This window comes from Polyodon spathula, chromosome 10, assembly GCF_017654505.1.
Source record: "Polyodon spathula isolate WHYD16114869_AA chromosome 10, ASM1765450v1, whole genome shotgun sequence".
Lineage (NCBI taxonomy): Eukaryota > Metazoa > Chordata > Actinopteri > Acipenseriformes > Polyodontidae > Polyodon > Polyodon spathula.
In genome coordinates, this window is record NC_054543.1 from 29537785 (window position 1) to 29609873 (window position 72089).

The 72089-nt window shown below is 40.6% G+C and overlaps 1 protein-coding gene across 3 annotated transcripts; it reads right to left on the minus strand.

The window, feature by feature from the left end:
• Positions 1–2079: 2079 nt before the first annotated feature.
• Positions 2080–53175, minus strand: LOC121322070 (obscurin-like protein 1). 3 transcript variants are annotated; one of them, XM_041261566.1, is made up of 29 exons: positions 53104–53175; positions 47067–48141; positions 39748–40017; positions 38978–39238; positions 38195–38500; positions 37020–37286; positions 33658–33933; positions 33168–33443; positions 32518–32793; positions 31547–31822; positions 30443–30718; positions 30063–30335; positions 29290–29565; positions 27883–28158; positions 27368–27643; positions 22833–23111; positions 21911–22183; positions 21093–21368; positions 19777–20043; positions 18072–18341; positions 17096–17362; positions 13337–13603; positions 13042–13154; positions 12212–12365; positions 11177–11338; positions 10244–10348; positions 8704–8970; positions 7759–8028; positions 2080–3834 (listed from the first exon to the last, which is right to left on the minus strand). In XM_041261566.1, exons 2-29 carry the CDS (start codon positions 48079–48081, stop codon positions 3830–3832), a joined length of 7575 nt encoding a protein of 2524 aa, XP_041117500.1. In that variant the 5' UTR covers positions 48082–48141; positions 53104–53175; the 3' UTR covers positions 2080–3829. The 3 variants fall into 3 exon arrangements, with proteins under 3 accessions (XP_041117500.1, XP_041117499.1, XP_041117501.1); XM_041261565.1 differs by having other exon boundaries at positions 52645–53148; XM_041261567.1 differs by lacking the exons at positions 31547–31822; positions 32518–32793; positions 33168–33443 and having other exon boundaries at positions 52645–53148.
• Positions 53176–72089: the final 18914 nt, after the last annotated feature.

The window sequence follows — 72089 nt, forward strand, 5'->3', positions numbered from 1 at the left end:
TATAACCAGGTCTTAATAGATATATTTAATTGGTTGAGAAGACTTACAAAGTTTAAAGGTGACACAAGCAGAACCAAACATTTTATTTGATACTATACATTTATTGTAGCTGTGGGAACTATGCTCAAAATTATTACAAGGCATAGAGAGAAATAAATAAATAAAAACAACTAAATATTTTTTATTCATAGAATATATTCAATATGTTGGTATTTTTATCACAGGTGTATTAATGTTTCTAGTAAACTAAACAAAGGTGTGTGTGTGTGTGTGTGTGTGTGTGTGTATATATATATATATATATATATATATATATATATATATATATATATAATTTGTATATATTTCTCACATAATTACTGTATACTGTTATAGGTACACATTTCATTAGTGTGCCGTTGTGGTGCTGTCATTGTCACACTAGTCTTTCTTTACGTCATGACTGTTGAAAGTTCAGTGCCTTCCCACTTGACACACGCACAGACATACACTCACAACAATGACTGCATTCTTTATAATTATTTATACCATTGTTTGAACACTTCCTACATGTTTCTCATACATACAGCACTTGCTAATTTATTTAAACAAAAAATAGGGTAGCACCCTTTATAAAATAGATTAAATAATACTGGCACTTGATTAATTGCAACAATACCGTGTACCTTGATATATCCTTCTAATCTGTTAAAAATAAATGCAAATTTTCTCCAAAACTTAAAATTGCTCAACAAAATACTTTAGACTGCCAATAAACGAGTTTGATCTGTTTGCTAGTCTTCGTTCAGTCTTCTATGTTCCTGAAACCTCTTTGGTTTGATATGATGATGATGATGATGATTATTATTATTATTATTATTATTATTAATATTATTATTTATAATAGTAGTAGTCCTGTAGCCTACTTGGAAACAACCATTCACAATTACAAACATACAGTAACCTATATACAGTTTTATTTTTAACACACTAATAAAAATTATTTACCATGTTCAATGTTTTTCATACGCTCACAGATAAATAGGAACACAGTCTATTTTTAGACACCTCCGTTTTACAGTAATTACTGATGCTTTGAGTCGGACTTGGTGTGAAAACCTTTACTCTTGTCTTGACAATTGTTTCCATGGAAACAGTTGTCATCAGTAGAAATGTTACCAAGCAGAACAAAAATACTGCAAGAAAGCAAATACCACAGAAATACAAATATCACAGTTAAGTAATGACTAAAATGACATTTTCATTCCATGTATTCTTTTAAAATCTGCAAATGTAAAAGAGCTCAATACTGGGATCTTGGCACAATGGAACGCTCCCTAACCCGACTATTGTATGTGATACACTTGACAAAAAACAAGACAAATTATAAGTATTAACAAACGTGTAGCTCATTTTCTTGATTACCATTCATTTAAAATCAGTATTTTTTCTCATGGCACAAATGTAGGCCTACTATAGATTTTGGCATGTCTACATTATTTGGGTGTAGCAGTCAGTGAAAGTGCCAATAAAAACAACAAAGCACACACCAAAATCATCTCCTAAAGTGGGCACACATTTCACATTATATGAGAATTGGTATGATACACTGTAATTTGAGGAAAACGATTATATTGAAAGTAATCATCAGTCTTGTGCCAAATCTTTTTTTGCTCAATATAAATGTTATATGCTCAAGTAAAACAACCTTCCAACTTGAAAATGTCGACCATCTTTACCCATATAGTACCTGTGGTACATATTTGTGTACATTTTTCAATCAATGAACCCTGTCATGACACACAAAACAGGTATCAGTTGTGTTATAAGTACCGGCCTAGACAAGAATCTAATCTGCTCCCCCCAGTGGACTTGGCACAAGGTGCAATTGCCTGGATGTGTACGAGTTTCTGTCCTACCTATGAAATAATCTAACTTGTATTTTTCAGTCAGCGAGTAAGTGTTTTCAAATTTAAAACAGATAATATTTAAAAATAATGGGCCCTTAAAATATAAACACAAGACAAAAGTGGCATTAATATTTTAGGATACACTATATTCTTGGAACACTGAGTTTAAATTAAAACACACAATATAACCTTATTGGGAACTTTGTTTTATTATTAAATGTATTTTACTGTAATCAACATGATCTCACATAAATATCATACAGCCTTGAATTCTGTCTGAATGCCTGTCCTTTTGTTTAGAAGCAATGTGCAAAAAAGAAATAGCCTAAAGATTGCAACAAAACTGAGTAAAACACACTGAATAGCAACTTCAAGGATATTGCCCTGCTCTGCAATGTATTTCAAAGCAATGTCAGTAGTTTTGTTAATCGACCTGTTATTTTAAAAGAAGGCTGTCCTAGTCTTCCACTCAAAGTCATTTAATTTAGTACATGTTTGGTATTGTTTTTGTATTCTGAAAGGCTAGAAGCTGTTTACAAGAACAGTTGTACAAATCTGTATTTAAAAGCTGTTAAGTGGTTCTCTTAACGTATATTTTTTTAAGCAGCCACACATACACTGTGCCTTTGGGCTACTTAATTCAGGTTTCACTGTATTTTGATTGTACAAGAGCTGGAATAACAGCAGGGAGTTTTTTTTGTATTCGGCTGCTTTATTTAGAGAACACAGCTCCTGCCAACAAAAAAGAGCTGTCTAACGCCTAGGCTGGAGGGTGGAGGAAGTGAGGAACAGTAGACAGAGGTCAAAGGGCAAGGGGTTGAAAAGGCTATTACAAGAAGTCAATGTAACAAACCAGAACCCACACCAGTATGAACTAAGAAACCCTGTTCTGTTATTCCTAGATAATAAATTACAAAAATATCAATGCGGAACCAATATTGTTAATAATAACTACAGTATGGTCAGTAAAGCAAGAACATAATATTAAGTGTTAATAATAAAAAGTAATAATGCATTTGATAACATAAATTGAATTTAAACAAAGCAGAATGTTCCACACACATTCACAATAAACCTTAACATGTAATTAATCACAAACTACTGTGATGCCCCTTCAAGTAGCAGTTCTTTATAACTCAAAACCATGTGCTGTATAAGGCAACATGACTATGTCTCCCATTTGTCCCATAATGTCACTACACTAGCAGAACTACCCATGCTCCTGGTATTTGTACCGTACAGTACAGTATTGAAAGCGTAAGCCAATTATTTTTGTACTGCATTAAGAGTTTTGGATAAGTTCCCTGTGAAAGCAACGTGGAGCAATTGCATGTTAGTCAAAGAGTAAAAACCTCATTAGAGCTCAAGGAGTGTCAATACGATATTTGTTAATCAAAAATAGTCACGTTGCAATGTTACCAATTTCAAAGCGTTCTTGGTATTTCACACTGTAAATTACCTCTAAAGTTATGATAATCGCTATTTTTCACAAGCCACGAGGGCCCGTTATCTTCAAAAATATTGATGTAGTTTTGTCTTGAAGAAAAGCCCTCCTTGGAAAACCTTTTCTCCCAACAGGTGATGTACAAATTGATTTTTGCTAGTCTTTGTTCAGTCTTCTATGTTCTTTTTTCTATGTTCTATGTTTTTTGTACTACTTGCATTCAGAATGTGTGCCACAACCTTTATTGTACTGGCATCACATACCCGACTCTCCCCCACCTTTACAATGTGCCTGAAACACAAGGCGCTAATCATCAAAAATACATGGACTCATAAATTAGAGCAAACCTTGATATCCCCTCCCCAGAACAAATAATATTTAAATAAATAAAAAAAAAAAAAAAGAAAACTACATTCTAGTGGTATCATGACAAACTCCAGGTTTTCTGTATTTTCTTGTCATTTCTTTCTCTAGTCCATTTATGCACTACAGTCCATCAACCTGTTTGAAAGAAACTTTCTTCTTATATAATATATATATATATATATATATATATATATATATATATATATATATATATATATATATATATATATATATATATATATATATACATACAGTGCTGTGAAAAAGTATTTGCCCCCTCTGATTTTCTGCATTTTTGCACATTTTTCATATTGAATTTGGTCAGATCTTTTTGTGGGTTGTAGTGGTATATAGAGGGAGTCTGACAGAAAAAATGACACCAAAGTTTGGTGTTTCTTTCATTTGTTTGTTGTGCAAAGTAATCAAACATGCAATCTTCAGGTGTGAAAAAGTTATTGCCCCCCTAGATAACTCAACCCAATTTAAGGGATAATTATGGTCAGCTGTTTGAATATTTTGGTTAACGATCAGGCCAGATTTGGGCCAGCCCTGCCAAAGGAGTGAAGAGTGAAGTTATCAGCTCACAGGTTCTAGAGGCACATCATACCACGATCAAAAGAAATTCCTGAAGACCTGTGGAAAAAAAGTTTTTGATGCCTATCGGTCTGTAAAGGGTTACAAAGCCATTTGTAAGGCTCTTGGGCTCCCACCAAAACACCAGTCAGAGCCATATTATTCAAATGGAGAAAGTTTGGGACAGTAGTGAACCTGCCCAGGAGTGTCTGTCCTGCCAAAATCTCTCCAAGAGCAAGGCGTAAAATCGTCCAGGAAGTCACAAAGAACCCTAGAACAACATCCAGGGATTTGCAGGTCTCTCTTGCCTCGGCTAAGGTCAGTGTTCACGACTCCACCATTAGAAAGACACTGGGCAAAAATGGGATTCATGGCAGAGTAGCAAGGCGGAAACCACTGCTCACTAAGAAGAACAGGAATGCTTGTCTCAAGTTTGCCAAAAAGGACCTGGATGATCCTCAAGAGTTCTGGAACAATGTTCTATGGACAAATGAGTCAAAAGTGGAACTTTTTGGCTAACATAGGCCCTGTTATATCTGGCGAAAACCAAACACTGCATTCCACAGTAAGAACCTTATACCAATGGTCAAGCATGGTGGTGGTAGTGTCATGATTTGCCGATGCTTTGCTGCATCAGGACCTGGACGACTTGCCATCATTGAAGGAACTATGCATTCTGCTCTGTAACAGAGAATTCTACAGGAGAATGTCAGGCCATCCATCCGTGATCTGAAGCTGAAGCGTAGCTGGGTCATGCAGCAAGACAAGGATCCGAAACACACAAGCAAGTCTACATCAGAATGGTTGAAGAACAAGAAATTTAAAGTTTTGGAATGGACTAGTGAAAGTCCAGACCTAAACCTCATTGAGATGTTGTGGCAAGACTTGAAACGAGCAGTTTATGCTCGAAAAGCCACAAATGTCACTGAGTTGAAGCAGTTCTGCATGAAAGAGTGGGCCAAAATGCTTCCAAGATGCTGTTAGAGACAGATCAATGACTACAGGAAGTGTTTGGTTGCAGTTATTGCTACTAAAGGTGGTGTAACCAGTTATTGAGTCTAAGGGGGTGATTACTTTTTCACACAGGGGCATTGGGTGTTGCATAGCTTTCTTTAATAAATAAATGAAATAAGTATCAAAATGTTGTTTTTTGTTCTCTCAGGGTCCCTTTTATCTAATATTAGATTTTGGTTGAAAATCTGATAACATTCAACGTCAGAAATATACAAAAAAACAAAATCAGACAAATGGCAAATACTTTTTAATGTGTGTGTGTGTATATATATATATATAGACACACACACACACACACACACACACACACACACACACACACACACAGTGGCTTGCAAAAGTATTCAGACCCCTGACCAATTCTCTCATATTACCGAATTCCAAATGGTACAATGGAACACTGAAACTCAGAATCAATTATTGTAAGGTGACATTAGTTTTATGTTGGGAAATTTTTTTAAGAAAAATAAAAAACTGAAATATCTTGCTTGCATAAGTATTCAACCCCTGTGCTGTGGAAGATCCCAGTTTGCACCGATGAAAGAAATTGCCCTAACGAGGACACAATTACCTTACCATTGGCCTCCACCTGTGAACCATTAAAGTTGCTGTCACATTTTCTGGATAAAAACCCCACTGTTGAAGGATCATTGGTAAGGCTGTGAATCTGAAGGAAAATGAAGACCAAAGAGCATTCTACAGAAGTTAGAGATAAAGTAATACAAATGCATAGATTAGGGAAAGGGTACAAAATAATATCCAAGTGTTTGGATATCCCAATGAGCACAGTTGGATCAATAATCAGGAAGTAGAAGCTGCATCACACCACCCAGGCACTGCCAAGAAAAGGCCGCCCCTCAAAACTCAGCGCTCAAACAAGAAGGAGACTTGTGAGAGAAGCCACAGAGAGGCCAACAATCACTTTGAAGAAGCTACAGAGTTCAATGGTTGGGAGTGGAGTAATGGTGCACCAGTCAACCATATCAAGAGCTCTGCATAACACTGGCCTGTATGGGAGGGTGGCAAGAAAGAAGCCGTTACTCAAAAAGTACCATCTGAAAGCACGTCTGGAGTTTGCAAGAAAGCATGAGAGTGACCCAGCTACGATGTGGGAAAAGGTTTTGTGGTCAGATGAGACCAAGATAGAGCTTTTTGGCCAAAACTCAAAGCGTTATGTGTGGCGCAAACCTAACAATGCCCATGCTTCAAGACACACCATCCCTACAGTGAAGTATGGTGGTGGCAGCATCATGCTGTGGGGATGCTTCTCATCAGCAAGGACTGGGCATTTTGTTACAATTGAAGGAATGAATGGAGCAAAATACAGGAAAATACTGCAAGAGAATCTTCTTTAGTCCACTAAAAAAATTGAAGCTCGGGAGGAAATTTACCTTTCAGCAGGACAATGATCCCAAGCACAAGGCCAAAGCAACATTGGAGTTGCTCAAGAACAAAAAGGTGAATGTCCTACAGTGGCCCTGTCAAAGTCATGATCTCAATCCCATTGAGAATCTGTGGCACTATTTGAAAATTGCGGTCCACAAGCGTCATCCAACCAACCTGAACAACCTGGAGCAAATCTGCCAAGAAGAATGGGCCAAAATCACTCCGACACTGTGTGCAAAGCTGGTACATACTTACACCAAAAGACTTAACGCTGTTGTTGCAGCGAAAGGTGGCTCTACCAAATATTAATGTGTGGGGGTTGAATACTTATGCAAGCAAGATATTTCAGTTTTTTATTTTTCTTAAAAATATTTTCCAACATAAAATCAATGTCACCTTACAATAATTGATTTTGAGTTTAATATGAGAGAATTGGTTAGGGGTCTGAATACTTTTGCAAGGCACTGTGTGTGTGTATATATATGTGTGTGTATATATATATATATATATATATATATATATATATATATATATATATATATATATATATATATATAATATATACATATAAGATTGTTCTCTTTTCAGTGAATAAAAAGGTCAGTGATGTATTTAAATTGTCATGCAGGCTCCACAGATAGAGGCTGCCAACAAAGGTTCTTATAAAAACAGTATATCTAATGATACCTACATTACAAAGAAAGTAGACACCACAGCAATCTAGCAAAATCTACTTTCTGCAAAGAACTTGCACTATTCTGCAGTCATTGTTTTGTAATATAGTTTTTGTATTTCAGTATGTATAGCAAGAAAATGTAGCATGCTTGTAAGAAGTCGTTCAGTTCATCCCTCTGTCTCTTTTGCAGTGATGTTGAATGTCGATTTATTGTCGAGGTCACAAACCTCTCTATTGCTCAGACAAAATCCTGACACCCCGCTCACATTCACCCATACTCTGGTATTTTCAATTGTTGTTTTCTGCAGTAATGACCATTTCTGTAAATGAAAAGCGATTTCTATTTTCTGCATTTTCTGTTTCTGGAGAGTTTGAATTCATGTGATTTTACAGTGCTGAGGTCTACTTACACTTGATACTGAGCCTCGCGCTTGTCCGGGCTTTCCCGGCTGTGAATTTGACGATTCCGACCATTTCAGACGAAGTCTCCTTCAGGATGAGCCTGTGCACAGTGCCAGCATTCTCTATTCGAACCCCATTCCCATTCTGCAGGGGCGCCCCGTTCAGGCTCCACTGGGGTGGTTTGACGACGGGCACGGAGATCTCGCACTCAAAGCAGGCCTCTTCCGGGGCCTTCACTTCCACATCCTCCAGCTGTCGCACCACTAGGATAGCCTGCTCTGTGAGGGAGAGAGACAGAGTGGAAAATCATCCATATTAGTCAGTTAATGCAACTGATAGTTCTCCGCTCCAGGGCCCATTATGACCAGGGGTGGTTGCATTCCGTGCCTCTGTCAAGTAAAATTATGGCTGGATGAGTCGTTGAGGAATTTCCTCCATGTCGTGTAGCCGACTCTTGTGGATGATCTGTTCAGGCTAGTTGTTTTATAATCTTTTAATAGCAAATTAAATTCAAAGACTAAGTGCAGACCTTAATTAAACCAAATGTGTCTTTTTAAATTTTCTTTTACACATTTTTAAGCATCCCTGTGAGGGAAGTGTGTATAAGTCTGTCACTGCACCTTATGCTGTTAATATCTCATAAACCTGTCCAGCTGGTTCATATTTTCAGTGTGACATACCCCTTAGTCATGTTACCAGGGATACCCCCATAGTTTTGTATATAGTTAACAGTAAATTAGTACTGTAATTTAATATATAGATTTGCCACTACACCTGTCAGGCAAGTTTCATTGCTGTGCAATTATTTTCCCCACTGTAACACTGGTGCATTCTAGACCAGTAGACTTCTGTACACACTGTCATGAGTTGTATCTTGAAAAATATATTGAGGAATATATTTTGAGAAATTGCCTAGATGACATGGTCAAAATAATACATCTGCACACATTTACCTTCCACTAACAGGCGTGCAGAGGACTCATGTTCCCCAACCTGGACACTGTAAGTCCCCTCATCCATGGCAGTGACGTGGTGGATGACCAATTTGCGGTAGCAGCCCTCGCTGCAGATCTCATAGTGGTCTGAGGGCAGGATAAGAGTCTCTCCTTGGTACCAGCGCACACTGCAGCGCGGGTTCGACACGGTGCACTCCAGGATCACGCGGTGCTTCTCCAGGGCGGTCTTATCACGTAGGGGCTTCACGATCTGCACTGGGAGCTCTGAAAAGACAGAGGGAAGTGTGCTGTCTGTTGTCAGATACGGTAAGTACATCCAAAGTGAACCAGGTTGGTGGGAACATACACCTGGACTGTGTTGTATGCTTAGTTAGCTTAAGTGTACATATATAGTCACAATTGCATAGTATGAAGGGTGAGTCATATATTTAAGGGATCATCACTGGAGATTCCACAGGGAGCTTTCCATTGGCAAAAATCAGCTTGTACTCTTTCTTCTCACAACACAGTCCTGTCTCCCTTCTCCCATTCCCCTCTAAAACATTTGAGTGAGCGGTACATCGCCAGCTCTCTGCTTTCCTGTCAACACTTTGCCCAACTCCTTCCAATCTGGTTTGCACCAGGCACACTCCGCTGAAACTGCTCTTCTCTCTGTCACTAACTCTCTACTCTCTGCCCGTGCCGCCTCCCTCTCCTGTGGCCTTTGGCACAGTCAACCACTGTATTCTGCCCTACCTCGCTGACCTGGGACTCTCCTGGATAGCTCTTGCCTGGTTTTCCTACCTCGCTGATGGCACATACCGAGTGTCCTGGCGTGGCTTACCCTCTGCCTCTTGCTCTCTTTAGACAGGTGTCTCCCAAGGCTCAGTCCTGGGACCCCACCTGATTTCTCGGTACACCAGCCCCCTGGGTCCCCTCATCTCCTCCCATGGTTTCTTGTATCATTTCTATGCTGATGATGTCCATATCTTCCTCTCCTTTCTCTCTCTGATTCTGAAATTTCGTCCCGTATCTCTACCTGCTTCTCTGCCTCTCAACCTCTCAGACAGCTTAAGGACAGCAAGAGTGTATTGGAAGCTAGCGTGAAGGTCTTGTCACATAATTGAACCATGTTGAGACCATATATCACATGTCAAAATCCTCAAGTATTTCTTACATTTGCCACACCTAATATTGCAAGTCTAATGAGCTTTGGTTGGCTGCAAACCAGCAAAAGAGCAAGGTTCATAATCTGCTATTGTGGCTATAGTGCTGTTAACTTCAGTTCAGGAATGGCAGTGCATCACACTAATTATTACACTCTTCAGCCTGTAACCTCTGATAGGCAGCAGCTAATGTATGAGATTGGAATCACAGAACCAATGTAAGTGGGCGGAGGCTGGGCATGGACAGGCAACCATCCACATTGCAACCACTGCTGTTTAAACACCATGCAAAAGAGATGTGCCTTCTGAAGTGTCAGAATCCATAACAGCAGTGCATCACACAACACTGCCCTTACATGAGCTTTACAATGACTTCTAAAAGATACATTTACCTTCCACTTCCAGGTCGGCTGTGGATTCTGCTTGTTTAGCAACAAATGTAATCTTCCCAGAATCCTCTGCCTTCACATTGCAAATCAGGAGGAAGTGCTTATTCCCTGGATGAGAGAAGAGGAAGGATAATTAAGTGAGTGCTCATGTACTGTAAGAACCATTGATTTGATTCCCATTGAAAGTATCTATAATTGGCCTTTTTGTTGAGTTGCAGTTAATACAAAATGCAGAAGTCAGAACACTTACACATATTAAATCTCCACTTCATATTTCCCAAGTCACATTGGTTTCAGCTCATATTGTACATTTTATACCGATAAAGCACATTATAAAAAATCATGTGTGTCCTTAATTGAATACCCAGCTTCACAGATTGCTGGTAAGGTGTGTTGCATTGATGTTGCATTGTATCAATCTGTGCTCTTTAATTGCTGAATTAGTGAATGCCATACTAAATTCTAGTATACAGCACCCTATATGTTATCATTCATAAAGATTTACAGTAAACACCCATATATCAATTTCCCTAGCCAAAGGAACAGGTTGTATAAGTAATACCCTCCTTAGCTGCACTTAAGGCAACTCAAGGGCAGTGGGTTGGGGGTACATAGACATACTAAAATTATGTGAGGGTCCCTATGGGTGTTAAAGGGTTATTTTGGGAAGAAGGGCGAGGTTATAGTCTGTGGTAAGGGGGGCGGGATAAAGGGGGTGCCCATTGTTAGCAGGGGTGGAGTGAGACAGGACTTTGTCGGTTGTTGGTTGTGTTTGCTATGGTCAGCTGTAGGAGACACAGGTTTAATATGCAGGATTTTAAACTAAGCAAAAGTTATTTTCAGATTATACTGAAAACAGTAATGTGGTCCTGACCTTTATTCCTGGAGACCTGCTTCGCTTCAGTATTTTGACACAGTAAGAATCTAGAAACTCACCTTCCTGGCGAATTCTGACATTGCTGGTGGGCCTGATTTTCTCCCCGTTTCTCAGCCACTCTCCCTTCACATTCTCCACTGACACCTCGCACATAAATACAGCGTTCTCGTCTTCCTGGATACCAACATCCTGCAGTCCTTGCACTATCTCCACCTCCCGCTCTGAAAACAAGGGCCTCGCTGTTAGTGTGGATACCGACCACAAGGAATGTTTTAATGGGGACGATGGGGTACAAAGACCCCACGATAAAGTTTTGAACTCCACAGTAAATCTGGTTAAATGTGACCCTCTCCCCCACATTGTGTATGTTTTTGTAAAAGATGTGTCCAGTTTAATGCATGTTCTACAATGCCTTGTTAATATACATTTTACACAATCTTTTTTTAGTGCCTAATTTCACCTCCAAAGTTAAAACTACAAGAAACTAAATCAAGTAGACATGCTTTCAAGTGCTCAGGGATTTCCTACAAACCTGACTGAGATATGTCAATCACAGAAAGTAGTTTAGATATTGTCATTAAGACAGTTATGCACATTTTCTTTCTCATTAGTAACTGATTCATTTTTGCATTAGAAGTATTTGATAATCTTCAATTAGTAAATATATAAATACAGCCTTTTAGGATGTTGTTATAAAGGCTTGTTGTTCAGTTGCTTTCTTGCTTAGGAAATCAGGTAGCCTTGAATGCGTTACAAATTAGGCAGATGTACTTAGGGATTACTTATGTAAGTCTGCCATAATGGCTATAACTACTGCACTCGACTAATGAAAAAAAATGCTGTTGAAATGTCCCTTTTCAGAACAGCAGGTGGCACTCTTATATCAACGGTAGTATGTGCAAATCATTCTTGTACCTGTCCTATCGAATGACTTGAACTGGAAATTCACTAAAAAAAAAACCTGAGTGAAAAAACGCATGTCATAGACTACAGTTGTTGCCCCAGGGCATGATGGTGACATATACTAAATGTTTATTATATATTGTCCATTATATTGATGAATTCTTCAATACAATTATTTGGTGTTCTCATACCGTAGACGTCCAAGACAGCGGTCACTTTGCTGTCCACAGCGTCGCAGGTGTAAGTCCCTGAATCTGCGATCCCGCACTTCGTTATCTGAAGAAACCTCTTCCTCCCCATTGAGTAAATGCGATAGTTCTTCCCTGGTTTCAGTTCCTCTCCATTCTATAGGCAGATGTAAGACATTTTTAAACTTACAAAACTCCCACTATTGCTGTTTCTCCTTATATATATATATATATATATATATAGATAGATAGATAGATAGATAGATAGATAGATAGATAGATAGATAGATAGAGTTTTTTTTTTTACATACTAACTAATGTTATCAACCATGGCATTGCTTCTGGAAAGACTCCTTAACGCTTAATACCTAAAGTGAGTTTTAGAGATGACCACTAAGAGCATGCAATTGTTATTACAGCCTAATTTTTATTTCTTTTTTTATATTACATCATTTCAGATCAGCTTTAAATCATTTCAGAAGCACTCGGTTGAAAACCTTTTATTTTTCGCTGGAATTGTATGTAAGGTGTAATGGTGCAAGCGGAAACGACCATAGAGAAAGTTAGAGCATGCACATAATAGGATATTAAACAAAATTAAATATAAGGGTCATTTTGGTGATAAGGTATACTTTTAAATACCAATGCTTTTTTAAATTATTATTATTATTATTATTATTATTATTATTATTTATTATTATTAATAATAATAATAATAATAATAATAATAATAATAATAATAATAATTAATATGTTATAACTTTTGGGTTAAAGCTTTGTGATATTAACAAATAAAAAAATGATTCCTCAATAAAAGAAAAAAAAACAACTACCTTTAGCCACTTAACATCTACATTCTGCCTGGACAGCTCACACTCAAACGATGCTCCAGAGCTTTCTGGTATCCGTAGATCCTCCAGAGCTCTCAGGAACATCACTGGGGGTTCTGAAACAGAAGCACTGTAGGTTTCAGAACATTCTCTCAGGTCTATTTTTGAAAACTGCAACATGATTAAAAAGTACTTAACAAAACATGCCTTCAAACAGTCCTTCTACATAGTCTCTAAAGAGTAACAGGTAACACAATGTATGTGGGTGAACACTGTTGAAGGAGAATCCCTGCCGTACCTTTCACAGTGAGTCTCGCTGATGTTCTCACGCTCTCCGCACTGAAGGTGATGGTGCCGCTGTCCTCCAGTGTGAGGTTGGACAGGGTGAGTGCGTGTACTCTCCCGTGGGTGCTGACTCGCCAGCTATTGTTGGGTTTGATGCGGATCCCGTCCTTCTGCCACACCCCCTGCACATCAACATGCGAAACCTCCACCTCAAACGAGGCCGTCTCCCGCTCTAACGTTTCCGTATCTGTCAGGGCTTTCTTGATTGAGATTTTCCTGGCTGAGGAGTAATAATAGGGATTGAGATTATAATATTAGCATGTCAAATGTATCTCCTCATATGAACGTGTGTGCGTATGAGAGAGAGAGGGACATGCAAATATAACAGCCCATAGCAAGGGGAATTTTACAGCTATCGATGACATTGGGCTGATATATGACGATTGGCTGGCAGGAACTACGATAACAATGCATAAATGCTAGTTATGGCTAATGTCCCGGATAGTATTTGATAAGGATTTTTTACCCTAAGGCTGTTACGTCAGCTGATAACTTACTGTATGCACATAACTGTGCACATAGTATTGTTCTTGTCTGTAGCAGTATTGCCTGCATGTGAACAATAAAATATGATAACTTGTTTCTCCATCCTTAGTATTTTCAGATTACAGGTGACAGATATGCTTTTTTGTCCCCTCAAGCAATTTTAAAGGCATATTGCCTGGTCGGGTCGGCATACAGTAGTCAGGACCGACTCCAGGTTTATTTAATAGAATAATTAGCAGATTAATTAAGAATGTTTAAAAGGGAGTTTGGTTGGGAAGTTGGAAAGCAAACAGGTTATTGTGAGTAAATGGGACAACAAACTATTGGAAAGGTATTTGGGATTACGATTTGGATTGAGATTTGGTTTTGGAGACGAGGTAACAGGTTTAGCCTGCCTCGTTATTAGTAAGGAACAACAACTGTTTAGTTAGGGCTCGAGAACGGGTTTTGTTTTGTTTTGTTTATTTTTCTTTTTGCTGTAAATAATAAACACACGCTACTACGTTTCCTGTCATCCTCTGTTTAAAGAGTTTATTTGGAGAAGAAAAACGTGTGACCAGAGGGCAATCCATCACATTGTGATACCAGAAGTGGGGCTTTCTGTCTGAACGCCAATTCAGACTCTTACCCTGTGGAAGACTGGGAATAAAGCACCGAGATGGAGGCAGCAATACAGGCACTGTTATGGGCTAGTGCTGCACAGCTGGAGTACCTCCCCTTACAGCAAGAGAAGTTGGAGTTGCCTGTGCCGCAATTGGAGCGGCCTGCATTTGAAATGTCAGAAGAGTTAGAAGAGGAGTCTCTTCCGGTTCCAGCGCCTGAGGGAGAAGCCCCGCTGTCTCCAGAGCCTGGGCCTAACTCCCAGATCGAAGCATTGACAGGCAAAGTTGCTTGCCTGCTGCCCTACTCCGCTCCACCTGGACATGCAGACGCTCCCCCTGTTCCTCACTTTGTTCCTCCTGAAGCTCTAGACGTCGCTGTGCGGTTTTGCAGTCGCACACCTCTGCCTGTCACTGCTTGCTCCTGGTCGCCAGCCTGCGCTCCAGTCACCCTGGTCAAGCCGTCTGGGTTCCCCCTTGTTGGTTCGCAATCTCTTCCAGAGGACGTCGGAGGGACCGACCCATCCCCAAGCCCGCCCGCAGGAAGGGGCGAAGATTGGAATTTGTGGACTTGAGGGTTGGGTGGTTGTATTTTAGAGAATAGACAAGTTGGCCTTGTAATGGAGGTCTATGTAGCACACAAGCAGCAGGAGATATGAAGAGGTCAGGAAATGAGAAATGTGTTTTGTTCTATGTTTTACATACCTTCTTGCTTTTGGTATTCCTGAGCTGCAATGAAAAATGATGCGGATTCCCCTGAGGTGCCAATAAAAGGCAAAGGCCAGACTTTCCTTTGACTGTCATTCCACTGACACTTTGGAGAGGTTTGGCTCAGTTGCTAAGGAAACCCCACCTGTTACTTATAAATTCATAAACAATGTAGTGTAAACCTAAATAATGGCTTCTTTCTAAGAACAGTTTATAAAATAAGCAATACTATAGAGGGTAAACTGACAAGAGCTCCATGCCAAAAAATTGTGAAAAGTAGAACAGGGTCTGGAATGCTTTAGAAGGCCTTGGGGTGAAATCTTAGGATAAATGGATAGTTTTATATCATCTATATTTTCATAACAGTTCATTTCTCACAAGGTTAATATTCTATTACAGCTACAGTTTTAGTTTACAACTGTATTGAGGTATGAGATTGTGTATAATTATTATAAAAGCCAAACAGAGCTCTATTGTGAATATACCAAAGGGTATTTATAAAGAAGATCCTATTGTTAGCTGTATTTAAAAATATTGTTAGCTGTATTTTCATGAAAGAGATACTGTGGGGTAATTGTGCAAAAAAAAATAAATCACAGTACATTTTCCCTTGTGTTTGGATTAGAGTTTCTTGGCATTGCAGTGATTTTTGTTTTAGTTGTCCTTTTCTCTAAAGAAAATACCTGTTTGTCTTCTGATATTGTACTAAAGTACCTTTAGGAACACATTTTGTATCAGACGGTGTTCCGGGGTACACCCCGCCCCATTATTTTTGTGTTATTATAGTTATTGTTTAATGTATTTGTATTGGTATTTTTATAATTAAATGTAGTTTGGCAGGGACGACGTTTGACTCTCGTCTCTGCCAAATACATCCCGTGAGAATGCGTGGTCAGCAGCTACTAATTTATTGACGGATTGGGTGTCGACCACGCTCTTTAGAAAAAACTGTGTGGAATGTGGTCGAGGGATATAGGAGGTAATTAATCTTTCGACCACAACAGATATATATACCAGCATTTTTGGCTGACGGGAGAGAGGGTTGTTCGGAGAAGGAGTTGCACTAGCACGGTACTTGTTTTATTTGTGTATATTTATTTTGGCCATCATGCTGTTTGTTTTGTACAAGTCCTTTGCTTGTTTGTTTGATGTAGTTTGTTTAATAAAGAAAGAGCACATTTGTGTCTCACCCCACAGTACCTGTGCAGTCTGTATTTCCTGGTCTGATGTCACCAACCAAGTCATCCTTGACGGATGGTTATATACTTTTTTAAAATAAATATGATACTAAAGAGTTTATTTTCCATTTTTGATTCCCATCTCTTGCAGCAACCATCTCTTACCACGTAACTTTACTGTGATCTTTATATGCAGGTATTTCCTTCCATTATTAATCATGGTCTTTATGCAAGGTGAACAGAACGAAGTCAGAAAAAACAATCCTCCAGACTGAAATGCCAGCTGGTAATAAACAGTTGTATGTCATCATCCCTGAAACTCTAGCTTCTAGTGAGACAGCCTCCTCCAGTTTGAAAAACAGACAATGACTGATTAAACAAATGCCACAACGCACCCAATTGTGACACATACTGTGACATGTCATTTACCAGCACAGGGGTAGCTGTATATGACTCCTACTGCATGTCTGTTCTGCATGACGCCCTGTTGTTGTATCTGCTTAAATCCTAATTTCACCGAACTTTCAGTACTTACTATTAAAGAAAACTGATTCTAAAAAGACTCCTTGAGGCTGATTGTGGGCAAGTCAGGAAAGCACACAAGTGTTGTTCTGTATACTGAATCCCATAGGAGAGCACTAAAGCCTGAATTTCGTTAAAACAAACTTTTATTTGTGCAAATGAGGGAGCAAATGGAGGCCTTGATAACCCGGGAAGTAGAAGTAGAGCTGGCATACTCACGCTCCACGTTGAGCTTGCCCTGTGTCCGGTCATGTAGAGTCTCACAGCGGAAGGTGCCCCGGTCTGAGAAGGTGAGGTTGTGAACAGTGAGGCTGCGCTTCCTCCCTTTCGCACTCAGTGTGAATTTGGGGCTGGGCTGGATGACCACACCCTGTCTCATCCACTGGACCTCCCCTGACTCCAGACTGATCTCCACTTCCAGCGTGGCCTCACCATGCTCCTCTGCAATCACGGCTTCCATCTTCTTTGTGAACAGGACCTGCGCTTCTGTACCCGAGAGGGGGAGAACAATCATAGCGTTAGTGTCAAAATCCTCCAAAAGAGCATCCTGCTTTATTGAAGGCTGACAGAACTGTAATGCCACAAAGTTGGACCTTATAAGTATATTTAGAGGTTGAACCTGAAAAAATAATTCAAGGTGGTAATCACTGTATATTAGTGCTGTCAAACTCAGTTTGACCAAATTAACTTTAAATTCTTTTAGTAACCTCCGAACTTTCATGTACCAATCAGAACGCTCCATTGAAGGGCACTACCACACGGTAAGTTTACCATGGAGCTTAGATAGAACATCTAGAAAAAGCAAAACAGAAAGAAACCCCTATATCATACGAATAAAAATAAGCAAATATCTAACTTGTTTGATCGCTTATTATACCGTCATTTTCTGAGTATAAGACGCAGCCTATGTATCACATACATGATTAAGCAGCCTTAATAACCTCTTGTATACCACCCAAGAAATATTTTATACTATGTACAGTAAAAAATACTACAACCTGAGTACACCACGCAAACCTGGTTGTAACACACATACATTCTCTAGAAATTGTAAATAAGTATCACAATATACTGTCAGAATTAAGGTTTTACAGTATTTACTATGTCTCTCAATCTCAAATGGAAACAAGAAACAGGGCCACGGTGGCTTATCTGATTAAATGCAAAGCATCGATCTGCTCTGGTGTTCACTCACCCTGAACCTGAAGGTTGGCCTTTGACACCACCCCCTCGGCCTCAGCAGTCACTTTGGAGCTGTCTGTAAGCTGGCAGTCCCGGATGGTCAGTGTGTGACACAGCCCTTTTCTGGACACCACAAACTTGTCATCTGGAACAACCACATTGCCGTTCATGCGCCACACCAGCTCGGCATCTTCTGGTGAGATGACACACTTCAATGTGGCGTCTTCCCCTTCCAGCACAGTGATGTTGTGCAGTTCTGAGATGACCTCCACCACCCGAGGCACTGAGAGGGAAGGGGGAGGAAGAATAATAAACTGCCTGCAGAGCTGGAAGGCTGAGTAGAAACATTTTTGGTAGTATTTTAGATATAGAGTAGGAATAGCTACCATTTTTTATTACAATACTGTAACATAGTAATTACCAATGGTTGTTGCAGTTACTTAGTAGCAATGGAATTTGTCTTGTGAGCCACACCGTGTTACCTGATGTAATTACATTGTAACACCCTGGCAAAGGCCATTTCCATGTAATTATATCTTTATTGCACTTGTAGTAAGCGCAGGAAACATTGGATAAACCTAGCCGCTGGGATTTAGCTTTTATAAATGCCCCTTTTACATACACTAGTAAGTATATTTATATAGTATAAAGCAGAACATCCAACTCATTCCAGCAAACAAATCTCTGACACAAACAGATGTAACATTGTGTTATTTTAATGTATTTTTATTTGCATGTTCACAATAGAGTTGTGCTGTGCTTGTCTGCCTAGGGCCATCGCAGCTACAATTGCTTGTATGTCCCCTCAGGATATCAGGACCCTGGCCATTGGGGTGGGTAGTGACTGGTACTTTTTAAATGTACTAATTTACAGGAGACTGCTACTATTTATTGCTAGTGATTGTTGCTACCTATTTGAAATACTATGTGGCATTGTTAATGATTATTTATCTCTATTGAAATGTTATTTGATTTGATTTAATGATTATAGATTTCAATTGAAATACTATCTGTTAATTGGTGATACCTGCAGAAGTATTATTCAGTGCTGCTAATAATGACCTGTTCATAGATCAGCCTTTCTGTGTATAATTGCTGAGAAACACTGGTCATTAGAACTGGTTTACTTTTTAAATATGATGGTACTGTAACAACAAGAAATACTGTTTCCTTTTAAACAAACCTTTGGGTGTAGTAAACCCTTTTCTGTGTGTGGGGTGAGTGTCCATCTGCTCTTCTAAATAAAATAACCTTTGTGTGTGGAACTACTTTATTCTGGTTTGCGTTTACAGTTGAGGGTAATTAATGAGACATTCTTGGCGATTTAGAGTCAATCATTCTAGGGGATTTAAGTCAATTAATACAATAGAGTGTATTTTCTTTTGAGAACAAGGCAGGCTCCCTGTTGCACAGACATGTGAACACTTGAGACCACCTGGCAGGTGGGAATTCGAGAATGAACAAGAAAGAAAGCTTATACAGTGAGTTCAGTCCAAGAAAAACCAAACAAGCAGATGGGTCTGACAAAGTATAACCAAAACAACACATGCACCTCTGAGACTTGGACTCGCTCCTCTGTGGTTATGTCTTTCATTACTTATTGATTATAATAAATCTCATATATGGTATATTACTTTAATGTCTAATGATCCATAGTCCAAGCAAGGTGTAAAAACAGAATATTTTCTTAGGAAAGTAAATGAATATTGTCTCCTTACTCTCCACAGTAACTCTAGCACATGTTTTGTCATCTTTGGATTCACAGACGTACTCCCCGGTGTCATTTCCTGTAGCACGGTGAATGGTCAGTGAGCGCTCGCGACCCTCGGCCTTCATAACAAGATGTCTACTGGGAAGGATCTGTTGGCCGTCTTTCAGCCACTGGACATCTCCCTTTGGTTTGCAGAGTTCACAACGTAGAATGATTGTGTCGTCTTTGTAAGCGTAGACCTCTTCCAAACTTTGGACAAAGTTCAACTTCAGCTCTAAACCACAAAGGCAAAAGGTAAATGTATTCATTCTTATGTAATAATCTAGTGCTACATGAATCCATGTAAGGGAAAACTAAGAAAAACTCTTCTGCGTTCACAAAGCTTTAAAACAAGAGTTATTTAAAGAATTGGACTGTTTTTATTAAATAAATCCACTTTGATAGTCCTGAAACTGTTCTGGACACCTGCTAGTTTCATTAACAATAGTAAAGAACAGTTTCAAGGAAACTTTCATTTACAGTAAAATCCGTCAAATCCAGCAGCATTTGAGACTTTTTGAACACTTGAATAAACTTTAATACAGTACATACCCTGTAATAAACAAAATAATGCCTCAGCATAATGTGTACCTGTTTAAACCATTTCCATAAAAAGGCGTTCACTTGTTCATACCAGCATGCTGTTTTCTGCTGGCATTCAGGTCTTCTCCATGTTGTTTTAAGTAAAGTCTTTTCTAGGTATCTTTTATTTTCAGAATCACACCATTCAATAGGGATTTGATCATGACCCAAAAATCATGCCGAATTATACAGAATCCCAGTATGTAGAAGGGCTGGATTAGACAAGCTTTACTGTGTATATAAAACCATATATGAAAAAAAAAAAACTCATATGTTAAAGCTTTGTAAACAGAGTCCATTGTGTCTTGACTAGCTGGGCGATTTATTTTTCTCCATAGAAACATGCACTGCACTGGAGACTAACCAGGCTGGGCTTTGTCTCTAGGAGGTCTGTTAATATTTAGTCCTCCTGATCAGTAATTAGGTTCTAATTTGACTTCCAGATGTATTCTACCAGTAAGGTCTATACTAAATGTATGTATATCTATATAAGGTCTATAGCCCATACATATATATATATATATATATATATATATATATATATATATATATATATATATATATAATATATATATATAAAATGGCTTTATATAACGTCAGCCATTTGATACATTTACCCCATAGTTATTTGCATGGTAATGGTGCAAAATATGTGTGACATAAAATGGAGAAATGAAAACCGTGTAATGTGGTGGCACACACCTTTCACACTGACGACAAACACCATTTCATCGTCCTGAGAGATGCAGGTATACATGCCGCAGTCTTCCTTGGATGTGTTCTTCACAATGAGGCTGTGAACTCTGCCCTCCACCCTCGTCTCGTACTTCTCACTGTCAAAGATCTGGCTTTGGTGACGGAGCCACTTCACCTCACTTTTATCACTTGACAACACCGCTGACATGATGGTGTTTTCAGTTTCTGTGGCAAACACGTCCTCTGGCTTTTCTTGTTTACGTTCAAACTTGATGGGAGCCGCTTAAGGAAAAACAGGACAAAATACCAAATTGTTAAAATCTAGCCTCTGCTTAAACTTTAGAGTCACGCTGGAGATAACAATTGTTTCACCTCAGTAGTGTCTGTCAGTCATTAGGGAAAGTAAATGATTGGTTATTGGCAGATAAGAAGTACTGAAAGGGTGACTTAAATTTCACCTTCCAGGTGAAATGACCAGGAAGTGCAAATATAACAAACTATCAAGAAAATGTATTTTATATAGCATTTTTCATGCCAAGACAACCCAAAGCGCTTGAAAATAAAACTACCTGAAAATAAGGCATGAAAACTTCTTTCTTTACCCTAGTATGGAATCAGATTTTTCTTGTTTTTGCAATAACATGTTCTTCTATAAATGAAATTGCACAACAGTTAAGACTTATGGAATTATATCATAACACAAGCTTTTACACCTTTAAGGCTATGAGCTTGTACTGAGCATAAATATATGTCCGTACCACACAATGCAGTAGATAGGATCCCATTGTTGGTGCTGCACCCCCATTTGTGGGCTCTCCTCCTACCTTTGACCTGCAGGGTGAAGTGAATTTCATCGCTGAAGGCGTCGCATGTGTACACTCCACTGTCTGACAGCTGCACTTTGTGAATGCTGAAGAGGCGGGACTTCCCATCACTGCTTGCGCAGTAGCGTTCCCCGCTCGTGTCCCTCCAGTTTTTTAACCACTGAACCGCGGCGTCTTCCTTGGAAACCTGCGCACACAGCGTCACGCTGTCGTTCTCCACAACATTAATTGACTCCTTCGCATCTTCTTTGTTCAGAATTTGAACAGGCGGCTCTAAATGTAAAAATGGACATTTAAATAATTATTGGGAAGTGAAAAGGGAATATTCAGATTTGACTTTACCAGGTAGATGACTGACTGTGGTAAGAATTGATTAGTCCATTAAGAGGTCTTGCATTCAAATATTTTGTAAAAGTAACTCAAAAGGCACAATATACAGTACCTCTAATATTTCATCAACAATCTGGGAATCAAATACCAAATTCTACAAAAAGTATTAGACTGTTTTGTCACCTTGTAATCACTCTGAATATCAGGTCAAAGAGAGTGATTTTGAGATATATATTTTTTATTAACCTCAACAGGGAATGTCGACGAGCTACTGCCTCCTGCAGGAGAAAGGCCAGCCCTGCAAGTGCCACTTGATCTCACCAGTGCCCAACAGAGTAGTGGTCTCTGTCAGTGAGATAACAGTCCCTAAGGTTTAATGTTCTACATTAAACTGTTGCCCAAATGGTTCTTTTACATTTGGGACTGTATCTCACATCCACAACAACATTCTGGCCATTCAGTCAGTTTTTCATAAATAAACATGACTGAAAAACTTCAGCCACTAAAAATGTGAAATCCAGGCTAGACACAGGAATAAAAGTTGAATGCCAGGGCCCTCAAACTAAGACTGCAATGTTTTCACCAGACTTACCTTTTACAGTTACCGTGGTAACCATTTTGTCATCGCCTGCATTGCAGATATATTCGGCTGAATCTGAGGGTCGAAGGCCTGAGATGACCAGCTGGCGCATTGATCCGAGGGTCTCTATGCGGATACGAGAGTCTTCTGAGGATATGGGCTTCCCATTGCAGTACCACTCCACCATGGCGTTGGACCGGGAGAGTTCACAGGACAACACAAGGTCATCACCAGCAATCAGACTGTGGTGCTCAGGGCTCTCAGAATTCCCTATGATGGTCACTGGAGGCTCTGAAACACGGGGTAAGAAAGCCCAAGCTCTTTCTTTTAATAGTGTTTTTTATTCAGTGATAAATACAGAAACATTGCGAATTTCAATACAAAATTAGGACAAATACAATGTTCTAACTAACTGGAATCAAAGACCTCTTGTCTGCCAGTATGTTTCAAGATTTTCTTTACTTCATTCCAGCTTCCCTTCTCAATATCCCGTGAACTTAATTTATAATACATTTCCTTTACCGCACTGTACCTAAATAAGGGTTCTGATTTAAAAAAAAAAATAAAATAAAAAATTAAATGAAGGTTTAACCCAATTTTGGAAATTAAAAAAACAAAACAAAACAAAAATATTCCTTTCATGTATTTCATTAGTGAGTAACTCTGAATGCTGTTTAATCTTTGAATCGGAGCAGCTGCAGGTAAGAAACCTTCATGCCTATCGACATTCACAAGAAATTCCTTGTTTCCCCTATTCACTATCATCATCAGCAGTATAGTTTTCACACTACCTAAATGTCAATCACGTGGTTTCAATGCCTGTTGATTGTGCATTATTTAGGTAGTGTGAATAGGCCAGGATTGTAGGCTGACCTAAATCCATACAACCTAGGAGGTTATCTATCAACATCCAATGCTAAAGACACTAGACATGGATGAAAACTACATTTTGTTTTTTTATAAAGAACAGAAAACTGTCAATTGATTATACTACTAGAGAAATATCAGAGACACCAGTTTCACGGTGCATATGTTACTTTTTTTAGAAAACCCATCAAAAATAAGTGGAAGAAATTCTACTTGTCCTGCAGTCCTTGTAAATAGTGCTACCAAAATGATCAGGTGCCAGCAATCAGGCGTAATGCTTAATCCCTCCATATGCAATAAAGACCTACAGGAAAGACTCAGGTGAGACTTATTAGAGGTTAGATAATTTCTGCAATAACCCTGTAAGTTCAGAGCAGTCCTGATCATTTGAGTAACACTTCTCACAAACTAGTTCTACTAACCAGGTCTGGGTGCAGGACATGGAGAATCCCTTATTTTTACTGTGACAGTGTTTCCCAGAACAGATCACATAGGGCAGGGGTCCCCAATCCATGGCTCACGGGCCTCCAATGTTGCCTGCGGCCCTTGTAAACATGCTCTATTACTTCAACTTGGCACCGCCCTCGAATTAAAGACTCCCTGTATTGACGCCGCAGTCTTATTTCAGCTTTATAATAGAGGCCACCCTCGAATAAACACCGCCATCAATAAAAAAAACATTAAGGTATTTTTTTTTCTCCCCCTACTAAAAAAACACACAGTAAACAAATAAACGCATAACACTGATTATGTACATGTAATTGTCCTGAAGAAAACGGAGCCTCAATCTAGCATGCAAATTACAAACTAATGTACAAACACATAGTAAGCACATTTTGTTTTATGGTAGTACAGTTCTGAAAGAAAATGCAAGATAAACTACGTACAGAACAGCCGTCCTTCTGAGGTTCTTATAGGTGTTTTTTTGGTTTTGTTTTAAGTTCAATTGTAATTCCTGTGCTCAATCCCGTACAAACAAAAACAATGTGCTTACTATCTATGAGAAAAGTTAGTTTTAGTACTTGCAGAGAAACTGCAAACAAACAAGTTACAGCGAGAAAAAACAGAACTGAGGATGTATAGTAGTTTTTATATCTTTATATCTGTAGCTGATATATCTGAGGTAATTTTTGGTGCAGAAAAGCTGCCACACAAGCTTTGTCCCACTCCTTAACAACCAACACACACTCCTGATTCGCTGGTACCGTGCGCCCTGATCTTCCATCTCCCACCTAATAGGCTCTCGGTAACTGTCATCGATAAATGTACTGTAGTCAAAATAGGTTAGCAACACACTCTGCTACTTAAAGGTAGGCTACCGTATTACAGAAAATAAGCAATTGTGATACTTCTAAAATATCATGAATCATGTAATAAAATATTGTAGCATTTGAAAATCGTAGTACTATTAATAAACATCTCCCTCGTATAAAGGCCTCCCTCTTTTAAACGCCGCAGTCATTTTAATCAATTTAAAGTAAACGCCACGGCGCCACATTGAAGTAATACAGTATATATTATTCTGATCCAAAAAAAATAAATAAAATTCCTTATGAGCTACCTTCTTCCACACTCATTACACAGTATCAGCAGTTTGAATGACAGGCAATTAATGCAATCTGGCATTAGTGGATTGAAGTTCAAAGGTCATAGTACGTTTTCCTGTCTGAACCGAGAGTGCATTCTTGGGATTTGTAACAGTAGAGAGAAATGTTTTAATAATATCTGAACAAGATACAGGGCCTCCAAAAAAAAAAATTCAAGAACGTACACATACAGCTTTAAAGAAGAATGGGAAGAAGAGTTTTTCTTTACAAGCCCCAATGTAAAATGTGTGCGCTTAATTTGTCATGGACATGTCAGATGCAACGTTGAACGACATTTTGTCACACACCTCAATTAATATTTAAGTGAGTAACCTCCAAATAATTACTTGAGGAACGTAAAAGTGAGAGAATTGAAGGCAGCCTGATCGCTCAACAATCTCTTTTTAAGAAACATGCTAGTAAGTTTAAAGCAGTCACGATTGCATCATTAAGCATCGTGCATGTACTTGCAAAGAACAAGAAACCATTTGAAGATGATGAGATAATTAAGGAAGCTATGCTTGCAGCTTCTGAAATGTTGTTTCAAGACTTCAAAAACCATTCTGAAATTGAAGTCTGCCATTAAAGATGTCCAGCTCTCTGCAAACTTGGTAACACAGAGTATAGAAGCAATGTCAAAAAATGTCACCTGCATGCTAAAACATGATTTGATGCACTGAGAATTTTTCAGCCTACAAGTAGACAAATCGACAGAGGTATGCGACATGGCTCAGTTGAGCATTTTTCTCAGGGCAATTTTTGAGGATTGTAGTCTAAAAGAAGACATGCTGGCAGTTGTACCACTGACTGCAAAACATGAGGTGAAGATATTTATCAGGCTTTTAAGCATTCTTTACACGAGATCGGTGTCCCTCTGCAAAAAATTGTATCAATAACAACTGACGGTGCACCTACAATGGTAGAAAAGAAGATTGGCTTCATTGCTATGTGCAAAAAATGACCCTGACTTCCCCATTGTTCTTAACTATCATTGCATCATCCACCTGCAGGCTTTGTGTGCAAAAGTGCTCAATTTTTATCACGTCGTGAGTGTGGTTGTGAAGATTGTCAACTTAATCTGAGCCAGGGCACTGAAACACAGGCTGTTCAAGACACTCCTGTCTGAACTTAATGTGTAGTATGGTGGCATTCAGAAGTGGATGGCTCAGCAAGGGAAAGGAGTGTTTCCAGGAACTCCTTCCAGAAATAGGCCAGGCCTAGAGAAGAAGCAGGAAGAACATGCACCCCTCGACAGGGAAATTTATGCTGAACACAGTGAAAAAAATGAAGAAGACTTTGAAAGATGATATGATGACTTCAGACACATGGAACCCATAGCCATTTATTTGCCTTCAAAACCCTTTCACTGACTCCGATACCAGTGAAACCGCATCCAGGAAAGCATATGTATCGAAACATGACAATATCGACTTAGAGATGGAAATAATCACTCTTCAGAATGATTTAGATCTGAAATCTGACAAGGGGTTTTGGACACTTGTAGAGAAACAGAAGTACCCCTTTTTGAAAGAACTTTGTCTCGTATGAGTGCTTTTTTTGGATCCACATATTTATGTGAGACCACGTTTTCTGCAATAAAATACCTGAAGTCAAAAGTATAGATCACGCTTGACTGATACTCATCTCAATGACTGCATGAAGCGGCACACCAGACTTTGGAAAGCTAGCAGAGGGTATGCGGTGTCAGGTATCTCACTAGAGAGTATTCAACATAACTTTAATGTACAATACATCTGTTTTACTAAAGTAGCATCTTATTATCTTATATGGATTATTTAGTTAAAAGCACTAGTTTTTTTTTATTTTTATAAGTACTTGTCAGGCAATATTGCTTATCACTATCAACTAAATATTTATACAATTTTTTTAGTGATACAGTATATTAATCGTAGCTAAAATAAACAATACTGATGTTTTTATGCTCTGCAGTTTATATTTTCTGTTTGGTACTACAGTGCTCACAGTCCTTTATTTCTGATAAAAACAAAAAGGAAATTAGGAAACAATATCTACAGTAAAGGTTGGAGTCCACTGATATAGGGTAACATGTTTGAGTGGCTGGCTTCTTCTTACCTTTCACACAGACATGGAACACAACGCTGTCGTCACAAGCATCACAGAAGTATTCCCCTGAGTCTGAGGTCTCTGCGTTCAGGATGACCAGCGAGCGGAAAGCACCCTCCTCCTCCAGACAGACACGCTCATTATCTGTGATTTTCTCTCCATCTTTGTACCACTTGATGGTCCCATTGGCTCGCGAGAGCTCACATTCCAGGATAACATCGTCTGAAACCATAACCTGCTGCTGAGTCTTCAGTTCCCCTTTCCGCTTGATCTGCACTGGTGCCTCTGAAAGAAGTAAGATCATAAACCATGTATAACACATTCACAAAGGCTACATAATATAAGTGTGAATAATCCTTCAGAATCACTTTGAAAAAGAGAAATAACATGCATATGAGTCATGCCAGCTCAAGTGGAGAAGGTTGTTCAGTCATTATAAATGAAAAGTTAAATTGCACAATAATTAGGAGAGCAGAGAATATTATACCTAAATTAATGAAGGAATTAATTCTTTGGAAACTCACCAGTAACTTTCACTCTGAAATTCATTGTCTCGTCTTTGGTGTCACAAAAGTAATTCCCAGAATCCTCCAGCTTGGGGGAGTGGATGGTCAGCCGCCGGAGAACTCCAACCTCCTCGATGGTGACCTCTTTACTGTCCTCCATCTCCTGTCCCTCTTTCCGCCAGCTCACCTCCGCATTAAAACGGGAGACCTCACACTCCAGCACCACAGGGTCTCCCACAAAAACGTTCACAGCCCCAGGGGCTTTGTGAGGCCGCACAAACTTCACTAGTGGCTCTGAAGATAAAGGATTATCGTCAGAGTTATCGCTCTCATCCGCTCAAAATGCTCCCATCATAGGGCTTAACTTTTTTTTTTTTTAACCTGGTCCTTAAATCACATACTCTATCACGTACTCTACAACCATCCTAAATATGTGTGTTATTTGCATACCTTTTACCTGTGGTTTGCAAAAAGTGAGTATCTGGTACTAATGGTAAAGGGAACAGTGTGCCCCTGACTGGATCGGTTGGCAATTCATTCCAGACAAAGGTGGAAGTCGGCCATCTAGAAAGGGAGCAGAGTCACAGATGTGGCGATCGCACATTGGAGGAAAACGATTGCACTCGCTAACCAAGGGGGCGTGTATTAAAGGGGATGTGACGATCTGAACTTTTCCTTTTGTTAAGGTTATGGACAAGCCACTGAAGGAGTGTATGTGTACAGTAAGTGTTTCGTGTTTGTTCTGTCTGCTGTGTTAATTGTACTGCTTGTCTTTTATAGACGTCTAACACTTCTGTGAGCTATCGTTTAGGGCCAGCACCCAACCTGGACTTCACTGCACTTGTACTCACTAAATAAATTGTATTTCACCACTTGCACTTTAGAACTCACTCTGGACTTGTGATCGTGTTTGTGTTCAAATACTGTGTCTATTATTTCAGGACTGAACCCTGTGTTTATTTAACTGGCAATACACATTGTTGTTTATTGCCAGTTCTCCATTATTTTACTGTTGTCAAGTGACATTAGAATTACAAATAAACAACCATTTTACTAGTATTTTGTTGTTTGTCATTGTTTTGAGCACTGCAACACCTCTACACCTGCACACTGCAAGCCACTTTGCCACAATATTCCATAAATTAACTGGCAATTTAAGAATGGCACTGTCAAGGCAAGACTGTAAAAGCAGAGAGTATTTTAGGTCCAGTTGAAAAGACATTCAATAAACCATGGAATCATTTTTCACCATGTTTGTTTCATGGGCACACATGGTATAACAATGTATGGATGTACAACCAAATTTGAAACCAAGCATGATTTGGTTAACCATGGGCTAACATGACAGAAATATGGTTAGAAAGCTTTTTGTGTGTTCAACAAAGTATATCAGTAAATAGTGGTACATCATTATTAAGAAACTACCTGTAATTTTCACCATGAAGGTCACTGAATCATCAACTGCATCACAGATGTATTCAGCAGAGTCTTGGACTGTAGCCTTGGGGATAATGAGCCTCCTGTGGACTCCTTCGGTCTCCAGGATAAGATCTTCCGTCTCCTCTAATTCCAGCCCATCCTGGTACCAGCACACATCTGCATTGGGTCGAGAGACCTCGCAGCTCAGAACCACACACTCTTCTGTGAGGAATTCTAACTCCATGGGGGACTGGCTGGGGGAAACGATCTGGACTGCAGGTTCTGAAAAACAGTCAACAAAAGACTAAAAAATAGTGTTCATGGGAAAAAAGATAGTGTCTGACTTTTCTATACAGATTCCTGTGTAGTGTGAGCTGATGTCAGTCCAATATATCCAATACATATTTTCTTGTACAATATCAGTGATCGAACAAGTGAATCATAGAATACAGTTGAGTACAGAAAATGAAGTCTTAGGTCTTTGTAATCTAAAAACCAAAGTCACCTCTAACACTGCATTGGGTGTAGATTTTGAGGAGTTTCCATATCATTGAAAATGTGAACACCATATAAAATAGTTTATGAAATATTAGCAGTAGAAAAAACAGTGGAAGATTTACAAAAACAGCTCCCCTTATAGGGATGCTTAAAAAGATTGCATAAATAACCTACTGTTGTACCATGTTTTATTCAGGATTCTCCTTTAATTACCCTTTTCACATTGATGTTTGTAATGCACAATGTAGTTATAGTATTTACAATGTAACAGGTTTGCTCACCAGTCACTGTAACCTGATAGAAAATGGAGTCGTCTGCTGTGTCACAAACGTACTCCCCAGAATTTTCAGGGCGTCCGTGGAGGATAATTAGTCTCCTGTGAGGTCCCTCAGATTCCAGGATGACATCGTCACTTTCCAAGAGCTCCTGGCCATCCTTGTACCAGTGCACAGCTGCATTGGAGCGGGACAGTTCACAGCTCAAAACAATTTGTTCGGAAACCTGGTGCTCCAGATGGACGTCCTCCCTTGGATGTACTACAGTCACAGGTGGCTCTGAGACACAAAAAAGTCCAAGTTAATGGAAACAGTCAAAATTACATTTTCAAGTTGCCCTTGTGGAGTCATGTTGTCCAACAAGACAGCTCAAGTTTAATTTTTACCTCGAATGTTCACGTTGAAAATCACTGCATCGTCTACTGCGTGGCAGGTGTAAACCCCAGAGTCTGAGAGTTTCGATGATTGGATAACCAGTCGCTTCATTGTGTTGTCAGATTGAACAGTAATGCCATCGCTTGGTTGGATTTCAATTCCATCCTTGTACCAGCGCACAGGAGCATCGGGGCGAGACACCTCACAGTACAGTACCACAGGAGAGGACTCAACAATGCTTTTGTAGAGGTCGGCTTCAGGAAGTGGATTAAATTTCACAGGAGAAGCTGCAGGACAAATGATGAGTTTTGTTTCAAAAATATTTACCATGGAAAATATCACTGAAACAACTTGGTACACCTGGACTGCTGGTCAGAGTTGGTCAGAGTTTTTTCAGCTGGTTGGGAGACTAGGTGCCTGTTTAAACTGGTCCAAGAAAAAAAATAGGTCAGTACTCTGAAGTTCAAAAGTCAACTGTTGTCTATATTTCTAAATGCATTCTTTTTGCTGTAAACCTTGTCTGAGATTATTTATACCGGCTGGATGCCCAGTAAGAGGACAGTAAATATTGTTTCCAATTTCCACATTTTAACAGGTCACCAGCTCACCCGAAGTGTTGAGCAAGCCATAAAAGCACATGAGTACCACAGTGCATTATGGAGCCACTGACTTGCTCAAAGAGGATCAATCCAACACACCAGGGTTTTAAGCAGTGCTATAAAGATATAGGCTAGCACAGTGACAAATGTTAAATACTGAGGGACACAAAGCAGTGAAAATAATAATCATTATTTCTCCCTGCAATCAAGATACTTGTTATAGCTTATATCGAACCATCATAGGCTCATTAAGATATTCGTCCAATTTTTAAGGACTCCCAGGGAAGACAGACTTGTCTTACAAACACACATTTAATTGATGTAAAAGAAATTGGTTCAACAAAAACACAAAATACATATACAACAATAAGCGATATATGCAGTTTTTAGGCAAGCATGGGTATTAAATCAGAAATGGAGATTATTCACAAACTTGTAAGATTTGTTAGTAGCCTCAAGAAGATTTAAAGGGATTAACTTATTACACTTGATTCAGCTCTAAACACTACATATCACCTTCAATGTCCACGTTAAACTTGATGACATCATCAACAGCGTCACAGCTATACAGCCCAGAGTGGGAGACCTCTGCTGATTGGATGACCAGCCTCCTTGTGCTTCCCTCTGATTGGGTGTCAAAGCCCTCCTGTGGGTGGAGCTCCATTCCATCCTTGTACCAGCGTACCCGAGTATTGGGGTTTGACAGTTCACAGCACAGCTCAATGGGGCTGCCCAATTCAAAGCTTTTGTTGCGGTCAGTCTCTGACAGGGCTACAAACTTCACTGGTGGAGCTACAGGTGTTATTTTGGTATAGAATGGGAATAACCATGGTAAATAGATACGCTTTACAAGTCACATTACATACTTTGTGGGGTTCTGTGGTCACACAGCACCATTATGTGGCAAAAATGGCCGGTGGAGGTGCAGTACACCCTGCTATTGTCAACAGGGATTGAGGAGCACTCTAGTATGCAGTGGGAGGGTGAATCATGGGAGACAATTCTTTGGTGTTATTCACATCTGCAATCTGATGGGGGGGGGGGGGTATTTTTCTATTAGTGAGTAACCACTACCATTCAGCAGGTTCATCATCGTGGGAGAATGCCCATTTGTTAAGCTCGTTCTGGTTGGCTGTTTTGCTGGGAGCAATCTAAATAAAGTACCTGTGGTACAGAAATGGAACTTATGCCTTCAAGTGTGTTGCACCTCAAATATTCTACAATAGTTACTCTTTCGGTGCAACACTTTACCTTAGTCTTACTAATCCCAGCTTGCTAACGGAAGTCCTCATTACAAATTGCACTGGGTGGCTCCTGCTGATATTGTATATTCTGAATTCAACAATGACATTTTAATACATCCAAAGAACTGTTGGGCTGTGTTAACTATGCTGTGGTTCTTAATTACAAAATGTGCTACAGTAGTCGACTCAAGAAGAATTAAAAGAATTCAATTGCTCTGGATTCAACTTAAAACTGTGATTCACCTTCAACGTCCACATTGAATTTGATGACATCATCAACAGCATCACAACAATACACCCCAGAGTGGGAGACCTCTGCTGATTGGATGACCAGCTGCCTTTTAGTGCCCTCTGATTGGATGTCAAACCCATCCTGTGGGTGGAGCTCCATTCCATCCTTGTACCAGCAGACCTGAGTATTGGGGTTTGACAGTTCACAGCACAGCTCAATGGGGCTGCCCAATTCAATGCTTTTGTGACGGTCCATCTCTGACAGGGCTGCAAACTTCACAGGTGGAGCTACAGGAGTTTTAAGTAATCATTTAAAGATGTGTGTTACTATTTCTGTATTAACACAATTGGAAACAGTTTCAACATAAAGATAATGAGACACAATTTTAACAATAAGATATTACTTTTAATCTCATAAAGGTATTGTTTCACATATGGTAATTTAATTAGTGAATAACTGGGCTTGTGTTTTCAATGTGAGTTATATAGTATTGGAAATTCTAGATTGGAGATTCTATATTGAACAGTTCTGGATTTAAATAAGAATGGTCTGCGGTGTGTTATACACAGAACTCTTTTGATAGACTCAAACTGTTACATAAAATCTACTATTCACAAACTAACGAGTAGATCATGATCTAATCTCTAAAATACTATATCACCTTCAACATCCACGTTAAATTTGAAGACATCATCAACAGCGTCACAGCTATACAGCCCAGAGTGGGAGACCTCTGCTGATTGGATGACCAGCTGCCTCTTAGTGCCCTCTGATTGGATGTCAAACCCATCCTGTGAGTTGAGCTCCATTCCATCCTTGTACCAGCAGACCTGAGTATTGGGGTTTGACAGTTCACAGCACAGCTCAATGGGGCTGCCCGATTCAATGCTTTTGTGGCAGTCCATCAACGAAAGTGCTGCAAACTTCACCCGTGGAGCTACAGGTGGTTTAAATAATCTTTTTTAGATGTGTGCTACTGTTTCTGTATTTGATTCAACTAGAACTAGTTTCAACATACAACAGAAAATGCAACAAAATACAACAGTATAGACAACAATAAGACATAATCAAGGCCAGTGATTCAGCATGAGCAATTACAAATACTACACAAATTGAAAGGGATTAGTTTGTTGTAGACTACGTTCACTCACCTTCAACTTCCACGTTAAATTTGATGACATCATCAATGGCGTCACACCTGTACTCCCCAGAATGAGAGAAATCTGCTGATTGGATGATCAGCCTCCTCATGGTGCCTTCTGATTGGACGTGAATTCCTTCTTGTGTATGTAACTCTACCCCATCCTTGTACCAATGGACCTGCGCGTTGGCGTCTGACAGTTCACAGTACAGGACAACAGGGCTGCCTGCTTCAATTTTTTTGTTGCGGTCCATCTCTGGTAGAGACTCAAACTTCACCGGTGGAGCTACAAGTTGAGGAATTAATTTTTTTGTGAATTGCCTAGCATTTACCACTGTTAAAATACATTTTTTTCAGCCACAATTTTGAATTAAGATGTGCAGGACATTTGAGTTTAATTTTAGTAATTCACATAACAAATTGATCACTTTGAATGACGTAGGATCTGTGTACAAATCTTTAGTGAGTTATATAGGCGATAAACAATTAACATTTTTTGATTACTACAGTTATTCCATGCATGAGGATGCCGAATAATCATTGTAAGTAAATTCAGCTCCATATACTTCAGACATTTAATTAGAAATATAATTTATATACTGTGTAAGAGAGTGAATGAATCCTGGCCAACAATCTCCCTCCCGACCTGTGAGAGTGCTGTATAAAAGGAACAGTGTGCCCCGTACTGGATGGTTTGGCAGTTCATTCCAGGGACAGTCAGAAGGGGACGGAGTTGCAATACCAGACATTATCGCCTTAATACAGTAAGCGATGTGTCAGTCATGTATTGGAGGATACGTGATTGCACTAGCTTTCGAAGGGGGCATGACTAAAGGTATTTTAGGGGATGTGATGAAGTGATCTATTCCTTTGTTATGGTTACTGCAAGGACTTGTAATGGACACCTCATTTATAGCCCCAGGTGAGGTAGAAGATGATTTTGGACCCTGTATAGAGGCCCCTAGTACTCAGAACATTCCGATGGAGGAAGAGTTACTTCCAAATCAGAAAAGAAATCTTTGAGGAGTTCAAGGATGTTTTTCCTAACCTTGTTGAATATTACATTATCACTCCCCCAGGTACCACAGTTCGAGAGAGACCTTACCGGATCCTGGAAAGTCAACGAAGTGGCATTACCAAAGAGGTGTGGGCAATGCTCAAACTTGGGGTGATTGAGTCTTCCAGGAGTGAGTGGTGGAGTCCGATTGTGATAGTTGCCAAAAAGGACTGCACCAACCGCTTCTGCGTTGACTTCCATAAGGTAAACACTATTGCCAAGTTCGATGCCTACCCCATGCCTCGGGTCGATGAGCTTTTCGAAAGACTGGGAACGGCAAGGTTCATCTCAAATTTGGAACTGACGAAGGGATACTGCCAGATCCCCTTAACCTGCAGATCATGAGAGAAAACTAAATTTTCTACCCCTGATGGTCTGTTTAATTTCATAACCATGCTGTTTGGGCTACATGGTGTGCCTGCTGCCTTTCAGAGACTAATGGACTAGGTCTTAGGCCCACATTGTGAGTATGCAGCAGTGTATATTGACGATGTGGTTATTTACAGCTCCACCTGGTGAGAGCATCTGGCTAGGCTCACGGTCGTCCTGCAGTCTCTGAGCATACCCCGGCTGACAGCCAACTTGGATAAATGTGCATTTTACAAAGTAGAAACACATAATTTGGGGATTTATTATTGGACATGAGCAGATGAAACCCATCGCCACCAAAGTCCAGGCTTTGATGGACTTGGCAATACCAAAAGCCAAGTCCTAGATGAGGTCTCTCTTGGGGTTGGCCGGTTATTACCGATGATTTATCCCAGAGTATGCCACAGTGGTCAACCCTCTAGTAAACCTCACTAAAAAGTGTGCACCAAATTCAATTAAATGGACAGGAGAATGTCAGGGGACATTTGATACCATTAAGCAAAGACTTTATCCAGCCCCTACCCTTATCACATCAGATTTTGTTAAGGAATTCATCCTCCACACCAACACTTCGGATATTGGTCTGGGGGCAGTCTTGTTCCAGCAGGTCGATGGAGTAGAACACCCCATCCTCTACATAAGTAAAAAAAAAAAAGCTCCCTCAGGAGCTTAACTACTCCCTCATTGAGAAGGAATGTCTGTCCATTAAATAAGCCACTTATGCTACTACCTATTGGGACATTCATTTAATCTCCATACAGACCACACCCCACTCAGATGGTTAAGCACGATGAAGGACAGCAACACCCGAATAACTTGGTGGTATCTGGTGCTGAAACCTTCATGTATTTTATGACAAACCGTGAAGGGAAAGATCACCAAAACGCAGATTACTTTTTCCAGGAGGGGGGTGTAATGGGGAAAGTAGAATCAGCCGAGTATTCTTTTGGCTCCACTCTGAGCAGTGGGATATGTGACAGAGAGCTAATTAATCCTTTGAGAGCACTGTATAACCGGAACAGTGTGCCCCGTACTGAATGGTTTGGCAGTTCATTTCAGGGTCAATTGGAAGCTGGCTATCCAGGAAGGGGACGAAGTCACAATGACAGAAAGTCATTGTCTTAATACGGTAAGCGATGTGTCAGATGAATTGAAGGATACATGATTGCATTAGCTATCGAAGGGGGAGTGACTGAGGGTATTTCAGGGGATGTGATGAAGTTATGATCTGCTCCTTTGTTATGGTTACCACAAGGACCTGTAAAGGAGACTGAGTGTAAATGTACCGTGAGTGTTTCTTGTTTTGTTTGTTTGTAGTTATTTGTTATTGTTAGACGGCTAACGCTAACCGAGAGCTGTCGCTACAAGCCATCACTAAACCTGGACTACACAGCACCACTGTTTCAAGATCATTGTCTTGAACCACACCTGCAAAAAGAGCACTCACTGTCTGGAGAAGTGACCGTGTCTGTGTTGTTATTATTCCAGGACTGAAACCCTTGTTTTGCACAGAGTGATACACACGGATATGTAGAGCCAGTGCTTATTGTTTAGCTGTTGTTGACACGCAACCCTGCTGTACAATTGGGAGATGTCTTGTGTCTGTCATTTCCAGAGCACTGCACCATCACTGCACCTGCGCACTGCAAACCACTTGTTCTCAATACACAGTAACTAACTTTTTTCTCCTGTTTATCTACCTCAGATTTTAATAATATCTTAATTGTAATTGCTCAAGTATGAAATAAAAAATAAACTCATTGATAAATAATAAGGTACCATACTTTACCACTAGAATATTCATGGTTTCCAAATACAGTTAAAGGTTGAAATTTATAACATTATTTTCAAGATTTGATTTTTGATCGGCACTCAGATGTAACTTTGACTGAAGTTAGTCACGTAATCACAGTGAAAGACTTAAAACTAGCATGCTGGTAACTCACGTTGCACATAGAGCATCGCCGAGTCCCTTACTCCATAGGCAATGAAGGTGATTTCAGACCTGTTATCAGATGGATTTGTAGCTTTCAGATGCAATGAATGCTCTGTCCGGGAACGGTGTATGGTGTACCTATCATCCTCCTGGATTTGGGAGCCATTTAAAAACCAGGTCCCGTTCACCAGGGTGGACAGCTCGATGGAAAACTCAGCATCTTTGCCTTCAGACACCAGAACATCCTGAAGAGGAGTTTTTATCCGAGCCACTGGCACTATGGAGAGGGAATTGAATAGAGTATGTGTGTATCCCATACAGTGTAATTATATGGTTGTTAATTAAGCTGCAAACACTGGGTATTGTTTTTAGCATTATACTACTACTTACTCATAACTGACACACATTATTTAAATGACTGAGCTTTTCAGGACCTAGAGCACCTAGCTGTTAGTTAGCTGGTTGTAATATTTATTATGAATTAGAAGAAAAGAGGGAGCAATTTCATTGGCTAACAAATGTTCCAGCCTGTGCAAATATGTCACCATACCAGCATAGCTCAGGACTTTCAGAACCACACTGCGTGGTTCACTTGACAACAAATTCCTTTTGGTACGGGTGAGGGGTGAGATCCAAAATGTGCATGCCTATTTAACAGCAAGGTGAAGCATGCACATATTGGACCAAATTTGAACATCCTGTCATGTGTTATTGCTTTCTCAGAGTTTGATGCAAGAGTATTTATGGTAGTTTAATTCGTTTCACAGACAACAATAACTCTGACAGGAAAATCATCACTGTTCCATGCATGTTTTAGGAGTGGCATTAAACCTAGATGTTTATAATGGGTTTAACTGATAATGGTGCACATCTGTCCTGTGTAACTTAGTACCTTAGTACTGTTTTGTTTGGATATAGCTCGCTCACTACAAGCATTGAGTGTTTGTTATGAATATTGCTAATTCCTTTTAGATGTCATAATCCGCTATAGTCAATCCACTTCTATCCACCTCCTACTTCTTTTAAGTATTTGTTTTCTGGGACATTTGCCAGTCCTTAAACATGTGTGTAATCATATACATTTCAAATTAATCACAGACATATCAAACCTTGCCTACCTATTGTTCTTAACAAAAGAGATTGCACCTTGTCCTTATTAACTCCTAGCAAAGAGAGTTTGCTCACCTAGGTGGACGACTGATGAGAACTCCACGTGGCCACTCCTGCCGTACTTATTGACACTGCAAATGCGGAACCGGTAGTCTGCCTCAGAGGGCACGCTGTCGCCCAGGATCTCCACCGCACTGGCTAGGTCTGTGGTCAGACACTGCAACCATTCCTGGGATCCCACTTCCTGCCTCTCCAGCACGTACCCTGTGGGGGGGTTCTTGCGTGAATCGTGTGCCGGGACCCAGGACAGCAACACTGAGTTTGAACGCTCCGTGTTCATCTGCACACCCACTGGGCAACTGGGTGGAGACTGCCGGACCGCTAAAGAGATGAACAAGTGGACTTTTAAAGACAGGTATTTTTAAGATGAATTTCCCCACATTACTTTTTGAGTACTTTAGTTTTAACACTTAGGAACCTTTAAATCATAGACACATCTATATACTCACAACTTCACAAATTAGCTGTCTGATTTAACTGGTTATCAAGAACATGAGCTGGTTATGTCTTTACTCACAGATTCAATCGTTTCATTACCTACAGTACAAAGAACCATCAGGTTTGCTGTTTATACAACTTGAAAATGAAACAGATTTAATAAAACAGAACCTTTTCTGCTTAAACTTCAGCGATTACTTTGACAATACTGTACTACTTAACACAATATACACTGTATGTGATCCTGTCTGCCATGACAAAAGTCTAGTAATAGTTGAGTTATTTTTCTATGGGACATTGTTTAAGAATCACCCTTTATATACATCATAAAATTGAACAGTATCAAATTGATCTCCTTACCCTTGACACGGAGCTGAGAAGAAGTCTTGGATCTTCCCACTACAAAAGTCACAATCCCTGAGTCTTGAGGTGTTGCATTGACAAAGACGAGGATGTGGGTTTTGCCAAAGGATTTAAGGATAGTTTGGTGTGTCTCTCGAAGCTCTAGTCCATCTTTGTACCAATGAATGTCCATCTCTTCCTCCTCAACCTCCACGCAGAAAGCGGCATTCTCCCCTTCTAATAAATCCACCTTCCGTGGAAGCTTGCGCACAATTGTACCTAAAGATATGTACAAAAACAACCTCATCTTTAATCTGCTTTTAAGCTTCATGTTGGCAGAATGAGACATAGCGATTACAAAAGGCTGTTGGTAGATTCCCAAGAACTATATCTCCCAGTATCTTTTTGCAATCGCTGTGCCTCCAAATAATTGTGTCAGATTGTAGCAACCAAGAATCAAAACTGCAAACTAAAGATCCACAAGTGTGGGCAGTGGCGGAATAGTCTGTATAAAGAAGGGGAAAAGTATAATGCAAGTTATCTACATTTAATTATGATCCTATTGCACTTCCTTGGTGCATATTGTAATGCAAATTCATATTTCTGGAGTATGGTCAAAATCTATACACACAATGTGCATTGTAAGTCAACAAGTATCATTCATCATAATTGTTTCGTAAAAAACACCATCACAGTAAGTAGGCAGATCGCTACACAATATGTGCAGAATGTTAAAATCAAGAAAGGGCCACATGTTGCACAACCCAGTGGATATGTGGCATGCTTACCTTTGACAGACACCTCAGCAATACTCCTCCCTCCATCTGCCATCTCACAGAGATAGATTCCATCATCATCTGCCCCAATATCTCGGATGGTGAGTCGGCGCACTGTACCACACTGCTCAATGCCATACTTTGCTCCTGGCTGCAGTCGCCGATCTTCCAGATACCAGGTGGTAGGAATGGTGTCCTCAGAGACCTCGCACTCCAGCACAGCCAGCTCTCGCTCACGCACCTCCACGTCATTCAGGGGCTGCTTGAACCGCACTGCCGGCTCTGGGGTCAAAGACGGAAAGAATGATATGTCAATGTCTGACTACAGTATAGCTAATGCATAGAGAACAAACATTAAATCAATAATTATTCTCATACCTAATGCTTGAAACTGAAACTGCAATGTAATTAATTTAATTGTCTGGCACTTTTGTGATATTTTGGAGGTTACCGGTAATGACACAGTAATTATTTGGATAGTTGATGCTGCCAATGTTTTTAACGCATTGCTATATTTCCCTATAGGGTCTTTTCCTACAGAGCACTGTCTCTAATTTGCATCTGACAGGTGGACTACCGACATGAAAGTGGACAAATAAGATAGAGGGCTGATCATTAAAAATGCTAAAAAGGTCTGGAGCAGAGACCCAGGCCTTTGCTCTGCTTGTGGTTTTGCCATGACTAAGAATACCTCATTGGGCCTCCTGTTTTAATTTTGGAAGTGCATGTCGGATCAGGTGCCACTCTCCACAGATATGTTACACAAATAAAATAGTAAATGCATGGGAACATGGGTAAAGCTACTCTCCTAATGCAGGATCTCTGAGGTCCAAGGGATGCTTAGAATGTTAGTAAAAATGTAATGACTGAGGAGCATTCCTCCACTGGTGGGAGTAAAGGAAGAGTGGAAGTAGGGGTTAACATTGCTGACAGGGAAAAACACCTACTGCAAAACCAAAGAACGATTGCCTTATCCCCTGTCCCCTGCCTGGACTGCTTCTAATCCAGCAGCCATATTACAGATGACATGATTCAGGCACTAAATTTAGCAATGTTGCAGTTTGCCAGTTAATGCTCTGGGATAAACTACCTGTCACAGACTGAGACCCTGCCTGTTATGTGATACAAGTCTTTAAAAGTGGTTAGCTAACATTTACAATACAAAGCACCCTGTGGGGTGTAGAAATGAATGTAGAAATGAATCTGTGCTGCAGTTGCATCACTGTAGACAGAGTGACAGTCGTTACTTCTACCAATTTAGAATAAAGGGATATAAAGATGTGAGATAAAAATACTGTCACAATCGCTATTCTGATTATTGGAAAGACATTCTCAAAACAGTTCTGGTCACTCAACCATCTCTACATGATCTGTTGATTAGATTATGAGAAATAAACAGCATGTTGAAAAAAATCCTGTTCTGCTTCTTGAAGAAGCAAAACATATTGTAAATGAAGGCAGGTCTTTTAAAATTTGAGATGAACAAAGGAGTGTCATGCTTGTAGCACTTTTTAACTATGTATATTTATAAGAGTGTCAGGGCTACACACAAATCAAGTTGAGATTGTATTTCTTTTGCTTTGTTAGATCTGTCATACAAAGAGCGCCGGAGAAACACTCTCAATTTACAATATGGTACAATACAATTGGCTTTTATATTGCGCCTTTCACAACAGTTATCACAAGGCACTGTACAATCAATACTTGATTGCATGTAGCCACCAAACACTATAGACATATTATAACTCATTATATCTAAATACAAAACAGACAAAAACATGATATTAATGTACTGAATCTGTTTTTATAGAACCTGTTGCAGTATAAACATTTAGAATGCTTTTAGTGTTGACATTCTGAGTGAGAGATCTAAAATCTCAGCGATATTATAAGTGTAATTGCTATGAATAGGTTCCAATGGGCACGTGACAATTGTATTTAAAGGCTTTCTTGAAGAGCAGTTTTTTGGTAGTTTTCTTGCTTTTTAATATTAAATTTTTCTCAATGCAAGTAAATTGCATATGCATGTTTTAAGTTGTATTTAAAGAATCTACATATGTTTTTGCTTCTTGCTTTTGCATAAGTGTTCAGTGAATGTATTACAATGTTTGATATTCAATTGGTTTCTGATTTTATCACCACTGGTTGATTTTTCTAACCTGATGTTTTCATATATGTGATTTTTCCCTCCACTATGTACCAGGTTGAAAATGTTTTTTTTTTTTTTTTTTTAATTACTTAGCTCAGTGTGTTCCTACTATTATTGTTTATTGTTTATTGTACTCTGTCCACAGACTCGCCTACCACAGCTTCAGCCTGTGTGTCCCTTGGTATACATTACGTGCTGACCAGGTGTGTGACTACAGTTAGGGTAGGCACCACTCCTTCAGCTGCCCCCTGGTGCATTGGTACCTCAGTGCATGCTCAGCCTGTGGTACTTTGGTACTCCAGTGCACATTGTGCACACAGTCCTCAGTGCACTTGTTACGCATGGTGCTTGGTGCCATCGGTGCATCTAGCTCCTTGGTGCATATGTTACCTCGGTGCACACAGTGCTCGGTGCACAATGCACGCTGTGCGCATGGTGCTTAGTGCACTCAGTGCAAGTGGTGCTTGGCGCATAGCTCCTTGGTGCATATGGTGCTCGGTGCACACGGAGCTCGGAGCACTTGGTGCACATAGCACCCCAGCGAGTACAGTACCCGGTGGCAGCAAGCTCATGCAGCACCGGTAGAAGTCCCGGCCTCGCTAACACATGCACCAGCTTCGACCCCTGGGTCTCCCGTGGGAGCCCAGGCCAAGCCAGAGCCACAGCGGAGGAGGACATGCTATCCTTAGCGGCCTCCTGGGGTGAGAACTATATTGGAGGGCATGGAGAAGCTGGGACTGGCAGGATTTCTCCCGGTTGACTCCACCATCGCGGCCTTGGTTAAGACCTCGCTCGTTGGTGGACTGCCTAGGGACCCTATGTGCCCAAACCATGAGTACAGGGTTACAGAGATACATTTGAAAAGGGCTTATGCAGCTGAAGCGCAGGTGACCCATCTGGCTAACATGGTGTGTATCCTGGCTGCATACTTGGATGGCGTGTTCACAGGGACCCCGCTCTTAGATCCTGTGGCCGCTGAACTTCGCCTCCTTTCAAGAACGCTGCTACAGATCTTGGGTCTGGCATGCTTGGTGGTGGCTCATAGACTGCTATGGCTGTCGCAGGCAAGGGTGCCCAACGTGGATAAGGTAGCTTTGCTGGACACGTCGATATCCCCAGGACACACATTCGGGCCAGCTATGGAGGAGATTTTACAGTGCTCCCTCTGAGAGCACGAAGCATCTCAGCAGGTGGCAGCACTGCTCCCTCCCTGTGCTCTGGCACAGGGTAGGTCAAGCCATTGGCAGGCCAAGGATGGTCCCCTTACCCAAGGCCCCACTGGGTTACCTGAGGCATCGTCTACAGGCGAAGCGGCAATGGACAACCGAGCCCCTCTGCAGAGCACAAGGAACGCAGGGTGTGGTATGTCCACAATCACCTCAAAGTGCACCACCCCAACCTTAGCAGCTCCAGCAGGGGCCCTGAAGGCTTGTGGCTTCAGACTCATCCTTTCACCGCACAACAGCTGCAATACTGGCACACTTGCACCTCGGACACCTGGGTGTTCATTAATGTGCACAATGGTTCCCTTCCGAGGAGTCACGCAGACACCCGTGTTGGACCCTCTTCAGGTCTCAGTACACCAAAAGGAAGTGGCTGCTTTGCTGTGCAAGTGAGTCATTCATCTTGTAGACCCCACATCCTGTGGAGAGGGATTCTACTAGAGATATTTTCTGGTACCCAAGATGGACATTGGCTTTCTCCCTATCCTAGAGATTCCTCAACATGTTCTTGGAGGTTCCAAATGCTGACTCGCTGTCACATTCTCCAGCCAGTCCATCCGGGCAACTGGTTTACCACCGTGAACATACTGGATGCGTGTTTTCACATTCCCATTCGTCGAGTACAGGAAGTAACTCTGCTTCGCCTTTCAGGGAAGCATTTATGAGTTCTCTGTGCTGCTGTTCGGCCTCTCCCTAGCTCATTGTATGTCTTAAGAGTGCTTGGACACTACCCTGGCTCCCTTAACTGTTTTGACGACTGGCTGATTTGCGCTCAGTTGCAAAAAGGGAGCAGTGGGCCACACGGCGATTGTGACTCAGCCTCTGGCGAGGCTTGGCCTTACCATCAGCAATGAGAAGAGTCAGCTTATACCAGTGCAGTGTATGACATATTTGGGGCCCTGGCTGGACTCCAGTATGATGCGTTGTGATGGAAAGATGAGTTCTGGTGATGAATCTTCCTCCCGACCTGTGAGGGCGCTAAAGAACGAGAGGAGAAGTATCTGGAAGGGCTGGCCTGACAGTTCGTTTCCGGGTCAGGGAGGTGGGTCAGCCTGGAAAGAAGCGCAACTCTGTTGTAAGACTGTATTGATTTGAAAGGTAAACGAGAGGCAGCTGCAAGTAATAAGGCAGCTGCAACCGTTTACCTAGATATCATGCAGGATTACATATAGGGGCCAGGGTAACGCTGATCTTTTCCTTCGTTTGGGTTAAACGATTGGAGAGAGAGAAGGACTGAGAGAGGAGCTCTCAGAGTGGATTGTGTTCGTGTTTTGTATTGTTGTGTCTGTCCGTGTAACTGTCTGTTTTTGTATTCAGCACTAGACAGTTAAGCACACCTCCAGAGCTGTCGCCAGGGTCAGCACGATCCGGAGCACCACTACACACCACACAAGCTGTGTCTGCACCGAGCACCTGCACGTCTTCATGCACCCAAGACTGGTGACCGCGTCTTGTGTTTTGGTTCAGGACTGTGCCCTGTTTTTGTTATCCCCGCGCTTTACACATTGTTGTGTATAGACGGGGATTTATTATTTTACGGTCACCAGACCTGGATTATAATTAAAGCACCCTTTTTTTTCACTGAAATACTGTTGTCTGTCTGTCACTCCTGCATCGCATCACCGCTACACTTGTTCCCCTTACCAGCCACTTTGCCACATGCGTGTATACCTGTTGGACAACAGAGGAGCAGCTATTCAGGTTTGTAACAAAGATCGAAGGTCCCCTTGGTGTGGTTCTAAAAACTGTTGGCATCAAGCTGGGTCTATTAAACATGGGCCCGCTCCAAGCGTGGCTCAGTATGTTCCATTTATACCCCAAGAGCGACAAACACCATTGGCTGACAGTGTCTCACATGTGCTTTGCAGCCCTACAATGGTGGAGGATGCCCTCTCACCTGTGCGAGAATGTGAGGATGGCAGTGGTGTTATCTCACCAAGTGGTGATGACAGACACCTCCAACTTGGGTTGGGGGGCGGTCTGGGAAGACAGAGGAATCTGCGGCACCTGATCGGGCCGTTGGATAGCCCTGCACATAAATATGCTGTGCAGGCTTGCATTGCATCGGCTTCCAGTTCCTGACTTGGGTGCAATGGAACCTACGGGCTGTATCTTCCTGGAGTGGCTAACTGGGCACCGGATCTCCTGTGGAGGGAGGGTGCACATCCGTTAGAGTGGTGACTCCACCTGCAGGTGGTGGAGCACATTTGGGAATGGTTTGGGAAGACGCAGGTCGATCTGTTCGCCTCAGCGAAGATGACTCCTTGCCCCCTATGGTATTCCTTCTACCGCTTAGGTGCTCCACTCGGCATCGACACCCTAGCTCACAAGTGGCCCAGGACACTCCTTTATGCATTCCCGCCAGTACTGTTGCTCCCAGCCTTCTTGGAGAAGGTCTGGTTAGAGAAAGCGACAGTTCTCCTAGTGGACCCTCGGTGGCCCAGAAGAATCTGGTTCTAAAACCCTATGTCAGCTCATACAAGGCCAACCTAGGGAGTTCCAGCTTTGCCTAGATCTTCTAATTCAGACAAGAGGCACTCTCATGGAATCGGGAACGAGGCAGGTTCCAATTATGGGTCTTTTCCCTGAACGGGACCGCTAGACAGCCCTAGGGCTGTCAGACGCAGTTATGGGTACTTTGCAAGGCACTAGGGCAGACTCCACTAGGTCGCTGTACTCCTGTAAGTGGAAGTATTTTCAGAATTGGTGTCTGACTAGAAGCCATGACCCAGTTTCTTGCTCCATGCCTGTTATCTTGCAGTTTCTGCAAGAACTGCTCGATGCTGGTAGGTCACCTTCCACATTGAAGGTGTATTTAGCGGCTATCTCTGCATGCCATGCCCCCGTAGATTTGGTATCTCTCCGGCTGCGCAAATTTTTTTAAAGGTGCTCTGTGGTTACGCCCTCCCAGGAGGGCCGTTCTCCCTGAATGGAGCCTTGATGTTGTACTGGAGACTCTCACAAAGGCCCTGTTTAAGCCTATACAGTCCATAAGCATCTGTCTAGGAAGACAGTCTTCCTCTTGGCTATCACCTCTGCTAAGCGGGTCAGTTAGCTGCAGGCACTGTCAGTGCACAGCTCCTATATGCGTATTTAGGACAATGGCAGCAGGGTGTCACTGGACCCAAAGGGACCCAAAGTATGTACACACAGACTGAACAGATCTGTGAATAAACTGAACACTCTTCTTCCAGGATACTCCTATTCAGTGGACTATCTTCCTGTTAAATATTTCCAGAATTGTGTTAATTTTAATATCTGTTCCTCTTTCTCCAACTAAATGCAAATAAAATAGAAATATTTGAATTTCTTGATGTGAAACAATGAAACCCTAGCCAAACTAACAAAAAATCATAATCTTAAACACTTTTTTGTTTAACAAGGAATGCAAATGAGAAAGCTTAAAGCAATAGCAAAACAGCGATGCAAAGCTTAGAGGTATGAGTTTGGCTCTTTAGTGCTTTTCAGTTTATGTGTTGATACTCCTAGAGTTACGAGTTTTAATGGACAAATCCAACACCTGATTATATACAGTATGTGGAGTATTGATAAGACTGCCATGATCTTTCCTCTGTGTCAATCATCCCTTAAAAGATGTCTAGAGCACAAAATCTGCCTACATGAAAAACAGTATGTCAGTCCATTCACATGTTCATGAGTTATCATGTTCCAAAAAAGTGTTAGACAGCAGGAGAAGATATGCCTGACAACCCTTGACACAGTAAACATAGAGTGGCAGTCCCACTTCTTCTAAGCCTGATGAACCTTCTCCACTGTCTACACTCAGTATACTGCTGCATTTTTAGACTCAACCAAGAATAAATATACTGGGGACTATGAATAGTAAAAACATTCCAAATGGCAGAATGGAGAATTATTGCCCTTAAAAAAATGACTACAGATATATAAATCATACCTTTAAAAACCCTGTTATATGTGTTATATGATGCTGGGCTTACCTTTAACGTTGAGATGCACAGCACTAAGGGTCTGTCCTGCTGTATTGGAGGCAGCACAGACGTAAAGCCCATTGTCCTGCTGCTTACAGTAGAGAACTTTCAGTGTGAAGTAGCCTTCCCGATCTTCATACAACAGATACCGCCTCCCAGACATTATCACAATGCCATCCTTCCTCCACACAATCTCTGGTTTGGGTTTCCCTGTGACATAGCAACGGAACTTGGCATGCTTGCCTTCCGAAACTGTGAACATTTTCACTTTAGCCGAGTTGGGCGCAGGCTCCTCGATATTATGAGTGCCGCTAAACCTGGAACCACGCTTTCCCTGATGGTGCTTCCAGTGACCATTGACGTACCCATTACGGGTTGCTGCCTCCTCCTCATGTCCTGCCCCGGCGTCCACCAACAAAACCGCTCCAGCCAGTGCTTCACCATACTCATTCCTGGCCCGGCAGGTGTAAACTCCTGCATCGGGGGACCGGGTCTGAAAGATCTTTAGCTGGAACCAGCCCCCGTCCTGGTGGCCGATGCTAAAATGAGCACTTTCGAAAATATCATTCAGTTTCTTTCCATCCTTCTCCCAGATGATCTCTGGCCGGGGCTTGCCCCACAGCTTGCAGGAGAAGACAGCATCTTCATTTCGGCCGACTCGAACTGAGAGAGGCTTGATGAGGAAGCGAGGCCTGTTCTCCTCTTGTAGCTCCATCTCTTGTGCCTCTCCCTCGACCCTAAGTGTAGCTGCGGCATAGGTCTCACCAATGCTGTTTTTGGCCTTGCAGATATATTGCCCACTGTCCTCGACCCCCACTCTGGAAATTATAAGGTTGTAGACATTGCCGTCTTCAAAGAGGCGGTAATGTCCATCAGGGTGGAGCTGCTTATTAGCTCGCTCCCAGATGACAGCTGGCTGGGGGTCCCCAGCAATCTGACACTTCAGCACGGCGTCAGTGCCACCCTGCACCACCAGGGGGCGAGGGTATGCCAGGAAGTGTGGGGCACCGCCAAACACGTCCATCACTGCTTGCTGGCCAGCTTCACCTCACTCTGAACTTCTCAGGCATGCAGTCTCATAAACCTGTCAATACAGATACAAAAGGTTACCTCATCATCCGACTGGCTTGTCACCTCTTGCTCCTAGAACAGGTGTTCAAGAGCAAGCAACTGGAACAAAGAGATTTCCATTTATCTGTCTGTCTGTCTACATAACTGGCTTTCTATCAGTACCTCATAAATTTGCCAAAATAGTTATGCTCCTGGATGCAGTTGGCTGTAGGCTTTATTTATTTGGGTGGGATCACCTAGCATTATATGATGTAGTTTTAGTCTTTCCGTTACTGTATAACACAAGATTCTCTAGAGCTCCCTCTGATGATAACGGATGAGATATGACTTATAAAATACTAGCTACTGTATTTGTAGTATTTTGTATATATTTAAGAAGGTTGTTGTCTCGTTGCTCATATTTTAAACCAGGGAGTTCCTATAAACTTTCAGGGATATCTATTTCTATTTGATAAACCATGGAATGTTTGTTGACCATGATTAGTCACTCTATGGTCTAAAACAATGAAAATATGTATGTGTTAAATGTTATTAGGCTGTGGTGGCATATATGGTCTGCAGCTGACCATGTTATTAGTTAATTGTTTCAATATGATTGTGACAGAGATCAAATGATTCTTGGTGTTAGAGCTCCCTCCCAACCTGCAAGGGTGCTGTGTAAAGGGAACAGACTACCCTGGACTAAATGGCATTACAATTTTTCCCAGGGTTAGGTGGAAGTAGGCCATCTAGAAAAGGGGTGGAGCAATGGTACCAGAACCCAATGACCGAGACAGGAAACGGCATGTCACCCGAAGATTGGAGGAGCGGATGTGCTCGTTAACCAAGGGGTCATGAGGGAGGGTATAAATAGGGGATGTAGTAAAGTGATCTGTTCCTTTGTAAATGGTTAGAAACAACCAAGAAGGAGAACCCTGTGATACGAGAATGTGAGTGTTGTGTTTGCTTGTTTGTCAAGTAAAAACTGTTTGTTTGTTATTTAGACTACTAAAACAAGGATCAAACCCAGACACCAGCACTTCTCTTTATTTTTGTGTTACGTGTTACGTGTGGGTGTTTTTTGTTACATGTGGGTTTTGTGTTACATGTGAGTGTATAAAGCATGGGACTTTTGGTTGCAGGTCAAATCCGGGGATTTTAAATAAAGTGATACGTGTCACTGTATCACTTTACAGTATTATTGTTTACAGTTGTTTGCCGTCAGGCTCTGGACAAATAACAACTAATAAACACCCTTGCACCTGGATATCGTTGTCTGTCTGTTTCTTCTGCACTGCTGTATTGCCTTCATCTGGACACACTTACCCACTTTGCCACAATGATACAGTACAGATGATTCAAAATGTTTGTTATATAAAAAGTAAGTTATAGAAGGCTTGAATGTGTCTTGTATAAACTCTCACTGCTACAGGAACTGGCAAGAGCATGCCTATTTGACCCATAGTGAGGCCTACATGTAGTGTTTAACAGTTATAACTACCTTTGGTGAAATGTAAAAAAAAACTGTCAGCAACACTGCTTTCTTTTGAAGTAGAAGGACAGAAAAGCTGAACTAGGAAAGAATGTACTACTGTGACACAATACCATGGAATTGTATTTTAGTGTGTTCTATAATAATTTATATTCTGCTTTGTCTTCTGGGACCGACCATTTTAGAAAGATTATTCAAAGCCTTAGTAAACACCCCCTGACATTTACCACATTCACACTACTTGGTGTTCTTTTCTTTTATACTATATAGTACCATAGAAGCCACCACAGATTTCTAAACAGCTGGTCCTGTATTTCAGTGGGAAAGAGCTTTTTATAGTTGGCCTAAATAAAGAGCTGCTAGAGTCTTGTCTCAGGTGTCACAAAGCACACACCCACTATGCACACTCAGGAACACACACACTTCATTTCAAAAGCTGTAGCTTTTGCACTAGGACCATTGCAGTTAACATATACACCCCCCTGGCCTTGCTTTTTGCTCCAGCAAACAGCATTCCCAAAAGGATTCTTAGACACAATTGCTCTATTTTTCATGCTTTCTCCAATCGAGATGTATTATTCTCTATATAAATAACCAAGGCATATAAAAACTCCTCATAAGCATAACAACATTCTCAGTCTTGCTTTGTTTGTCATGTTTCCTGTCATGACACTATACATTTACTTCCTGTCTTACAAAATGGTTTAAACCAATACACAGATCTACTGCAGTATCAATAAGAGTTTTAATCCAATGTTAAGATACATTTATTGACCAGGTATAAGAGAAACAGTGATAATGTTACTTATACATGCAAGAAGTAAGGTTAGCTCTCACACTTAGCCCTTTGTTGTTTACACAGGCATACCACCTGTTTGCACATGTCAGCAGAATCTTTAATAGAGCCATCAGACGTCAGTGAAAACATTGCATAGCCTTTTTGATTGTGCCTATTGATGTGGTGTTTCTACAAGTGTTTCTATTTTGTTATATAAACAAGTATACATAATAAAAAAAAAAAAAAAAAAAAACTTGAAGTGTCTGACTGTCTGACTGTGATTGTCCCAAGCCGTCAACGAAATGTACTGGAGAAACTCTAAGAAGTTAGACTGGAGCAGCTGTAGATTCACCCTCAGTCGTTACCTGTCAGTGCCTGCCCCTGACTCATGAGTATGCGCTGGCTTGACCACTTTAGGATATCTAAACTTGGAGTTCCTTTCCTGCTTGACAGCTGCCCTCCATGTCAAGCAAGATGATCCCTCATAAGCCGTTGAGATGGAGATGCAGAAACTCATTCAGTCATTCTGTGTTTAAGTTTCTTGCTGGGTAACATCACTAGACTTCAGAATATCATGTAACTACTTCATTAATGCATAGTGCGGGGGGTGAGTGAGAAGAGGGTGGGGGGATTCACTTGACATGCTCCTTTTTTTTGTATAACTAGATGATGTCTTATTAAAAGATGTGCTATCAATCTAAGCAATTGTCAGTGTCTTCCTATGTTGGAACTGATCAGATTTGAAAACGACTAGAAATGAGTATAGTCTGTATATGTGTTGTTGGTCTTCAATTGATTATCTGAATGAGATTTTTACTCTATTATTCAGCAGTGGAATTGACTGTCCCACTTACTTCTATAGAGATTCTGAGTGTGCGTATCCTACATTATACTGAGTCAGTACAGAATCGGGATATCCTGCAATAAACCCAATATCATAAAGGCTTTAAAATTACAACTCCACACAGCTTGCCCCCTGCACTTTCAAAAAAGATGTCTGTATAATTTTGAAATGAAAAAGATCTCAGACATTTCTCATCCAATCTTTTACACTTAAGTCACACTACTTGTATCTAAACAAATATGTCAGTACCATACATCCCTCACCATGGCTGGAAATTCAAAATTAAAGCAATCAGTATGATGAAAAAGTTGATGACCAAGATATATATCAGCAGCATGTACAAAATAGTATAGAACAAGAATCATGAATGTTTGATAAGCGGTTGTAAGTGTGACATGTAGGGACAGACAGACACCACCTATATCCCCAGAATCTTATATTCTCAATTCTTTGACATTAATTATGTTAATACTATGGTTCATGACAATTGGATAAGCGGTTCTCCGAATATATGCATAAATGTGAAATGTAGCATGCTATATACTATATACCCTTCGCAAGGGATTTCACAACAGTAACATATTTAGGTATTAATAGGGTGAATAGGGTATTATGCAACCACGCAGGGAACAATTGGCCAGTTTAGAGTACCCTGTTTACACAACCTACTGTAATTAATGCATGATCACATGTATTGAAAATGTAATTGTGAATAGCGATCAGCATAAATACGACATTAGAAAATGCCCGATTTCACAGATTTCAACTGTAGTTACATAGAGATAGTATCATTAAAAATAATAGAACATCTGCATTATAGTCCTCAAATAGCAACTAGGGGAGTTTGCTCCTGTTTAATTTCCTAAACTTCAGTACGAAACAAGTTTAAACATTTAGACCTTAACATAATTGGCAATATTTGGTAACCACTCACATAACTCACGACAAGAAGCATAAAATAAATTACTACAATATTAACATGTATAAGACTACATGAGTACAGCACAAACAGACTATGAAAAAATATAACCTTACACTGAATTGTTGTTAAACTACATAAACATCACAGCTAACATATTTCTAATAACCATTAAACACATTGACAAAATTCTAAATGTTTGGATAACTTTTATACTGTAAACTATTGACACTTAGAACCATTCAATCCAACTTTTAAGAAGGTGGAATATATATTTGTTTAATTATTTGAATCCTAAAACAGGGTACAGGATAAGTGGATTCCCCATTGCAGCCAGCCTGTAGTATTCTTCCAAATGGCTTTGATATAATGAGATGACAGCAGCTCATATAAGCCTAATTCTATTTTGGTAGATACTGCAATGGAAATTATATCAGAATAGCAAATTATTTTTAAAAAGTAATATCAAGGGGGAAAAAATAAACAATTCAAATAGAAACTTACAGTAATACTGTGTCCCAGTAATCCTCAACCACAAGTTTTTCCTAAAACCATCAGCAGGGGAAGAATGTGTCAGTCATTCAAGTTTCCTGCAAAACTTTTGAGGTACTTGTCCTATGTCTGGCGTTTATGTGATCAGAGTAAATGCTTTACCTCAATTTCTCGTCTTCTCTGTTTCTGTTAGTGGTTAAATTCCTTCTTTCTATTATTTTCTCTATGCCTCTTGTTGCTTGTCTGTATCGCCTTACAGTTCTTTCACTACTCTCTTCTCATATACACTTGTCCCTTGTGTGTGTTTGTATATATGTGTGAGTGTGTGTCTATGTTTCTAATTACTGTCTGTAACCCTCTCAAAACCCTGTTGTTTTTGTATTCTTTTAGCTTGTGTGTCTGACTGTCTGTCCGTCTCTTCTCAGACTTGCTACACCGTTCTTTTCTAACTCTTCCCAGCTCACTCAGTACCTTTCAGCTGCAGTTCTCTGATCCCCCTTGGTATCCTGTGTGGCTCTTCAAGAGTCCCGGAGCACCCTTGGTGTCATTGTTCGCAGAAGACCGTTAAATGCTTTTGCAGCTGCTGCTGTCCACTAAAAATACCAGCCACTTCGATGACAGCAGGAGAGATAAGTCAGGCCCCTCCATTCACTCACTACAAGTTACTAAGAATAGAACACATGGTTGGATTGGGATGAGGGGAGAGGGTGGGATGGGTGGGTCACTGAGCTAACTTGAGACGCTGCTATAAAACCTAGAGAAAAAGAACAATCCTACTGTAAGTGGTCTCTAAAAAGTTTAGCAACACCTCTGTTAATTGCCTGTCCCTTATTTTTTTCTGGTTACACACAGAAGTTATCTTTGACTGCCTTACTGTACCTAAGCTAACATTATGTAGTCAGCCATGAATGTTGCATATATCCTGCAAAGTGGGGTTGAAAGATTACACTATCACATGATTTAAATTGTATGAGGATAGCTGTTCCAGTTCTAGCGCACACTGGTGTCTGAACTCTGGCAACGACCTCATGTTTTAGAGACAGCCAGGCATGTTAATAGGTTTGACTGATTCTCATGTCCACTCAGGAATTTTCACAGGTTTCCTTGCTTTGCACTTGTGCAGGGAGTAGTAACAAGGGTTAATGTTTGAAAAATACCAATGGTATCACAATGGTATTTTTCAAAATCTTGTTCTTGTAAAACCATCTAATTTCATAAACACCTCATTCAAAAGCAATTTGAACCCAACCCTGGTCTTTTTTGATGCCACTATAAAACAATGAGATTATTCTTCGAAGTAATAGTTGGCATCTTTGACAGTTGGTAGGAATTTAGGCATTTGTTCAAACCTGGTGTTTTATCTCAATTGTAGGGGTCCAGTGTCGGTTATCTCAGTACATTAGAAAGGCATCCTTTTGAGTAAGTGCTTTCTACTGATAACAGAAACTGCAGCACAAGCTTTTGGTGGATTTGTTTCAAAAGATTAGTCCTGTGCGTGAGGCTGGGTTGAGACTTGGAATTCACCTAAACTCCTAGGTTTTTGGCTAAAAGCTTTAGAATAAACTGAACAAGTGCAAAGGTAAAAGTCAATTTTTGGTCAAGCAGGTACTGTTAAAACAGTAGTCACACAAACAAATGAGTGTAATTAAGCCCTTATTGAATAATTTTATTTATAAATAAACAAATAATAAATTAAACAAAAGTCTTCAACCATGCAATTAAGATCTTTGTTGCAATGTTTTGAGAGGACCCAAACTCTCTCCTCACTGACTTCATTTGCACTTGGATTTCTTCATCTCTGCCAAACTTAAATAAAACATAAAATATCAATGTGCAAGGTCTTCATCCTGTCACATTATGCTTCTGCAACTTTCTTCCTAGATTTATACTGTTACAAGTGTTTTATTCCACAGAAAAATTTCCTCTAAGGCCTCTAGAGTTTAAACTGCTTTGGGAATAACTGTGTACCTGGCACCATCTTTCAGAGCATATAGTAACTCCAGTACTCACCAGAATCTATTGAATACAATCTGTTGTTTTGAACAGATTCTAATGTATGTATTACCTATTATGAGCAGTGGTACTATTATGAGCAGTGTTTTTTTTTTTTTTCCAGGAATGTCTATTCAAACTGCCTTTTAAAACTGTCTTTAAATAAAGACTAGCAAAGAGATCTCTCTTTGTAATTAAAGATTTGGACATACTGAAATAAATATTGTAAAATTCAATTGCAACTGAGACTCCTTTTCTGTTTCAGTCTGCAAGTCTTTGATTTTCTGTGGAAGTAGTTTTATTTGCTCTGTGAGTCATTGAGGAATAACTTTGTATCTGTTATAGAGTGGATTTTAGGATGCTGTACGTATTTCATCCATAACTACTCAAAAGTGAAACATTTAGAAATACAAAAAACCAGCACATTGAGAAAGAAATATTGTATTGTCGTACTGTTTGTCATTGAATTTTACAAAGTTCCAATAAGCGTTTGTTTATTTTTAGCACAGATGTGTTTTTTTATTGCAATTGGGGAGAACTGTAAACTCACCAATACGAGATGTATTGATTGTCAAGTTTTATACTGCAATAGAAAACCTGACACATTGTGCAAGGCTCTCGGTTTCTTATGGGCGAAGGAAGGTCTCAGCTGTTAAAAAACTCAAAATCTTTCGACTCGATATCTGACCTCTCTTGTTTCAACTGGTGGAAGTAATCTGATCGGCATCTAAACTGAAACTGGGCTCCTGGAAATGATGATATTGAAACATTCATTCTGTGATAAAACTTCTGGATTGCTTCATGACTACTCAATACATAAACAATACACTGCAGCTTTACTCAGATGTGGGGCTGTAGTTAGAGCCTCATCTGTGTTGTAAAACTATTGTACAATGTACATATACTGGAAGGGCGCTTATTGCAATGTATAGAGCATATACAGTACAGTCCCTGTGCCTCCCAACGTATTGAGAAAGCTACTATAAGATTTATATATTCTATTTTAATTGTGTAAAGAATAAGATTTATAGTAAAGCTGGTACGGAAATGTCTAACATTAATTCCTAATACAAATATAGAATATAAATAAATAAATAAATAAATAAATACAATTACTATGAGATTATTGTTGGTGCCATTATTGTATTTCAGATTATTTAGAATTAAGAGTATTGCAATCTTCTTGACCCCATATTTAAAAATATTAAGTCAAATGTGTTGTACTATTCTTTCACAAAGGCTCATCGGGTGAAAAATATGTTGCATTTGAAATTTGATAATGGAGTCTATTTAAGTTATCTAAAAATTGGAAGATCTTAAAGTATTGCATCACAGTGATATTGAGGGCCACAGTATGAATGGGACAAAGGAGGGCTGGCTTATAAATAACTAGTGAGCTGCTCTTCAAGTATGCCCCTGCATTCTCAGACCTGGAGAGAGTGTTATCAGTGATGTCAAGTGGCTGCCCTCTCCTCCTCTAGCTGATCAACGGAAATGTTTCTCCCCCCAGGCCACATAGCTTTGCATTTATCTTCAGGGAATGTGCAGCTGGGATAGATCTGTAGACTGGACAGGTCTGCTGAGTCACAGCTCACAAGACAAGGTGCACCAAACGTCATGCATTATATTAGAAAACTTTACCATTCAAATCTGCACACTCATTTGGCAATTTACCATAATTGTCCCAGTGTTTTTCTATACTTTACCATGATTTTCTGTGATTTACCCATGTGTGCTTGTGCTTTACCAGGTTCTCGGAATGTTTTCATTGTGATTTACTACACCCAGATGGAAAGGATTTTTCCTTCTCTGCAGTTATGCAAGTGGCCCAGATGAGTGTTAAAAGAAAAACTCTATTTCAATGACATAGTAGAGTGCCTCCCATCTGCAGCTGAGGGTGACTGAGCTATGGTATGGTGAGCCAGGTAACCAGCAGTGCCAGCCTTGGCTGTATCTGGGACAACTCAAGGGCAGTAGTTTGGAGGTTACAGGGGGCATCCCTGGGTTAGGGATGAAGTGAGACAGGAAACGTTATGGGTTGTTGGTACGTGTTTTCTGAATCTAGCTACTGGGGGCACAGTTTGAGTAGGGAGTTGAAACAGTAGTAAAAGTTAATTGCAATTTTGACATAAGAACCCTTCTTTATCCTCAGGCACTCTCTTCACTTCAATATATAACATCAGAGCTACAGTTAAGTACAGTACCTGAGTGTGTTCTGCTTCCTGTGCCTACTTCTAAAGTTTTGGTTAGATTTTTTCAAAGGTATATTTAAAATAAATTCTTACCTTGTAATATCATACCGATATTTCCCAGTATCATTTTTATCTTATTTTTCTTATATGCTTTTGTCAAACTGCAGCAGCCATCTCATAAACCACTTGAGACACTAACTTCATCTTCTCAATGTCATGGAAACTCTTCAGAACCTGTGACTTAAGATGGCTGCCATATTGTGACAATGTAGCTTTTCGGTTTCAGATATCGGATCCATACTTGCTACGCAAATTAAGGGTTTCTTAAAGGTCAAGTTGGGGTATCATGCAAGAATATTTAACAGAGGGCTTGAAACTGAATCCAAATCATACCTGCAAATACAAATGTCTACCCCTGCTTAGCTTTTGATGACAACAAATGCCAAGGCAGCACTGTATAGCTGTAGTCTGTGTTTTCCATTGTGACTGGCCCTGTAAGTATGAATGTGGTCTGGATGTTGTAATGTGACTGAATCAGGGGAGAGATACTGTACTAGATTAGTGGATGATCAGTATATGTCAGGCATTCAGTAAACCATGAATGGATTGGCTAGATTTCAAGACTCTGGGAAGTGTTTAATTCAATACCCTATTTAGGTAAAGATCTTGGGAGGTCTTAGAAACTGAGATGTATCCATGCATGGTACCTGGTACCTGATCAGAATTCTAATTATAACACGACTGTAAGTTACTGTCTGGAAAGCCAAATAAAACAAAACATTCAAGTATCCCGCTGGCAGTCATCTTGCTTTTTAGAGTTTGTTGTTATGCCATGTTTCTTTGGTTCCTGATTCTTGATTTCCTTTAAACTTGGTTTGTGGCATTGTATACAGGTACAGTGTAAGCAGGTGGAGCCAGTTGAACGGTCACAGTGTCACATGGTTTCTCAAGAATCAAGAACTAAAGACACATGGCATAACAATGTATGCAAGCCAGTTAGACTGAGTTTTTTTTGTTAACCCTTTATTTGAATTGGACACTATATAGCATTGTAGCAAAGTGGTTTTCAGAGTGCAGGTGTATGGCTGATGCAGTGCTCAAGATAAATAACAAAGTACTGGTGAAATTATAGTTTTATTTGTAATGCAAAGTCTGATGATAACAGTAAACAAGAACAGGTAATACACAACATTTGTGTATTGCTCCATTTAATCCACGAGTTCAGTCCCGAAATAATAGTCCCATTATTTAAACACTCACAATTAACACAAACATGATCACAAGTCCATAGTGAGTGCTGTAGTGCTTGTGGTGCAAATACAATTAATCGTGACACAAGTGCAGTGTTATCCGGGTTCACTTGCAATTCGAATGACAACCATTACCGAATGGGAAGAGCCTCTCTGACCGTCAATCTCTGAGCAAATATACAAAAGCTGCCCTATCAGGGCCCTGCTGTGAGGGGGAAGACCCGGCCACCTCCTGCTGAAGAGGGACGTCCTCACAGTAGCACATTGCCATTTTCTCTTTCATCTCTCTGAGACAGGTTGTACATCGCTTTTGCTTTTACATACCGAATTTGGCTAATTTGTTGGATTTATCCGCAAATTAAAGATTAAATCACGGTAAAATTGTGCTTCAAGAGTGTCTAAAAGAGTGCCCTTGCTTTATTTTCGACCTCTCTGAAGAGATTAGTGAGTAGTCATTGCTTTTTTCACTCCACGGGGCCTCATGTGGTTGTTACACCGTGTGAGAGCTGTTGTGGTGCTGTAAGGAGACCCCGTGGCCTCGTGACGTTGTCCTCTACGCAGATTTAATTGGCCACAGAGACCAAAAAAAAAAAAAACAGCTCAGGCCTAGCACCCCTCTCAATCCTGGGGCTTTTCTAGCGTGGTTGCACTTGCCCTCGGCGACCACCCCGATTGAATCAGCTGCATACCCGGGTATCGACCGCGGTTTTTCCCGCCGATCGCGAGGTGGAGGAAACAGCGCCTACCAGGTCCCAATTGACTCGGCACCAGTGTAAATATCCTCAGTGCTGGCTACAGCTCAGCCCCGACTGTGCCTAACATTGGCATTGACCTTGGAATAGGTCCACTCGACGGCAACTGTCTCGGCATCGACAGCGCTTTTCTCGGCGCCGTTTCCGGCTCCAATTGATTCAGCACTGGTGAACCTCTTCGAGGCCGTCTACAGCCCAGCACAGACTGCGCTACATATCGGCATCGACATTGGCGCCAATCAACTCGGCACCGATCTCACAGCGTCGACCATGCACATCTCGACGTCTCAAGCTCGGCCGAGCGGAGCTTCGTGGAGCTGGCAGAGACTGTAAGGGCTCAGCAGACCATGCTGGAGACCATATTGAAATCTCAGGGCAGGCTGCCCCCTACCACCGGGCAGCTCCAGCCCCCACAGTCTTGTTCCCCATCCCCTCTGCCTAGACCCCCTAGGCCAGGTGAGCTGTCCTTGTCTGCATCCAGATTCGACGTCTCTGACCCAGCCACCTCCATCGGGCAGGCCACAGTGGGAGGTTCCTTAATGCCCTTCTCACACGTGTCGCAGAGGGAAGAGTTCCAGGCCCTATTGCAGCATGCAGCTGCAACCATGGACATTCCCTGACCGGCAGAATAAGAGGGAAAGGGGAACCGCTTCCACCAGCAGAAAGGGCACCCATAGCATGCCCTCTCCCTATGCCAGGACTTCCTGGAACTGGTGAGCTCCTCCTGGAGCAACCCAGCGTCTACACCTTCAGCCTCCAGAACAGCAGAGTCTCTTCTTCTTACTGCAGGAGCCCAAGAAGTGGGCCTAGGCATATTCCCCACTATCGGGGACATGGTCATGGTTTTGGTGCAAGGTTCCACCTACACCAAAGGGGATAAGGACCCAACCTTTCCATCTAAGCCTTGCAGAACGACAGATGTGATGCTCAAAAAAGCTTACGCATTGGCAGCACTGTCGGCCTGAGCAGCAAATGCCATGGCCATACTGGTGCTCTACCAGAATCAGTTGGCAGAGAGGCTGCAGGTGTGGGCTACACAAACAGACATGGGGGAGCTTCAGGCGATGGCCAAGGCGATGATTGACCTAATAAGGGAGTTAGGTCAAAAATCAGGGTGGTTGCTGGCGACGCTGGTGGCTGCCCCAGCCGGCATTTGTGGCTGACACAAGCCAAGGTCATGGAGATCAAGAAGGTGGCGCTACTGGACACCCTCATTACACCAGGGAAGACTTTTGGGGCGACCATTGATGTGAGCCTTAATAGGTCCCACAAGGCCACAGAGGTCGTCTCTAAGTTTTTTTTTCTCCTTCAACAGGCGATCGCCAATCTTTAAAGGAAGAACGCTGTATGCTTGGTAAGCCCAGGCGATGCCCTCAGCGGCTTTTACTCCAGGTACTATCTGGTGCCCAAAAGGGACGGCGGTTTCAGACCAATTAAGGACCTCAGGGTCCTCAACTTGTTCCTCAAACAGAGAAAGTTCAACATGTTGACAGCACAGCATATCATCCAGTCCGTCCAACCGGACGACTGATTCAGATCGATAGACCTGCAAGACGTCTACTTTCATGTCCCAATCCGTCCTGCGCACAGAAAATATCTGTGCTTCGCCTTTCAAGGCAATGCTTACGAATTATGCATGCTGCCTTTTGGCCTCTCGCTTGCGCCCCACACTTTTTCAAAGCGCATGGATGCAGTACTGGCTCCACTCAGGCTGCGGGGTATTCGGCTCCTGAACTATCTGGACGATTGGCTAGTTTGCGCGCACTCAAAAGCACACGCAGAGGCGGACACAAAACAGGTCAGAGGTCATAGAAGACAGGATTCGGTCGTTGGAGGCCACATTCTCTATTCAGAAAGCACACTCTCCTACAGGTCAGAATATATCAAAGGTTGTTGGGGCTGATGGCAGCCACCTCGAGAATCCTTCCACTAGGGCAGCTGAGAATGTGTCTGCTTCAAGCCTGGGTAAATACTCTGCACCCGGTCCGAGATTGGTACCGGTTGGTGCGAGAGACAATGCTGGAAAACACTGGAGTGGTGGCTCCGTCCCGGCAATCTACGCCTCAGGACTCACTTCGGATTCCCTCACAGAAGGGAAGTGATCACTACAGACTCCTCCAGCCTGGGCTGGGGAGTGGTCTGCAATGGGAGAGGAATAAGAGGTCAGTGGAATGGACATTGGCAGCAAGCGCACATAAATGCGCAAGAGCTGCAAGCAGTGAACCTGGCGTTATCTCATTTTTGCCAGCAGTTAGTGCACAAACATGTGCTCGTCTGGACGGACAATACCACAGTGGTAGCCTACATAAACCATCAAGGCGGTCTGAGCTCGCGAGGCCTTCACCACACAGCGCACAAACTTCTGTCCTGGATGCACAGAAACTTGCGTTCCATTAGGACAGTTCACCTCCCCGGTGTGGACAACAAGGCAGCAGACCTCCTGTCCAGAAGAGCTCCAGACAGCTCGGAGTGGAGGCTGCATCCTCAAGTGGTGAAGCAGATTTGAGAGGTTTTGACTGACACAAGTCGACCTCTTTGCCACAGCCGAGTTCACTCATTGCCCCTATGGTTCTCCATGGAGAGGGAGGGGTGCCCCCTGGGAGTAGACGCGCTAGCTCACCCCTGGCCACAGGGGCTATTGTATGCATTCCCTCTGCTACCATTATTACCCCTGATACTACAGGGAGAGACAGGTAGTCAGACATTTGTGCGTTTTTACCGCCTTGATGTGACAAACCGAACGAGACCCTCTCTGGGCTCTAGAGTTTTGCAGGCGGCATGCCCTTAGGCGTCATGTGGGCTCTGTTGCTATCGCCGTGGGGCTGTACTGTCGGTAATCTGGAGCCACGACAGCTTTGGTACAGCTTTCCCATTCGGTAATGGTTGTCATTCGAATTGAAAGTGAATGTTAGGTTATTACCATAACCCTGGTTCCCTGAAAAGAGAATGACAACCATTACCCTTTGAGGTTGTGTCCCCAGCTGACCTCTGTTTTTGAAAGAAAATGGCGATGTGCTACTGTGAGGACGTCCCTCTTCAGCAGGAGGTGGGAGGGACTTCCCCCTCACAGCAGGGCCCTGATAGGGCAGCTTTTGTATATTTGCTCAGAGATTGACGGTCAGAGAGGCTCTTCCCATTCGGTAATGGTTGTCATTCTCTTTTCAGGGAACCAGGGTTATGGTAATAACCTAACGTTTTGTGCTAGCCTTTAGCGACAGCTCCGGATCATGTTAGCCATCTAATAACAACAAACAAGTATTATTTTTAGACATGACAAAACAAACAAAACACTCACGGTAACAGTACGGTTTTCCTACCGATCTTAGACATTGTGCTTTTTTAAGGGTTATACTACCATAGAATCAACCTGTGCCATCTCAGAACGTCTTGTCACGGATACATTTTAAATAAAAAAATAAAAGCTTTTTTTTTTTACTTTTTTTTTTTTTTTTTTTGGACGCTTCGCGAGCCCACCTAAGATTGCTTTGCACGTCCCTGTTGAGAACCACTGGATAAATGTGATGGATTAGCTACTACAACACTTCATATCAGCTGCTCATGTATAGTTTACTTTGAGTTGTTGTGATCACAAGTTTTTGAAGATTCTGATCAATGTGAATTAAAAATTGCTAAATGACAATCTTGGTTTCTTCTCACCCAAACTAATCTGTATTAATAACAGTCAAATTTGTAATAACAGTGGAAAACACTACTGGAGGCTTTGAGTAAATTGCTGAATATATATATATATATATATATATATATATATATATATATATATATATATATATATATATATGAATACCTTTTTATTTAATTTTTTGCACAAATTAACAAAAATCACAAAAACACATAAACAGATAAATAAAACAGCATACACTTAAAATAATAAATAATATATGAGTCTAATGCTACTGTTTCTGCTGATGCCCAATTATATGTGTAACCTGCCAATAATTCGTGAAACGTATGACGGAGTCACCTACAATTCTCCAGGTTCTTAGAGGACATAAAAATATTCTCCCAGATATGATCCCCAAGGAGGAGCAAAATTATAAGAGTGCGATTGTAAGCACAGCCTGCCACGATTTACGCGATCATACACAAGTCCAGCTTCTTGATCCAGCTTTCGATTTTGTCAATGACAGTAAGGACAGATGTATCTCGTCCTTGGAGTGACATGTTAAAGATATTCAAGCGATCTAAAATGTGTGCCAGGTAAGCTAGCAAGTAAGCCATTTAGCATCTACAAGCTTTTTTGGCCAGCTGAGAATTGTTGTCGGAAAGAAATAATCTCACTTCTCACCTCTCTGAGCTCAGACAAATGTTTTCAGGACTATTGAATCTGCTAGGCCTTTCTGCATGCTCGTAATATAACTGTCTGGACTTCTGAATTCAAAATGTTGCTTTAGTTCTAGTCAAACTTTTAAATTCTGCCTTTAATGCAGTAAGGTGTTTAGCTTTGTTTTCAGAAAAAAATATTTTTAGTTCTATGTCTAATTTCAATACTTCCACAGGGTAAACCGGGACAATATTCCACTGAATATAAAACCTGGGCGTGATTTGATAATAGAATTGGGAGAATATCACTGGAGACACTATATTGCGAAATGACAGGTGAAATAAATATGCAATTGATTCTAGAGAATGTTTTGTGTCTGTGAGAAAAAAAGTGAAGTCTTTAACATTTCAATTATTCAACCGCCAAACATCTATTATATTTAAGTCATGTGTGAACGTCTGAAAGGCTTTAGAGGGATGAGATAAAGAATTAGCACTACTGTGAGACAAGTCTATCTCAGGGTCAAAAGGCATATTAAAATCCCCACCCATGATAACTGGAATGTTCAACAAAGTGCTAAGAGTACATTTAACTTTATTGATAAAACTGGGGTAAAAATATTAGGTGCATATATATTTGCTAGACACAATCTATGACCATTTATAGATATTACAACAAAACAGCAAAACATTCTTTCCTTATCATTACTTTTAGACTGTACAGTTATATTTGACTATCTTTTTTATACAGTTATAACCCCTTTTGATTTTGTTATGAAATAGGAATGACCAATAACAGTATAATTCTTATCTTGAAACCTATTTACATCACACAATTTTAGATGTGCCTCTTACAGTAGCGCAATATCCATCCCTTTTCTATTTAAAAAGATAAGACACTTATGGTGCTTAATTGGGCAGTTCAGTCCATGGATGTTCCAAGACATTATATTATAATAATAATAATAAGCTGAGTGAGATAAACACTGTAGTGAATTCAGTATACCAACTCCCCGCCATCAGTAACAGGAAATATAAATATTATAGATATGTCAGTGTGTGCCACAAATCCACCACACATATTACCTTTACACGATGCATTGCCCTCAGACAGCAAATAACACCAAGCAGTAGCAGAAAAGTCACAAAACCACACCTGAAATAACAAGGAAAAAAACAAAATAAAAACATAATAATTAAAAAAATACAAAAAACTGGAAATATAAACTACAATCCCATTAGGTCCAGAGAATAGAGAAAAACAATGTGCTTCGATTGTGTTGAGAACCAAGATGTAGGCAAGCAGGCACCCAGCCACGGAAAAGACAAAAAATAAATATCAGTGCATGTGACAGAGACAAAGTGATTCTTGGTGATACATCTCCCTTCCGACCAGTGAGGGCGCTAGATAAAGGGAACAGAGTCCCCTGGACTGGATGGCCAGACAATTTATTTCCAGGGTTAGGCGGAAGTTGGTCTTTTAAAAAGAGGGTGGAGTTCTGGTACACTAACTCATCGACCTGGAAGGGAAATGATGTGGCAGTCACGGATTGGAGGAGCTGTTGCATTTGTTACCAAGGGGTCATGATAGATAGTACAAAAGGGGACGGAGTGATGTGATCTGTTCCTTTGGAAATGATTCATTCTAACTGAAAGGAGAACTGTGTGGTGATACCTTGAGTGTTTATTTGTTTTGTCGTGTCTAATACTGTGCTTGTTTGTGATTTGTTAGATGGCTAAACTCGATCCAGGAGCTGTCGCTTAAGGCCAGCACAAACCTGGATAACACTTCACCTTGTTGCACCATAACTGTTTGCACTATAAGCAACAGAGCATGGCTGTTTGTTTTCACATAAGGGTGCAGAGTTAAGTTTGTGTGTCTACCTTAACTTGCAATTTCCTAACCTTTTGGACTTTTGCAACCAAACCTTAATGTTACTTTAACAAAGTTTTTGTCATTGAATTTCCATTGTTTTGCAGAATGCATCCTGGAAAATCAAACAACCACATCTGCCACGTAATGTAATGAAAACACAACTTGAGACACTAAATAGTACAGAAGAGATGCGCACCAAGTATGTCAATTTTTTTTTTTTTTTTTAAATCCAGTTTTATTGAAGTCAAATCAAATGTGAAAAATGTTAATCTCTGCCCCTGAGGCTGAAGAGGAGGGGACAGCAAACGACTGCTCCTGAGACTGGAGAGGTGGGGACAAATGTGAACAGTAGTGCTGAGGGCAGTTATTATTCATGTTGTATGGCTCTGTCCACTCTATCTAGAAAGATCATTTAAGAATCATGCAGGTTTTTAGACAGACTGTTGTGTTGTGTGCATTGCGCATCATTACATTGAAACCACTGCTCATCTTTTCACACCCAAGCAACAGTGACCATGGCTGATGGTTTTCCCTTTATGGAACACAATTGCCAGTTGAAAATGTTTTCCTATCAAATACAATACAGATAGTAATATACAAATATAATAAATAATATGTATATACAACACATGCATATGATGTCTAGAAGTGCAATATCATATACTTTTAATAAACTAATAAACAATAATGGGGGATAATTAATTCCGTGTTTGAATTTTAAAATGGCGCTATATAAATCTCGTGATACGAAGCAGTATGTTAATTTTCTAACAACTAGGAAGAAACATAAAATGCATTCATGTCTTTACAACATAATTTTAATTTTGGAATGTTATTTTAAAAACTGTAACCAGGAGCATATTGTCATTTATTGTATGTCTTGTTGTCAACCAACATTTTGTTATGGTTCAACTTTGTTAAATGTGGACATCAATACGTACCTCTGAAAGAAAGCTGTACTGTAACAGTGTCATTGCTTGCAATATCTGTACTAGCTACATGCTAGAGGCTCCATCCCCACCAGTTTAATTTAATCTTAATTGTATAACAAGTAACACTCTATACAGGGTCACTTTCATTTTTCATGTTTTATTATTTAAAAGCAGAGAAGTTTTAATACCAACATCATCATTCAACTCTTGATTGTACCATAACAAAAGTGAGAGGGGGAACGTGAAAATCATATTTCCTAAATGAAAAACATATAATTAGTTTGCATAAAAACATATAATTAGTTAGTTATCAATTTCTGTAAAACTAGGACCCCACCAAAAATTCTGACTACACCTCCGAGACTATGTGTAGCAGAGACTAGCTCCTTAATTTGCTATACTTTTTGAGATACAGATGTATCCCCCCTTAAGCAGTATAGGAAAATACAAGATAACAGAGAAAACATTTAACAAAATAAGCTGCAGCGAGAAATACCAAAATCAGTTCAAAGAGAAAACATGTGCCAAACAGTCAAGCAAAGTCCAGTAACTGGAACCCTATGATATTTCCACAGAAGAGTCTGGAGTCTTCAACTTGGACATGAAGCTAGTGGTGTCCTCTGGAATGCCAACACCAGCTGGGCCATCCGAGTGCAGTATCTTCAGCCAGACAGGATAATGCCGGAAACTATGATGAAAATGTCTTCTTCTGAGCAGCTGTCTTACTACTAAAATCCGGAAAAAAGTTTAGCGTACTGCCACCGATCAAAAGCTTGTTTTTATTTTGCTTTCCCACTTTCAGAATGTCCTGTCGATCATTGTATCGCAGTAGATTAAAGACAACAGTGAAAGGTTTGTCAGAGAGGGGACCTGGGCTGTGTATCCTATGGTCGTGTTTGATCTCTAGAGTTTTAGATGTAGAAAAACCAAGAGATGGAAACCATTTGGGCATGGTAGCTTGAAGAAAAGACAGACAGCATGTCGCCCCCCTCGATCAATTCTGGTAGTCCCACCAGGCACAGATTGTTTCTCCGATTCCAGTCCTGTAGATCCTGAAGATGAGAAAAAAGTGACTTTATACCTGTAGAGTTGTCTTGTATAGAGTAGTGATTTTGCCACTGGGCTGCCTTGACAATAACGACACATTTAACCAACTTAAGGCCCTACATTGAAGCGCGACGGGTAGGCATTTTCACGGTGCGGTACCGCTAGTCTGCACATGGACACACAGGAGCGGTATGCACTACGTGGTACAGCAGTTGTCAGCACCACACCTTAGGTTGTGTACTCAAATATAGTTTACATATATGGCCAAAAGTTTTGCATCACCTAGTAGAATATTAGGATGCAGACATAATTTAAGAAAAAAAAAACAAAAAAAAACTTTTGAGCATAATTTAAATATTTGATTGTACATCATGCAGTCTAAGAAACTACAAAATGGCATCTCAAAAGTCAGTATTACAGTATTTCATGTTAGATTTCCCCTTTTTTAAGTTCTGGAAAACTACAAAGCAATATGTAATTTCATTATGTCAACATAACATTATTAATTCTGTAGGGCAGTAAAAACACTGGTTTGTTTTTCAACATTGTTTTTCTGTCATCTATATGCAGGTGTATGAAATGAGCGATCTCAGCTTAGCAAAGAAACATACAATATGTTGCTCATAGCAAGTAGCCTAAAATATATAATTTTACAACCAGTTATTTAATATAAACAGTAGTGAACTACAGAAATAATAAAAAAAGGAAGGAAGGATGCTTATCAGGGGCGATGCATAAAATACTGACATGCCTTTTATGAAACATGGGAGGGATCAAACACTTCAGGGTGCTTGGACACATCCGTAGACAACAGTTTAATTCCTGATTTTCCTGGCAAGCACGTGTTGTCAGCATTTGACTGTGATTGGTTAATCCACCGATGGTACCGCAGGACTAGTGGTATCATCCCGCACTGAACTGTCCAAGACAACACTATATGAAAGCAATGGCAGCGATACAGGAGTCAAAATGCTTTGTGTGCCGCATCTGTTTGTCCTGGGCTTTAGGGACCTCTGCCGATGTAGCTACCATTTTGATGTCAATCTCTGCACAATGCAACTTCATCTGGGCTAATTCGTCCTGCAAAACTTAAATATTAGCAGAGAATGCTGCCAGTACGTCCTTCATTTCAGCCACAGCTTTGGCAAGGAAGGCTTTCAGCTCCTGATGCTGGACATCACATACCCCCCTGTGTTTTAAAGGATGGGGAGGGAGTATCTAGTTCCATATTCGACAGAGGTTGTTTCTCTGCAGTAGGCATTTTCAAAGTAAGTCAAAATAATCGTGCGACTCTAAAAAGAAATAAGGTATTTTATTTTATAAAAATAACAAGGCTAAGTCTCCTGGAATAAAAAGCTCCCATTTTAGCCAGAAGCAACCGGAAGTCTTATTTTTTTTCAATAAAATAGAATGACAGAGACATTTAGAAAAAGCTGCCTCAAATGTCATTCTGGAATGACAGTAATGGATAGAACAAATGATAAGAAAAAAGATGGATGAAGAAGAGAGGACTGATAGCCGTGGTTGGGTTAATTAGGAAAATAAACAGCTGTGAATGTTTACCTAACATGGCAAATCAAACCAAAGTGCGCTTGCTAATGAATATAATCTACAGACAGTGGTGTTTTCTGTGTTTCTTGTTACTATGTTTTGTTTTAATAATCTAACTTGTGCACATAATTAAAACACATGTTTTAAAAAAGGGAAGAAAATATGAATAGAAAACAACAGATAACAGCTACAGAATAAGTAGATGCTAGAAAGAATTAAGTACTTCAAATCAATACATTGGATGAAGGAAATTTAATTCTAAAAAGGTTGAAACAAAACGCCAGATCCTTGTAGCCTACAAGCAGACAAAATGCCTCACCCAGTGAAATATGATAAAATGCCTTTGCCTGAACTCATTCTGCATGTTTACATTATTGGCTTTTTCTTTTTTCTATTTTTACTTATCCAGACTTCCTATCTTTTACATACCTCTACAAGAACAAACGTGAGTGCTATTCTATCTATTACACCAACAAGACAAGGCTAAGTCTGTGAAGCTGTACCCAATTCGTAGTGTTGGACTGCTGTTGCTGTCTGGTTCCAGCAGCTCAAACAAGAAGTATACAGTGGTTTGCAGAAGTACTCACCCCCCTGCAAAGTTTTTACATTTTGTTGGCACCTGAGCTTACTCCTCGATGCTTTCAAATTGACTTTGCATGTAAAATTTACATTTACATCTGCACAAACTACACCACATTGATAAAGTTAATGCATGTAGAATATAAATTAGATTTACAGAGAAAACAGATTAATCTTAATTGGATAAGTATGCAACCTCTTTGCTGCTGCAGCCATAAATCAGCTTACGTGCAAACTATTTGTTTGAAAGATTACAAAATTAGTGAAATGGTTTTGCCTGTGTGTACTCAAAGTGGTTTAACTTGTAGATCATTTCCCAGACTTTCAAGCTACAACTCACATAGGGATCCAACAAAGCAACCATGAAGACCAAGGAGCTTTCAAAACAAGTCAGGGATAAAGTGTTAGAGATGCACAGAGAAGGAGAAGTGTTCAAGAAAATTTCAAAGGCACTGAATATCCCTCTCAGCACAGTGAAGTCCATCATTAAGAAGTGAAAGATGCATCATACCACCCAGGTCAGGTCGCCTTCCCAAACTGAGCAACCAGGCAAGCAGGAAACTGGTTCAGGAAGCCAACAATGACCTTGAGTGATCTGCAAAGTTCTGTGTCTGAGATGGGAGTCAGTGTTCACACATCAACAATAAGCCAGTCACTACACAAAGGTGGCCTGTATGGATGGGTGGCAAGAAAGAAGCCATTACTCAAAAAGCCTCATCTTTAAGCACTTATGGAGTTTGCGAAAAAGCATGTAGATGATACTGCAGACACGTGGAAAAAGATTTTGCCAGATGAGACAAAAATTGAACTATTCGGTCTAAATTCCAAGCGTTACTTCTGGCTCAAGCCCAGCACTGTGCATCACCCAGTCAACACCATCCCAACTGACAAGGATGGTGTAGGCAGCATCATGCAGGGATTGAGAAGCTTGTCAGGATAGAAGGGAGAATGGAAGGTGCAAAGTACAGGTGAGGAAAACCTGATTAAGTCTGGTCTGAAACTGGGGAGGAAATTCACATTTCAGCAGTACAATGACCCGAATCACAAAGCCAAAGCCACACTGGAGTGGTTGAACAAGAAGAGAATTAATGTTCTTGAGTGGCCCAGTCAAAGTCCTGACTAGAATCCAATCAAAGATTTATGGCGAGACTTGAAGATTGCAGTCCATCGATGATCCCCAACAAACTTTCACAACCGGAGCAAGTTTCCTGTGAAGAATGGGCAAACATTTCACCATCCTACTGTGCAAAGCTAATAGAGACCTATCCAAAAAGACTCATAGAAGTAATTGTTATAAAAGGCGCTTCTACCAAGTACGGACCTAAGGGGCTGAATACTTATGCAACCAGTACATTTAATTGTGTACATTTTCATTGCAAGTTTTGCTGACATTTAACCTCCTTCTTATATAAAAGTTTTCAGTTTAACCACTACAGCTTTCAATAAAAAATAGTTTGTTTGAAAAACTGTGCTTTCCACTACATGAGAGTAGATATTAAAACTTCATACTGATTTGAACTCGGCTCTCGCCAAGATAAGCACCAACTAAGACATAGCTTTACAGTAAACTAATGTGATCCATTTGCATCTCCATCCATTTGTGTTTCTTTCCATCTGATGATGTAGATATCCTCCTGTCTGGTGTTGATGGCTGAAGTGTAATGCTGGCTTCAGGGATCAGCTTATTTTGCCTCCCCAGCACATCAGCACACACAACGCCTGCGATGCTGGCTCCGGGGATCAACCACAGTGCGGTCTCCTCAGCGCATCAGCATGACAACCGTCTGGATTGTGCTAAGTAGGGTACATCTCTGGGGTTTTCAAGTGGGCACCTTCCATCTTCGGTGTTTCATTGACTAGACTACGACACCTCAAGAGGACTCGACAGTGATTCTGGCATCCCAGCATCACCCTCCTCCGTCCCCCACTCAACTCAGCCCAGCTTTCTTACCTGTACATAAGCGTTGCTCTCTTTCTATTGTGCTTGAGATCCCCAGCCAGAATCTTTCCTTCTCAACCACAGTCAACTGCTGCTTCTTTCTCCTGCTTCAGATAAATTCAACAAATTGTGAAAACTTTGCAGAGGGGTGAATACTTCTGCAAACCACTGTATATATATATATATATATATATAATTTTGCAAAATAACTAACAGGCATTTAGTGTTTAGTGTAAACTCATGTTACATTTTATCTGGGGACCCATAGGAAGCTCTGCTAATGAATTTCACCATGCCTGGGATGAGACAGCAGCAGTAAAACATACATTTATACCACATCACACACTGCATACAAGCACTTGGAAGCATTATACACGGTGCTAGCTATTGCGTTTAAAAAGGCTGCCCTTATAATAGTTTACAATGGTAAAAACCTAGAAAAGTGTAATAAACCACAGTGAAAACATAGTAAAGCAGAGTTAAGCATTGCAAACGCCGAAGAGGCATGGTAAGTTATATTAAAAACACGGCAAACCATGGTAAACTTTGATAAATGCATAGTCGTGAAACAAGCATAGGGAAAACTGCAAAATGACAATGCAAATTTCCTGTGGTAAACTTTTTATAAAGATGGATCATAGGCTTATTAACATCCTTAAGTAAAAGTTCTTTTTTTTTTAAAGTGTATGGGCTTGAAAGTCCTTTGATCTCCTGTCTTTCAGAATGGAATGTAGGTTGCAGACCTGAAGCAACATTAAAACTGCATTAAAAAAAAAAAAAACTAAGGCAAAATGTATGTGTGTTCAAAGCTTTTTAAAATCAGTTCAGAAAAGCAAATAAGGTCTATGTCAATATCAGGAATACTGGACCTGTTTATACAAACTGCAGATTGGATCGTGAACTGCCAGTGGAGAGGAGGGCTACCCTCTTATTAGAACTACAAATGATACAAATGCTGTAATGATACTCATTTTCTGTAATAACACTTGTTTTATATTTTCCTTTTACTGTTAGATAATATTTATGCCCATTAAAAAAAAATAAAAAATGTATGTGAAATGCAAAT

What these genes read in the sequence shown, in the direction of transcription:
- LOC121322070 (XM_041261566.1), bottom strand. Translation starts at nt 48,081, where the DNA reads ATGGACGTGTTTGGCGGTGCCCCACACTTCCTGGCATACCCTCGCCCC. An exon ending in CGCTGTCTTGGACGTCTACG is followed by an intron (nt 11,339 to 12,211) that starts GTATGAGAACAC and finishes CCTTGTTTTCAG; the next exon opens with AGCGGGAGGTGGAGATAGTG. An exon ending in TGTCAGAATTCGCCAGGAAG is followed by an intron (nt 10,349 to 11,176) that starts GTGAGTTTCTAG and finishes TCTCTCATCCAG; the next exon opens with GGAATAAGCACTTCCTCCTG.